We start from the raw sequence: 65,203 nt of genomic DNA on the forward strand, positions 1-65,203 counted from the left end.
GATTGCCAAGAGGTCAATGAGTTGCATGATTGAAGAAGAGATGATCTAGATCTAATCCAAAGAGAGCAACATCTCCTAATCCTAATGAATTTCCCTATTCTTATCTTCCCTATTCTTTATAGCTTTCCTTTAATTTCTTCTATTACCTATTCCCCATTTACAATTCAGTCATTTATGTTTCAACACTTTAAAATTCTGTTATTTACTTTTCTGCACTTTATTGCTTTCTTTTACTTTTAAGTCATTTACATTTCTGCTATTTAGAATTCTGTACTCAACAATCTCCATTGATTAGCTTAACTAAACTCACCTATTAACCAAAGTTGCTCAATCAATCAATCTCTGTAGGATTAGACCTCACTCAAAGTGAGTTATTACTTGACATAATTTGGTATGCTTGCCAAAGAACGGATTCATTCTATAGTGAGTGAAGTATGGTCATCATCCCGCCCACAGTGAGGATGGCGGCTTTGTCCTGCTCACGAATTGATAATGGTATTTGTTTTAGTAATAGAGGGGATTATGATTGGTTAAGATTATGATTATGATAAATTTGATAATGATAGTGAGTTTGGTTGATAATGATTATTGATTGGCAAGGACGTGGGTCATACCTCGCTGGCGTGGTGATGCCAGGGCATCTTGGCTAGTTTTACTAGCCATTTTTTGTATGCTTTAGGTTGGTTTCATGCATTTTCTTAGGAAATAAGCAAGTATTTGGTTGAAAATGCAATCATACCATGATTCAAGCAAACATTGTGAATTTTGAATGATTTCATGAGAATTAAGCATGAATTGAATGATAAATTGGATGATGCATGATCCCATGATTAAGAGCAAGACTTTGATGCACTTTGTTTGATTGATTTCAGGTAACAAGAAGCAGAGAAGAGCCACGTTAGTGGCTACGTTAGTGCCACTAACGTGGCCATTAACGTGGAAGAAAAGAGAAGCCCCAACGTTAGTGAGAAAGTTAGTGGCATTAACTTTGAAGAAGGAGAGCATGGAACGTTAGTGGTAAAAGTAAACACCACTAACGTTAGCGAAGGGCAAGAAGACCCACGTTAGTCTCCATGTTAGTTACATTAATGTGGGAACTAACGTGGAAGGAAAGGGAAATGCCAACGTTAGTGGAAAAAGTGAACGCCACTAACATTTGTGAAGGCTAGAACACCCACGTTAGCTTCCACGTTAGTTACATTAATGTGGGAACTAACGTGGAAGAAAAGGAAAACGCCAACATTAGTGGAAAAGGTGATCGCCACTAACGTTTGTGAAGCAAAGGAAGACCCACGTTAATGGCCACATTATTTACACTAACGTGGACACTAACGTGGGCAAAATCTCACCCGATAGCCTGACCATGCCTTCTTCAAACAAGAATAACTTGAGCCAAAAATATCCAAATGAGGTGATTCCAGTGCCATTGGAAAGTAGGATTCCAGAGTTTTCCAAGCAAATATGGAACTACATGGTGGACACTGAATTTGAGGGAGAAAACCTGCTACGAAAGTGCAAAGATGAACATGGTATCAACCTGTAGTAAGGCCACCTGACCTTTTCACTTTCCAAGAAGTGTAACTCGAGCTGTAGAGCTCCAAATGATGCGCTTTTAAAGGCGTTGGAAAGTAGACATCCAGGGCTTTCCAATAATATATAATAGTATGGGGTGTACATTAAGTTTAAGCTCCAAAACCTGGCAATATTAAGCCCCTGATCGCTAACGTTATTGTGACTCACTTTTTCCAGTAACGCTAGTGACTATGCCAGCGACCTTGTCCACTTTAAAGGAGCATAACTTGAGTTACAGAGGTCTAATTGAGGTGATTCTAGTTGTGTTAGAAAGCTGACATTCAGAGCTTTTCAAAGAGATATAAGTGTCTATAGTGGTCATGAAATTGGAGCACAAACAAGAGGCATCTTTTAAACCCCAAAAACACCAACTGGGTAGCAAGTGTAACGTTAGCCACAATAACTTCAGCACTAACGCCACATTTGTAGTGTTAGTGTGGCTAACGGTAGTACTAACATTAGCATCTGGACCTCAACTTTATTCACTTCTCTTTAAGGACCACCCAACCTCAAGGAAGCAAGCCCACAATTGTCAACCAATCAAGGCCACAAAAAGCATCTAGAATAGGAATTTTCATCTAATTGTAATTTGCTTTTAATTTCATTTTATAATTTAGGAGAGCCTATATAAAGGCCTTAGTTTTTACTTTGAAAGGAAGTTGGACTGGGATTCTATAATTGGGGATTGAAGAGGGGTCTTCGGACTCCTTCCTCTCACACACTTTTCCTTCTCTTTCTTTTCTTTGTACTTTTCATTTATGAATTTGGAAGTTTCAATGTTAGTTTTAATCTGCGTCTTTACTTTTCTGCACTTTCTTTCTTTTCTATTTTGGTAGAGCAATGATCAACTAACTCTTTTCATTGGGTTAGAGAGCTCTATTGTGATTCAATGGATCAATTGTAGTTCTTATTCTTCTTCTTCTTTCTTTTCTCTTGATTTTACTAGAGAGCTTTCGATCTTCATCCAATTGGTTAGCTATCTTGGAAGAGAAGCTCTCCATAATTAGATCTCCTTGGAACCTTGGATGAGGAATGAGGAGATCATGCTAGAAATGCTCTCTCACATTGGATTAGGTTGGGGGTTGGATGGATATTGTGACATTTAATCCTACCAATACTTTGATCTATGAATGTTTGTGGTATAATCAGTGACCAAACTTCATCTCTTTCCATGAGCAATTAAATCAAGGAATTGGGAAATTGTTCAAGCTTAGAGAGATTGTATTGCCAAGGAATTGGGATCCAATCAATTAAGATTGCCAATGAGATCAATGAATGCATTGATTGAGAAAGAGATAAGAATGAACTTGATCTGGAGGATCACAATATCTCTTGATCCCAATGTTCATTTTATTTTTAGTGCTTACATTTACTTTTCTTGCCATTTTATTTTTCTGCACTTTATTGCTTTCTTTACTTTTATGCCATTTACATTTCCTTGTTACTTATCACTCCAATATAATTCGTCTAACTATGATAATTAATTAACCATTGATTACTTAATCCGTTAATCCCTGTGGATTCGACCTCACTCTATTGTGAGTTTTTACTTGACGACAATTCGGTATACTTGCCAAAGGGAAATTTGTTGAGAGACAAGTTTTCGTGCATCAAGTTTACGGTGCCGTTGCCGGGGATTAATTGTGATTAACAAACTACCGGTTGATTGATCTACTAGATTAGACACTTTCTTTTGTCTTTGTTTTCTTTTGTTTCTTTATTTTCTTTTGCTAACTAACTGTTTGTGATATTGCCTCACTAAGAATCCCTCATTTATTACAATGGAGATTCCAATTTCTTTTGGTGATTATTATTTGAGACAGAGCTATTTGCAGGAAAGAAAAGAGCATCCATCATATTGTAGTCAATCAAATTTCATGGGAAACTCTCCACCACCACAGAATGATCCACTTTACTATGCTCATGGTGGGTGGGAGTATCAAGAACATGAAATGGGGTACTTTCCAGATCCACAAAATGGTCTATATTTTGGTGAAATTGATCACTACTCAAGTTGTGGCTGGGAAGATCAAAATCAAAGAGATTTCACTCATTAATACCCCATTCATCAAGAGCCATCACCTTTCAATTATACAACCTCACCTCCAAGTTTGACATGCCTAAATTCTTCATTATTTGAGTATGCCTCAGCACAAAAGTCTATCCCAAATTCATACAATTCATTTCACCATCCACAAAACTCAATCCATTATTTGAGTATTTACTCCTTCTTGAGCTGGTGATGAAGTGATGACTGCTGCAACTTGGTTTCCTTCCACCTTCTTGGTAAGATCTGCAAGCTGCTTGGTGATCATCTTATTTTGAGCCAGTAATTCATTCATGTGGTTCAACTCCATTACTCCTCTAGTGTTGCTTCTTTCAGAAGCATAGAAATAGTCATTCTTAGCTACTGTTTCAATGACATCTATGGCTTCTTCAATGGTTTTCTTCTTGTTTAGAGAGCCCCCTGATGAATGGTCTACAGCCTTCTTTGACTCATAAGAAAGACCTTCATAGAAAATGTGAAGTTGAACCCATTCATTGAACATATCTGTGGGCATCTTCTTGTTAAGTCCTTGATGCACGAAAACTTGTCTCTCAACAAATTTTCCTTCGGCAGGTATACCGAATTATCGTCAAGTAAAAACTCACAATAGAGTGAGGTCGAATCCCACAGGGATTGATTGGTCAAGCAACTTTATTTGGAAGAGTATGCTAGTTGAGCTAAATAGAGTATAGTTGAGAGTTACAGAAAATTAAATAGCGGGAAAGTAAATAGCAGAAAATAAAGTGCAGAATCTTAAATGGGAATTTGGGAAAATGAGAATGGAAATATATGGCAGAAAGTAAAGTGAATGGGTAAGATCAGAAATGGAAAATTCATTGGGCTCAGGAGATGCTGTATTCTCCGGATCAAATTCATTTTTATCTCTTCCTCAACAAAAGCATATATTGATCTCCTTGGCAATCTTAAGTGATTGGATTCCAATTCCTTGGCAACCCAATCTCTCTAAGCGTGAACAATTGCCCAATTCCTTGATTTAATTGCGCATGGGAAGAGATGAAGTGTGGTCACTGATTATACCACATGTATTTCCAAATCAAAGTGTTGGGAGGATTACATGTCACTATATCCGCCCAGACCCCAATTTGGTCCAACATGAGAAAGCATTTCTAGCATGATCTCCTCATCCTTTTTCCAAAGCTCAGAGGAGATCCAATTATGGAGAGTTTCTTTTCCAAGACAACTAACCAACTGAATTAAGATCGAAAGCTTTCTAGTAAATCAAAAGAGAAGAAAGAAGAAGAAGAATGAAAACTATAATTGATCTATCAAATTACAACAGAGCTCCCTAACCTAATGAAAGGGGTTTAGTTGTTCATAGCTCTGAAAATGGAAAATGGCAGAAAAAAATATACATGCTTAGCTAAAAGTGCAGAAAAGTAAATATACAGCGGGTAGTTCTCCAAAGTTCCAAGCTTCTGTATAGTTTAAAATTACTCCTATTTATACTACTTCTCTTGATCTTCTAGTGAGTTCTTCAAGTCTTGGATGTGGGCCTTAGATATTGTGTTGAAGCAGTTACAATCTTTAGTGGGCTCAGCTTGCAGAAAAGTATGAATTAGGCATGGGCGTTAGTGAAGTTAACGTTATGTGACATTGTGGGTTCGAGAACGTTAGTTCACCTTTTTCACTAACGCTCCAACCCCATATAGTCCACGTTAGCTTCAACGTTAGTGGCACTAACGTGACTACTAACGTTGCCTTATGGAGCTTCGCAAGCGTTATTGGGACTCACCTTTTCCAATAATATTGCCTTGTGCCCCTTGTCACTACGTTAGAGTTCACGTTAGTGTAACTAACGTGGCTCTTAATGTGGGCATGCCTCATCTTCGAGAGCGTTAGTGACACTTACCTTTGTCACTAACGCTCCATGTGCCCCTACTCTCCACGTTAGAGCTCACGTTAACTAAGTTAATGTGGCCACTAACGTGGTAGTAAATGCCATCTCCAACATTAGTGACAAAGGTGAGTGTCACTAACGTTGGCTTATCGATCTTATCTCCACGTTAACTTTCACGTTAGTGGTCTTAATGTGACCACTAACGTGGGCAATGCTAGTTTGATCCAACTTTAGTGACAAAGGTGAGTGTCACTGACGTTGGCATTGTTTCTCTCTTCCACGTTAGAGTTCACGTTAACTAAGTTAACGTGACTCTTAACGTGGCTCATTGCCAATTCTTGGAGCGTTAATGGTGTTCACGTTTACCACTAATGCTGGAGCTCTCTTTATTTCCATGTTAACTACCACGTTAACCTAGTTAACGTGGCAATTAACGTGGCTTATGATGGCTTCGCAGGCGTTATTGGTGATCACTTTTCTCATTAACGTTGCAAGCTCATTCCCATTCCATAGTTAACGTGACTACTAACGTGGTTCTTCCTTGCTTCCTTTGTCCTGAAATCAAGCAAATAAAGTGCATCAAAGCTCTAGCCAAAGTCATGAGGTTATGCATCATCAATTTGTCATTCAATTCTTGCAAAATCCTCATGAAATCATGTAAAATTTACAATAGTTGCTTGAATCAAGGTGTGAGTGTATTTTCATCCAAAACGTGCCTTATTCCTCTAAGAAAATGCATGAAACTACCCTAAAACAGTAAAGAAAAGGTCAGTGAAACTGGCCTAGATGCCCTGGCATCACAACACCAAACTTAGAGCTTGCTTGTCCCTAAGCAAGTTCTGAAACATAGGAAGAATGGATGAAAGAGCAAGAAGACAATATAGAAGTAGAATTCCTGGTTTATGGGGTTTCATGCATAGCAACTTAGGTTCATTCCTTTACTAGGTTTCAGACCTTTATCTAGTCCTTGGTCACTCTCCTGATTGCATCCTTTGAGACTTCTTAATTGTTGATCCTTCCTTTTTTTTAAGAATTATTGCATTCTTCTTTTGGCTAAGTGCTTTGTAAGAGGGCGACTCTTTATGATTAGCTTTCAGTCAACACTCTTGAACCAGTTGGTTCAAGGTGATAGGTGTTAAAACACCCCTAAGGACTTACTCCCTCAAGTCTCTTTCCCTCATACATACACACCACAGGCACATGGTTTGTTATTTTTCTTTCTTGAGACCTTGGTGTCCAGCACCTCTTTGGGTTACTAAGTGTTTTGTAGCAAAGGTCACTCTTCACAGTGGACTTTCAGCTGATAATCCCGGATTAGTTAATCCAAATTACCAAGGGATGAGGCACTTCTAAGAGCTTATTCATCCAAGCATATCCCTTGCACATGAACACCACAGACACATGCCTTACTCTTCAAACCCTTGGTGCCTAGCATTGTTTCTTATTGTTTTTCCTTTCTTTCCAACTTTTATTGCTCTTTCTCTTTTCTTATTGGGATCTTATTATTTAGTTAGTCTCATAGGATGTGTTTCAAGCATAGGATTCAGGATAGATATATAGTTGCCTTCTTTCCTTGTTGGTGAACCAACTTAGCTACTTGATCACCCTACCACAAACATTCAGGACTCACTTCACAAGTTAACTCCACTATTATTCTTTTCATAACATTTTCTATTTGATTAACTTAAAGGACATGCATACAAGTAAGGAAGGTGGAAATGCAGAAAGGACATTAGACTAGCACACTTGGATGTGCATAAAGAGGAATAAGCAGAATATGAAGGTTTCATTCAATCATTTTTCAATTAAAGTTCTTCATTTCGAGACAGTTCGATACAACCTCATGATGTCTTCCTTGGTATTCTCATCCTAACATTTGCATCCTTGTCTGTTTCCTTGGATGATAAGGTATGATCATTCCCTGAGATTGATTGAATTCCTATAACACTATTGGAAGTTGCTTGTTCCCCAAGCACTTGGAAAAGAGTTATCATGCATGTGTTCTTGTGAGTTTCTAAACTTAATTCGGTGTGTGAACACCAAACTTAGTTCTTTGCTTAATTCAGCAAATTGAATACATGCAAAAACCTTGTGTGCTTTTTATTAAGAAACAACTATGAGCTAAAAAGACAAACTATGCATTAGAGGTTAGACCTCTCTCAAGTGAATTCTCTGGTTGCTAAAGCAATGCTTTATCACTGAAGGGTTGCAATGCACTCTTCAGCTGGAGTTTTTGGTGAAACACCAAACTTAGAGTCCTATATTCACCCTTGAATTGTTTTGGTGTGTGACACCAAACTTAGCTCCTCACACTACAGAGAATTCAACTTGAAGTTTTTATTGAGAAACTTATGAAAAGAGAATTACCTCAGGTTGGGTTGTCTCCCAACAAAGCACTTTTTTAGCGTTGCTAGCTCGACGATTCCTTCCTTAGTTGAGGTTATACTTCCGTTTGGGGGTTTCCCCCATGCTGCCCAAGTAGTGTTTGAGTCTTTGTCCATTCACAGTGAATTTTCTCTTTAAGTCCTCTTCCATGATTTCTGTGTCCATAAGGTGAGTCTTTTGTGATTAGAAAGGGCCCCGACCATCTTGATTTGAGTTTCCCAGGAAAGAGTTTCAGTCTGGAGTTGTAGAGAAGCACATATTGCCCTTCTTCGAAACTTCTTAGTGCCAGGTTGAGATCATGTCTCCTTTTTGCTTTTTCCTTATAGATCTTGGTATTTTCATAGGCTTGAGACCTAAACTCTTCCAGTTCTTGAAGCTGCAAAACCCTCTTTTCACCAGCAGCGGTGCTGTCTAGGTTCAGTATCTTAAGAGACCAAGAGGCTTTGTGCTCCAGCTCTAATGGCAAGTGACAGGCCTTTCCGTATACCAGTTGATATGGGGACATCCCAATTGGTGTTTTGAAGGCTGTCCTATATGCCCAAAGAGCATCATCTAGCTTCTTCGCCCAATCCTTTCTTGATATCCCCACAGTCTTTTCCAAGATCCTTTTCAACTCTCGGTTAGATATCTCTGTTTGACCACTTATTTGGGTATGATAAGGTGTGGCAACCTTATGCTTCACCCCATATCTTAGGAGTAGGGTCTCCAATGGTCTATTGCAGAAATGGCTCCCTCCATCACTGATGAGGGCTCGTGGGACTCCAAATCTGGTGAAGATATTCTTTCGAAAAAAGTTTATGAATACCTTGTTGTCATTGGTTGGGGTTGCCACGGCCTCCACCCACTTAGATACATAATCCACTGCCACCAATATATACTTGTTCGAATATGAGGGTGGGAATGGTCCCATGAAGTCGATCCCCCATACATCAAACAGTTTAAGCTCTAGAATGTATTGCCAGCCCTTTGGCATTCATTGCAGCTTCTCACCAATTCCTTAGCATCCTTGAAGATAGTGGGCCAGAAGAACCCACATTGCAGTACTTTTGCGGCAGTTCTTTCTCCTCCAAAATGACCTCCATAGCTAGCACTATGACAACTCCACTGGACCTCTCGTCCTTCTTCTTCTGAGATGCACCTCCTAAGGATTCCATCTGAGCATTTCTTGAAGAGATAGGGTTCATCCCAAATGAAATACTTAGCATCATTGATGAGTTTTCTTCTTTGATGTTTGTTGATCCCAAGGGGTCGGTCACCGGCTGCTTTAAAATTAGCAATATCTGCAAACCAGGTTGCTTTGTGAACCAACATTAACTGTTCGTCTGGGAAAAACTCATTTACACTCGTATCATGTGTATCATCCTTCTCACAAGGGATTCTACATAGGTGATCTGCTACCTTGTTCTCCACACCCTTTTTATCTCTAATCTCGATGTTGAATTCCTGCAATAATAAGATCCATCTGATTAGTCTTGGTTTTGATTCCTATTTGGCAAATAGATATTTAAGTGCTGCGTGATCAGTGAAAATAATAACTTTAGAGCCAATGAGGTAGGATCTAAATTTGTCAAATGCAAAAACTATTGCCAGCAACTCCTTTTCGGTGGTGGTATAATTTCGTTAAGTATCATTAAGGACCTTGCTGGCATAGTATATGACATGCACCAAATTTTCTTTTCTTTGTCCTAACACTGCCCCAACTGCGAAATCGGATACATCACACACCAGTTCAAATGGTAAATTCCAATCAGGTGGGGTGATGATAGGAGCTGAGGATAGCCTCTTTTTCAAGTTTTCAAATGCTAGCATGCACTTCTCATCAAAGATAAATAGTGTATCAGACATCAGGAGATTGCTAAGGGCTTGGCTATCTTTGAAAAATCTTTAATAAACCTTCTATAAAAGCTAGCATGTCCCAAAAAGCTCCTAATTGCCTTGACCTCACTTGGTGGAGGTAATTTTTCAATTAGCTCCACCTTAGCTCTGTCTACCTCAATGCCTTGGTTAGAAATTTTATGGCCAAGGACTATTCCATCTGTCACGATGAAGTGACATTTTTCTCAATTCAAGACCAAGTTGGTCTCTTGACATCTTTTTAATACCAAGGCAAGATGGTTTAGACAATTAGGAAAGGAGTCTCCGAATACTGAAAAGTCATCCATGAAAACTTCAATGAACTTCTCTATCATATCTGAGAATATAGAAAGCATGCAGCATTGAAAAGTTGCAAGTGCATTACATAGCCCAAATGGCATGCGCTTGTAGGCAAACACTCCATATGGACAGGTGAATGATATTTCATCTTGGTCTCTTGGATCAACCACTATTTAGTTATATCCTGAATAACCATCTAGAAAACAATAATATGCATGTCCTGTAAGTCTTTCCAGCATCTGATCCATGAAGGGAAGTGGGAAATGATCTTTTCTTGTGGCTTCATTGAGCTTTCTGTAGTCAATACACATCCTCCATCCTGTGACGGTTCTTGTAGGGATTAGCTCATTTCTTTCGTTGGGTACCACAGTGATTCCTCCTTTCTTGGGGACTACTTGAACTGGACTGAACCATGGGCTATCTGAAATTGGGTAGATTACTCCTCCCTGCCACAACATCATGACTTCTTTCTGTACTACTTCCTTCATAGCTGAATTCAACCTCCTTTGGGGCTGAATGGAAGGTTTGGCATCCTCTTCCAAAAGTATCTTAGGCATGCATATGGCTGAACTGATTCCCTTCAAGTCAGCAAGTGTTCATCCAATGGCATCCTTATGTTTTTGTAAGACTTGAAGCAACTTTTCCTCTTGTTCTTGGCTGAGGGCTGAATTTATAATCACTGGATAACTTTTATTTTCTCCTAAGTATGCATACTTGAGTGTGGGTGGCAGTGCCTTTAGCTCAAGTTTGGGTACTTCTTTTCTTTCATCCTTCCCTTCTAGTGTGCCTTGAACATGCATTTCAGCGGCTGCAGCCTCTTCGCTTGATGCTAATTCCTCTTCTTCTGTTAACTCCTCAAGTTCTTCTTCAAGAGTTTCTTGCACCACAGCATCCACCAAGTCCAACCTCATACATTCTCCCAATGAGTCGTGTGGGTAACTCATGGCCTTGAACACATTGAATATCATTTCTCCTCATGTAGTCTAAGGACAAGTTCACCCTTTTGGACATCAATGATGGCTCCGGTAGTGGCCAAGAATGGCCTTCCCAGGATAATAGAAGTCTTAGCTCCTTCCTCCATGTCTAATACTACGAAGTCTGCTGGAAAGATGAAGTCTCCTACCTTCACCAACAAGTCTTCTACTATTCCGTGGGGAAAATTGAATGATCTATCTGCCAGTTACAAGGCCATTCTTGTTGGGTTGGCTTCCTCAATCTTCATTTTCCTCATCATTGCTAAGGACATCAGATTTATGCTAGCTCCTAGATCACATAAAGCTTTCTCCACTGTGATTTCCCCTATGATACAGGGAATTTGGAAGCTTCTAGGGTCCTTTAATTTCTGGGGTAATTTGTGCTGTATGATGGCACTACATTCTTCGGTGAGTACTACAGTCTCATTATTTTTCCAACTTCTCTTCTTGGTCATCAGCTCCTTCAAGAACTTGGCATAGAGTGGCATTTGCTTTATTGCCTCAGCAAAAGGTATGTTGATTTGTAATTTCTTGAAGATTTCCAAGAATCTTGAGAATTGGTTATCCTCTCCTTTCTTCTTTAACTGCAACTGCTGGGGGTATGGAGCTTTTGAAAGGCATGGTTTGAGCGCTTCTCCTTTTTTATGTGACTTGGGAGTGAAGACTCGAGTTCCCTCTTGTCCCTTTTCTTCTTCATTCGAATTCTTCTCTGGCGGTTTCTTGTGGGTCTCCTTCAATTCCTTCCAATTTCTGAGGGTGATAGCTTGACATTCCTCCCTTGCGTCGAGTTAGTGTTGCTGCAAACGTTGTAGCCAGGTGCTTGCTTGAATAAGTAGCCAATTTGTGTTTCAAGTTTGTTGATGGTAGCATCTTGATTCTGCATGTTGGATCACACTTTTTCCCAGAAAGCTTTACTATCTTGACTTTCCTTACATATGCTTTCAAGTAGAGTCTCAATCTTGAAAAGTTTATCCTCGGTCAGTGATGGTGGGGTGGGATTAGGTGGTTGAAAAGAGTGATTAGGTGGGTGTTGATAGGATCTCTGTGAGGTATGTTGGTGAGTTACATTATTGTTGGGATTATGGTTATGGCGTCTCTGGTCTTGGCCTTGGTCTTGTTGATTCCCCCATCCAAAGTTAGGGTGATTTCTCCATCCGGAGTTGTAAGTTTTGGAGTATGGATCATGGATTTGTCTTGGTAAGTTTCCAATATAGTTGGCTTGTTCCCAGTCAGCTTTTTCTCCTATATTTACTCCTTCTTGAGCTGGTGATGAAGTGATGACTGCTGCAACTTGGTTTCCTTCCACCTTCTTGGTAAGATCTGCTAGCTGCTTGGTGATCATCTTATTTTAAGCCAGCAATGCATCCATGTGGTTCAGCTCCATTACTCCTCTAGTGTTGCTTCTATCAGAAGCATAGAAATAGTCATTCTCAGCTACTGTTTCAATGACATCTATGGCTTCTTCAATGGTTTTCTTCTTGTTTAGAGAGCCCCCTGATGAATGGTCTATAGCCTTCTTTGACTCATAAGAAAAACCTTCATAAAAAATGTGTTGTTGAACCCATTCATTGAACATATCTGGTGGGCATCTTCTTGTTAAGTCCTTGATGCACGAAAACTTGTCTCTTAACAAATTTCCCTTCGGCAAGTATACCGAATTATTGTCAAGTAAAAACTCACAATAGAGTGAGGTCGAATCCCACAGGGATTGATTGGTCAAGCAACTTTAGTTGGAAGAGTATGCTAGTTGAGCTAAATAGAGTATAGTTGAGAGTTGCAGAAAATTAAATGGCGGGAAAGTAAATAGCAGAAAATAAAGTGCAGAATCTTAAATGGAAATTTGGGGAAATGAGCATGGAAATATATCGCAGAAGGTAAAGAGAATGGGTAAGATCAAAAATGGGGAATTCATTGGGCTCAGGAGATGCTGTATTCTCCGGATCAAATTCATTTTCATCTCTTCCTCAATCAAAGCATCTATTGATCTCCTTGGCAATCTTAAGTGATTGGGTTCCAATTTCTTGGCAACCCAATCTCTCTAAGCTTGAACAATTGCCCAATTTCTTGATTTAATTGCTCATGGGAAGAGATGAAGTGTGGTCACTGATTATACCACATGTATTTCCAAATCAAAGTGTTGGAAGAATTACATGTCACTATATCCGCCCAGACCCTAATTTGGTCCAACATGAGAAAGCATTTCTAGCATGATCTCCTCATCACTTTTCCATGGCTCAGAGGAGATCCAATTATGGAGAGTTTTTTTCCAAGACAACTAACCAACTGAATTAAGATCGAAAGCTTTCTAGTAAATCAAAAGAGAAGAAAGAAGAAGAAGAATGAAAACTATAATTGATCCATCAAATTACAACAGAGCTCCCTAACCCAATGAAAGGGGTTTAGTTGTTCATAGCTCTGGAAATGGAAAATGGCAGAAAAGAATACATGCTTAGCTAAAAGTGCAGAAAAGTAAATATACACAGGGTAGTTCTCCAAAGTGCCAAGCTTCTGTATAGTTTAAAACTACTCCTATTTATACTACTTCTCTTGATCTTCTAGTGAGTTCTTCAAGTCTTGGATGTGGGCCTTAGATCTTGAGTTGAAGCAGTTACAATCTTTAGTGGGCTCAGCTTGCAGAAAAGTATGAATTAGGCATGGGCGTTAGTGAAGTTAACGTTAAGTGACATTGTGAGTTCGAGAACGTTAGTGGTAATCACCTTTTTCACTAACGCTCCAACCCCATATAGTCCACGTTAGCTTCAACGTTAGTGGCACTAACGTGACTACTAACGTTGCCTTATGAAGCTTCGCAAGCGTTATTGGGACTCACCTTTCCCAATAACGTTGCCTTGTGCCCCTTGTCCCTACGTTAGAGTTCACGTTAGTGTAACTAACGTGGCTCTTAACGTGGGCATGCCTCATCTCCGAGAGAGTTAATGACACTTACCTTTGTCACTAACACTCCAAGTGCCCCTACTCTCCACGTTAAAGCTCACGTTAACTAAGTTAACGTGGCTACCAACGTGGTAGTGAATGCCATCTCCAACGTTAGTGACAAAGGTGAGTGTCACTAACGTTGGCTCATCAATCTTAGCTCCACGTTAACTTTCACGTTAGTGGTCTTAACGTGACCACTAACGTGGGCAATGCTAGTTTGATCCAACGTTAGTGACAAAGGTGAGTGTCACTAACATTGGCATTGTTCCTCTCTTCCACGTTACAGTTCACGTTAACTAAGTTAACGTGACTCTTAACGTGGCTCATTGCCAATTCTTGGAGCGTTAGTGGTGTTCACGTTTACCACTAACGCTGGAGCTCTCTTTATTTCCACGTTAACTACCACGTTAACCTAGTTAACGTGGCAATTAACGTGGGCTTATGATGGCTGATAAACCACTATATTCATAAGATTTGCATGATTTTAAAGTCCTTCCTAGTTTAGTTCTATGATCGAAAATATGCTTCTTTGGTCTTAATTTAGCTAATCTTAATCCTCTCTTATTACCATTCGATGCCTTGATCTGTGTGTTAAGTGTTTCAGGCTTCAATGGCTTCGCAGGCGTTATTGGTGATCAATTTTCTCATTAACGTTGCAAGCTCATTCCCATTCCACGTTAGTGGTCACATTAACTAGGTTAACGTGATGACTAACATGGTTCTTCCTTGCTTCCTTTGTCCTGAAATCAAGCAAATAAAGTGCATCAAAGCTCTAGCCAAAGTCATGAGATTATGCATCATCAATTTGTCATTCAATTCTCGCAAAATCCTCATGAAATCATGTAAAATTCATAATAGTTTCTTGAATCAAGGTGTGAGTGTATTTTCATCCAAAACTTGCCTCGTTCTCTAAGAAAATACATGAAACTACCCTAAAATAGTAAAGAAAAGGTCAGTGAAACTGGCCTAGATGCCCTGGCATCACAACACCAAACTTAGAGCTTGCTTGTCCCTAAGCAAGTTCTGAAACATAAGAAGAATGGATGAAAGAGCAAGAAGAATGGATGAAAGAGCAAGAAGACAATATAAAAGTAGAATTCCTGGTTTATGGGGTTTCATGCATAGCAACTTAGGTTCATTCCTTTACTAGGTTTCAGGCCTTTATCTAGTCCTTGGTCACTCTCCTGATTGCATCCTTTGAGACTTCTTAATTGTTGATCCTTCCTTTTTTTTAAGAATTATTGCATTCTTCTTTTGGCTAAGTGCTTTGTAAGAGGGCGACTCTTTATGATTAGCTTTCAGTCAACACTCTCGAACCAGTTGGTTCAAGGTGATAGGTGTTAAAACACCCCTAAGGACTTACTCCCTCAAGTCTCTTTCCCTCATACATACACACCACAGGCACATGGTTTGTTATTTTTCTTTCTTGAGACCTTAGTGTCCAGCACCTCTTTGGGTTACTAAGTGTTTTGTAGCAAAGGTCACTCTTGATAGTAGACTTTCAGCTGATTATCCCAGATTAGTTAATCCAAGTTACCAAGTGATGAGGCACTCCTAAGAGCTTATTCATCCAAGCATATCCCTTGCACATGAACACCACAGACACATGCCTCACTCTTCAAACCCTTCGTGCCTAGCATTGTTTCTTATTGTTTTTCCTTTCTTTCCAAATTTTATTGCTCTTTTTTCTTTTCTTATTGGGATCTTATTATTTAGTTAGTCTCATAGGATGTGTTTCAAGCATAGGATTCAGGATAGATAGTTGCCTTCTTTCCTTGTTGGTGAACCAACTTAGCTAATTAATCACCCTACCACAAACATTCAGAACTCACTTCACAAAATAACTCCACTCTTGTTCTTATCATAACATTTTCTTTTTGATTAACTTAAAGGACAGGCATACAAGTAAGAAAGATGAAGATGAAAACTAGGGACCTCGACTAGTGAGCATGGACCTAAGCAACAACATTTTAAAGCATAATTGAAAATTCCTAAGCTACTATGGAAGCATGTTCTGTTTCATACATTATTTTTCTTATTTAAAGCTTTGAAAAAGATAGAACTAAGAAGGAACACCACCACCTTTCACTTATTGGAATTCTCATGTTCCTTTGTCTTGGGATCCTCCTTGATTGCTTGAGTCCTCATTCCCTTTGCGCTTCCATATCAGCTTTTTCCAGAAACCAGCATCCTCCATCTTCTTCTTTAATGCTTCCTTTTGCTGTTTCACCTTTCCCTCTTCTTGTTCTGTTAAGTCCTTGCGGACTGCCTCATAACTTGGGATGGCAGGGTGCAAGTTATGCATATGCCCAGTCATATAAGTTAACTTGGCCTGAGTGTTTATGCTAAATTCTTCTCGATGTAGTTGCCTTCTGATGACAAGTCATCATATACCTATTTTTCTATGCTTTTTCATACAAGAAATTGATAAATTGTGCTTAAATATTGTATTCTTTTGTGCTTAATTGGAAGATTTCCTTGATCTTTTAATTTTATAAATCTTGTAGGAAATAAGAAGAAAAAGAAGCAAAGAAGCACAAAAAAAGAAGAAAAAGAGCTTTGGGACACACTTTGAAGTTGGAGCACACTTTGGAGCCTTAGGTCACGCTTTTAAAAGCGTGTCCCATGACCAAATTAAAGGAGAATAGGCAATCAGCACACACTGCCCTGCTCTTGCCAAGGGCAGGGCAGAATCGTGATGCAAAGTGAGGTTGGAAGCAAGAATTTTCGCTAAGGTAAAATATGGGCGCTCACAGCATGATCATGCCTCCTTCAAAGGGCTATAACTTGAGGTACAGACGTCCAATTGATGTGCTTCCAGTTGCGTTGAAAAGCTGACATTCAGAGCTTTCCAACGATATATAGCAATCCATATTTGGCGTACAATTGAGGCAGGAACGGAAGGCATCTTTAAGGGCCAAAAATAAGCGAAAATAAACCAATGTGCTTCCACCAAGGTTCGAAGCTGGAGCCTCACCCCAAAGCAAGTAGCGCTCATTTTTCTGCTCTGCCCTCTTGGAGAGCAGGGCAATGTCGTGCTCTTCATGGAAAATCAAGGAAAAATTGCTCCTCAAGTGCTTTCACCAAGGTTCGAACACAAGACCTTCAAGGAAGTAAAGGCAAGGAGCTTAGGCGCGCACACAACTTGGCACGGCCAGCACCAAGCACGCACGGACAGCACTTGGCGCACCATGGCAACTCTGCCCTGCCCTCCACAAGGGCAAGGCAGCATCCTGACGCATCACACACACCAAGCACGCACGCAATGAAGCCGCATGCACCATTTCCTGCTCTGCCCTCCACAAGGGCAGGGCAACCTCCTGGGAGCAAATAATCATGGACCAAAAGTTCAATTTCATATAAATTCAATTCCTCACCAAATTGAATGAAGGCCATCCAAGACCCATTCTCCCTCAAATCCAAAGCAAGCAAAGCCCATATCATCACTCAAAGGCACAAGAACAAGCTAGATTAGGAATTTCATTTTGTGAAATTATTTTTTAATTTCAATTTTATTTTATTTTTATTTTGTAAAAAGCCTATATAAAGGGCATCACTCTCATTTCAGAGAGGAGGTTGGCTCCATTAGGGAGTAGTAGATAGCTCTCTCTTTTAATTTTCCTTTCTGCTTAAATTTTGGATCAAGAATTGAAGGAATTCTGTTTCAATTCTCCATCTGAAATTCATTTGTGTTCTTCTGCATAATTGAGGAAATTGAGAAATTGGATCTGAAGTTTCTTTTACTGCTTTCATCTTTCTTCTCTTCTGCAAGTTGTTTTCTACTTTGATCAAGGAAGGAATTGAGAGCTAGACTTGTTTTCTAGTCTCTTTGATTTCCTGAGATCTTCATTTTGATTTTCCAATTGAGTTGAATTTAATTTCTGTTTGCTTCTTCAAGCAATTCTGCTTTCTGTTTGAGATCGGTTGCAAGTTACTGCATCTTTTACTTCTCTGTTTGATTGCCATTTACAATTTCTTGTTTGATTTCTTGAATCCCAGCTCCCAAAATCCTTTTATTCTTCCTGCAATTTAAATTTTTAGTTGCTTTATCCATTACTTCCTTTAATTTCCAGCACCCACTCCCCTTTACATTTAATGTAATTTACATTTCTTGTCATTTAAGATTTTGTCAATCTACTTTTCTTGCTCTTTAAGTTTCCTGCCACTTTACTTTCTGCAATTTAAATTCCCTGCAAATTTACATTCTGTTGCTCAACTTCACACAATTCATTCAATGTTAGCTTGACTAAACTAATCACCCACTAAAGTTGCTTGATCCATCAATCCCTGTGGGATCGACCTCACTCTTGTGAGTTATTACTACTTGATGCGACCCGGTATACTTGCCGGTTAGATCTATGTGTTTGGAAAATTCGTTTTCCATAAAAACACCATCAAGTTTTTGGCGCCGTTGCCGGGGATTGATTAGATCAACAATGATTAAGTGGGTGAGAAGTCTAGATCAAGCATTTTTTTGTTTTTGTTCTCTGTTCTAAGTTGAAACCAAGGTGTTTGAGTTTTTGCCTCACTAAGAAATTCTCATCTCTGATATGAGTAATTTCAATTTTCCTTGGTGTTGTGTGTTCCAAAATTTAAATAGAGTTCAACTCAATTTATGATCAAACAAATTTTATGGGATATCACCCACCATCACCAATCTCTAATGGTGGCTGGGAATATCACCAAGAAAATACAAATTCTAAGCACTCCAATCCATGGAGATTTGCTTCACAGACACAAGATGAGCAAGAAAACCATATGGAATATTTTCTTCCACCACAAAATGATGCTAGTCATGATTCTAATGGTGGCTAGAAAGGAAATTCTAATGCTCCATATGATATTCATCCAAAGATATCATCACTTGACCATGCTTCAACAGAAAGCCTCTATCAAAATTCACCACCCACACAAACTTCCATGAACCAAAGCCTCTCAAAGCTTGAGACCATGTTTGAAAAATATGAGAGGGAGGCACAGATATCCTGGAACGAGCAAGAGAATTCATTAAAAAACATGGAAATAATGTTAGCTCAATTGGTGAGTGCAACAAGGAAAGAGGAAAAACAAGAGGAAGAGGCTACTAAGTCAAGTGAATTTTTAGTGAAGAAGGAAGAGGTGGTGGAAATATTTGAACCTGAAACTGCACTTGAGATGACAAGAGCACATGACAACTCACAACTCTCACAAACTTCCCTAGACCAAAACGCCTCAACACTTGAATCCATGATTGAAAGGTATGAAGAGGAGATGAAGAAAGCTTGGGAAGATCAACAAACCTCCTCCATGAAAGAGCTATTAAAGCAAATGTTTAGTGTAAAAGAGGAAGTGGAAGAACAAGCTAGTGAGGAGGACAATCAAGAACGTCCAAACTCAAGGGAAACAGAGAGGCACATAAAGGACAAGCTCATTGAACCACCAATTCAAAAGGCTTTGGATGAAGATCAAACTCCAAACATCACACAGCAACCATGTCTTGACATCCAAGAAGTGAAGGCAACTAACAAGAGCACCAATCATGTCCCTGGTCCAGCAAGCAAGGTCAATCAAGCCATGTGCAAAAGGAAGCTTGCTGAGAAGAGGCCATGATAAGGGACACTAGCTGAATCTTCTCCCCCTTTGAGGTCATTCCTCTTAACAAACTGGAAGAAGAGGAAGAAAGTGAAGAATAGGTAAACAGTAGGTAACATTCCTTCTCCTTGCCTTGTTTAAATTTCAATAAATTGGCATATGATCACATTCTAAGTTTGGTGTTGCCTTGCAACAAATTGTTTTCAATTCCTTTGGATGATTGCATCAATTCTACATGAAAGTGTCACACTAAGATTCTAAGTTTGGTGTGCCACTTATTTTTCTATGTAACTCATCCAGCAACATCACTTGTCTGCATAATCATATTGCCTTTGCATTGTTATTTTTCTTTTGTTTTGACATTTCGTTTGCATTCTCTTTGTTTTAGTCACCTTTTTTTATTTTTTTGTTTTCTATTATTAATTGTTTTTGTTAATACATCACCAAGAGATCCTTATTCATGACAAATCTTGGCTTGGTGATTGTATTCAACAAATAACAGTTTCTTTTGTTTAGTTTTAGTTCAAATAAATTGACATATGGTTGCATTCTAAGTTTGGTGTTGCTATGCAACAAAATTTGGTTCTAATTCTTTCAAGATACTTGCATTAATTCCAAGTGAAAGTGTCACACTAAGTTTGGTGTGCCACTCATCTTTTATGCAATGTATTGTGCACACCTTCTTATCTATGCAATCAAAATGTCTCTGTCTCTTGTGCCTTGATTGTTATCTTTAATTTTGCTTGCTTAAAACACATGTGCTACTAACATATCATTGTGTAAGACATTCATGATCCATCTTAGCCCCATAGCCATTGTTCTAATTGTTGCTTGAGGATGAGCAAGCATTCTGAGTTTGGCAAGGGAAAGAGGAAGAATAGAGGAAAAAGGACAACAATAATGAAGATGAACTACAAGGTTGTAAAGTTCCTTTTCCTCTCCTTTATTTCCAGCACTTTAAATTGCATGATTGTCTTTATATTTTCTGTATGCATGTGTGGTATGACTAAGCATAGCTTGAATTTGATTTACAACATGGTGCTGTACCATTATGACTACCAACTTGAGTTTTGTGAGTTCAAAAGCAGTAAATCATCATGATCATAAACAAACAAGGAATTAAAGAAGAATTTAGCATGTGCATACAAGTATTGAAAAGCTAGTATGATTGATTGTTGCTCAATTGCATTGGATTTTATTTAATTGAAGTTTTTCATCTAGTACATTTTGTGAAATCTTTTGAAATCATGAAAACCTTGAAGGAAGCAAATACAATTAAAGCAAAAAAAGAAAAAGGGAAAGAATGAGAAAGCTGAAGGCTCTGAGTACCAATGGCAATTTATTTGCTAAGTGCTTGTGGTGTTTATGTATCAAGCCAAATGCTTGAAAACAAAACACTTAGAAGTCAAGGCTAGGCTCAAGTGCAAAAGCACTCCCTCAAAGCTCAAGGTTTTGAGCATCAATGATTAGAGAGTAAAAAAAAATGATGAGCTTAATGAAGTCCTCTAATTAAATGCTTGTGGTGCTTATGTATCAAGTGGTAATACTTGAAAACAAAGCATTTAGAAGTCGTAGCTTTGTTATCAACTCATGGGGCAAAGAACCCAAAAGGAGAAGCTAAAAAAAAAAAATCAAAAGCTTGTTTCAAGGAAGAATCATAAGAAAAAGATTTCATAAAATGAGCTAGATAGAAGCATCAATCATTTACATTTCTTTTGTGATTGAAGCATGCATAGAAAACTAGCTTACCATGAACATTGAGTTGCTATTCTTCTTACCTTGGACTGTCAATTTCTATTGCATGATTCTTTTCTTGCTTGGGGACAAGCAAGGTTTAAGTTTGGTGTTGTGATGACAAGTCATCATATACCTATTTTTCTCTGCTTTTTCATACAAGAAATTGATAAATTGTGCTTAAATATTGTATTCTTTTGTGCTTAATTGGAAGATTTCCTTAATCTTTTAATTTTATAAATCTTGTAGGAAATAAGAAGAAAAAGAAGCAAAGAAGCACAAAAAAAGGAGAAAAAGAGCTTTGGGACACACTTTGAAGTTGGAGCACACTTTGGAGCCTTAGGTGTAACATCCCTCATTTTTGAAAAATCTAAATATAAATAAATTGTGATTTTACCTTATTGAGTTTAAACTTTATAATTTTAGAAATTATTTTATTAGAACTAATTAAATAGATTCGGAGATAGTTTTATTTTGAATCAATTAATATTTTAACGTAATCTTATTATAATAAAATATTTTGTATAATTTTAGTAATAGAAAAATAATAAAAGGTTATATCATTTAATTTGAATAATTAGTATTAAGTTTAAACTATATTTTATAAAAATGTGATTAATATGCTTATTATATAATTTAAATTAGAAATAATTAATTCCACTTAGCAATATGTTGATAAATGATCTTAAATATTTTAAGAGAGTATATTTGATTTTAAAAGTACTCTTCCTTCCAATTTTATCAAAATATCTATTCATATCTATCCATATTCTTTTATAAAATCTTAATTTTAATCTTAATATCACAAATTCCTATTTCATATACTAAATCCCTAAATCTACAATCAGAAAGGGAAAGAAAGGGAACGGGGAGCTCGAGGGGGAAAACAGAAAGGGAAAAGAAAGGAAGGGGAAAGAGGGAAGGCAGGGGAAAAACGGAGGTGAAGAGAGGGAGGAGGAAGGTGCGACGCGGCCAAGACCTCACTGCTGCCGCTGTTGTGCTGCACGTGAGAGTGAGAGAGAGACACACACAGGACGAGCGTCGCGAGAATCAAGGGAGGGAGACACGGTTCCGTCCTGTTGCCGTTGTGGGTTGCGCCTGATCACTATCGCAGAAGCTCCATCGTCGCTGTTGCACATAAGAGGAGAAGATGATTTCGCTGATTTTGATTCTGTCTAAGCCCGCATCGTTGCTGGAATCGCGAACCGGGGAGGAGAGGGAGGCTGCTTCCATCGTCATTTCAGGTGTCAGAAAAGACCGTCGCCATTGAAGGATCCACCGCCGCCGAATCCCAGCCATCATCGCCGCCGGAGTCACCGTGGTTGCCGCTGGAGAAGTGCTATGAATGCCGCTGCTGATGTTAGCACGCAAGGGGGGAAGAGCCCGTCCTTGCCGATTCTGCCGCCGTCAAAGGGAAAAGGAAGTGAGAGCACCGGTACGGAACGCGAGAAAGGAATCGTCGCCAAAACCGGAACAGATTCACCGGTAATTCCGCTTCTTCCTTTCTTGATTCTGTCCCGTTTTTATTTTGTTCCGCTGTTCCGATTCCGTTGGTGTCCCTACTATCCTAACTGATCGAATTGATGCTGCTGCCCGCTAGGACGGACACCCTGGTCTCTGGTTCCTGTTATTCTGAGTACCAAAGCTGTTGCTCCATTCCCGTCTTTCCTTGGTACGATTGGTTCTGTTCTACAAACATTTTTCTGGTTATTACTCCTTTGATAATCTGTTCTGTTTTGTCCTTGCATTTGCTACAGCCATTATTAATTTTCCCCCCAAAGTTGCTGTTGCTGCTATTAGAGTTGTGGTTGATGCTGTTATCCTCGCGTTAGAACATGGAGGGTTGCTGCATTTCCGATTTTGTGTGGTTAATGCGACATCGAGGTAGGGGGTTTAAAATGATTTTAATTTAGGAATGCCAACAAGGTTTACTGAATAACTGCAAATAGTATAATAGCTGAGTAATTAATTGATTATATGAATGTTGGATTGTGATTGCAATTGTGCTTGGTGCTGTGATAGAATTGATTGTAATTAGGTATGGTAGATGATTGAATTATTGATTGTTGGTTGTTGAAATGGTTGTTTGGTATATTGCTATGGCTATGAAAGTGACTTGAGATTAGTAGAGGATTGTGGTTTCGACTGATTATGTATAAATGGTTGAGACTAAGATAATCATTTGATATATTTGATACTGGATTGAGAATTGTTGAAGAATTAGGGCCTAAAAGACTGAACTATTATTAAGAATCTGGTTTTCAAAATAGAAAGGTTACTTTGATGACGGCCTAGTAATTTGCTAGTGATCGAAGCGGTATGAGAGTAAAATCTGAGTAAACTTCAATAAGTGTAGTTGTTAGGATTCAAATTTGAAGGTTTCGTATTAACTGAAGATTTAGTTATGATTTTTCAAAGTTAAGCTTTAAAATCTGAATTTCTGCATTATCTTTAAGTGAAGACTGTAACTTTGAAAGACTGTAACTAATTCTGTGATGAACGGAATTGCGTTGAACCAAGTCCTAGTTAAATTTGGGAATAATTGGGACTGAATTGGAGAGTTTGAGACCTTTTCATTAAATATAAGATTTATGGTGAATTTTTGAGTAATGGTTGCGGGTTCTGATTTTTACTGCAGAATTTTTGGAACAGCAGTAACTTGTTGGCTCTGCTGTGAATGTTCTGAATTGAATTTTGAAGCAAAGCTAATTTTAAATGAAACTTTAGTACTATTATTTTAATGCCGTAAAATTTCAGAACAATTGGACTTATAGTTTTAAAGATATGAATTTTTGAAAGATGATGCATTATGCAGAAAAAACCAGATTCTGTTTTCTTAAATCAGTAACTTTGAGAATTTATAACTTTTGATCCTGGATAGATATTGAGATGCAACCAATTGGAGGTGAAAATTAAGTATGTTTAGCATATGTGACTTAAATTTCAGGGCTATCCATGTTTTAATGAGTAAGTTATGGGACTTGGAGGAAGATAAGTTCATTAACTTTTAAAGCAGAATTCTGCAGCAAATTAGTCAACTTCCAGGTTATATAACTTCTTCATTAAAAATGATATTGACCTGAAACCAATTGGAAAAGAAACTTGGATGAGTGAAGTCGTACTGTATTAATTTTCAAAGTCATTGGATTTAACGTGGATTTTAAATTGAATTTTGAATGTCACATGCTGCTGCTGTTTTTCTGGTTTACGCACTGCAGAGCAGTCTCGGTTTTTCCTTTATTCTTAAGGCTAGAGAAACCAGAAAATTATGATCTTTGGTTTGTTAGAAAGCTTATTTCAAGACAAATGCCTGGACATAAAGTTTGCGCAATTCCGAGTTTATTTGCTATATTAAAAACAGAAAAGAAGATAGAGTGTTGAGGATGTCCTAGTGACAGTTATGAGTTTATAAAACTAAAGCTGAACCTTAGTGCTATATGGCTGATTCAATGTGGAATTTTGCTTGATTCTGAGTTGATGTGATGCTGGAAAGGTTGAAAAGAGTAAAGTGAATTGTCTGGTTTGAACCCGTAAGGGTGGTTAAGTCCTATTTTCAGAGAAGATTATGTCCGAATTTTTATAAAAGTATAAGGACTTAATCAAAATAAATATTTAAGGCTTATTTAATGATAGAAACTTCAATGATTCTTTTAAGAAGAGATTATTTGGTATATGAGATCGTTGAGTATTCAGAGAAAGTAAAGAGATATAGAGAAAAGAGAAACCAGAGCAGAGAAAAGAGAAAACAGAGCAGAGAAAAGAGAAACCAGAACAAAGTAAAGAGAAATAAAGAGAAGAGTAATATAATAAAGAGATATTTATATCTATATTTTAGTTACTTGATGCAACCCAGAGTTATATATATATATATATTAGTTGCTTGATGCAACCCAGAGCTATATTTAGTATATATTAGTTGCTTAATGCAACCCAGAGCTTCTGTAGGGAAACTAAGTTACCTACAGCCATTTTCCGCTTCCCCAGAGCAGAGCAGAGTATATATATATTTTCCTGCAGTAAGCAGAGGCTGTCTCAAATGAGCGGCTATTATTATATGCGCATTTATTTAGGAACGGAAAATCGTATCCGGGAAATCGGGATTACTCGTGACCGGATAAATGTCGGGATTGCGGGCAGCCAACCGACACATGAGCTCATGGCCTGTACTAGGACTAGACATTCATCATATGCATCTATGTGACATTGTTTGGGTGTGTATATTGTAATTGGTTTGCCTAAATGAATAATCCTGTGTAACCGCTAATTGCTATACTTGATATAAATGCTCTTGATTGTGTTTGAACCTCATTACCTGTGTTTGTAACTGATTGTTTGGATGTAGTGATGGATGTTGATTGAGCTGTTTGGGCCTGAGGCCGTGACTGGTATGCTTGAGGTCTAGTTTTATAAAGTATCTGACTGGTTCAGCATAGACTTAATGAACCTATGCTCGGAGTAGGATGATCATTTATACCGCGTAGGTAACTTCTTTTATGTTAAGGTCTAGTAAAGTATGAAAAATCAAACTGGTTCAGCATAGACTTAATGAACCTATGCTTGGAACAGGTTGGTCATTCATACAGTTTAGGAAACTTTTAAGAGTTTTATAAAGAAAATATGGGTCTGGCATTTGAATAAATAACTAATGCTTTTAAAGAAGGTTAATTTTCTTTAGATGTCTCTGAATGAAATTAACTATTTGCGCTTTATTCTTTACTTTCACGGCATTCTCGACCTCTACTGAGAACATGTGGTTTGGTTCTCACCCCCAAATTTTCCACCCTTTCAGTGACACAGGTTTGAAGACGCAATTTGAAGCTGCGAGCGATTAGTAGGTTTTCTTTATTGTTTTAATTGGTCTGGTAGAGTCCCCTCGCTGATTGTCCCTTGAGATTTTATTTCATATAGAGGGGTAGGTTTGGTATATTGTATTTGAGTTTTATTTGGTTTCTTTTGTACAAGAATTATTATCAATAATATTTATGTGATTATTGTTTGTTGGAGACCTTTGATATATGTCTTTAAAGAACAAAAACAAAATTTTCTGGAATTTTCTAAAAACTAAAACGCGAACTCGATACAAAGGCTTGATAATTAAGTAGTTAATACTAGAGAAGGTTACGTAATGTTCTTTCTAGTGGAAATACCCTGACTTAAGCAAGGTATTTTGCTGGAAGGGATGTTACAATATGGTATCAGAGCAGTCCTTCCTGTAGAGCCTTGGGAGTGGACTGACTATGCTTCATTGCATACTCTGAGTGTCTGTCATGCTTTCTAACTTGTTCTGATGACAAGATTTTATGTTTTATATGCATGGCTGTCTAGTGATTAACGCTATTAGTTTATCATTGCATACCTCATGGTATCAAGTTTGGCCAACTTAATACTAATGATTTATGTATTTGAGAACACTAATAGGTTATCACAGGCAAAATAGAAGTGATAGGTTAACGCGAATTACGAGGTTTTGGGGACGTTAGAAACTAAATTCTAGATATTAGTTCCGTTTCGACGTATGCTCTTTATTCGTGCTTAGTGTTATCTCTTTCTCTACTATTTGTATTGGAATTTCTAGTTTCTGATCTCTTTCTTGCTAACCTTGTATTAACATTCGTGCATGTCCTTGCTCGACTCTGTATCGGGTCGTTGCTTGAGTCTTTTGAAACATTTATTCTCACCTTACAAATTCTATGCTCCGTGTCCTGAACTTGGATTCATTTCGGTGTAACATACCATTTCTTGTAATTTCCTTTATGAGTATTTATTTCAGATTTTCTTTGAGAAAAATTTCAATTCAAATCTTTTCTTACTTGACTGTATCCACAACCCTTGCTTAAATTTTGATGGGATTGTTTTAATTCATCCTAGACTTTCTTATATAAACTCTGAAGCTTCTTTATGTAGTTTAATTTTGTTTAATTGTGATATACCACTTATCTTTTATTGATTTATAGAAAAATTTATTTCAGAATTCATTCTTTAAATAGAAGCTGATTTTCTGCCATCCTTACTATAATTCTATAGCTATGTACTTAAGTATCTTCCAAGCTTTAGTTTACAAACCATGCATGATTTGTTTTGATTTGGAAATTAAATCGATATAACATATTATTTATACTAAGTTTAGTACATTGAAAAATGTTGGATTTATATATATGTTCTTTTGAAAAAGATAAACTAATTCCCTCTATTTCAAATTGAAGTTGTTCAAAATTGTTGTACTATTTTTCCTAAGATGTTTATATTAAAATTGTTCGATTCAAAATTTCTTCCTAAGCCTTGAATTGATTCCCTTTATGCTCCATTTCATTGTTTATATATCCTTGTTTGTTGATGATTTCACGTTTTCCTTCAAATCCTGGCGAAATACCATCTTGTTCAACTGTGAATTTGAGTATTCCCCCAATTTCTCGCATAAACCTTTTGTGCCGTTTGTCTTTCTCTTCTCATGTTTCGTATTCCTTATATGCGCTAGTTCTTAAGGTCACGATTTGTGCGTACGGAAAGTGAATCTGGTTAGTCTATGAAGTTATAAGGAGTTATGGAGTTTTGAGGCGACGAGAGGAAGTGATCATGCTTTGTTAAAAGTTGTGAACGAATATTATGCCTATTTGATTTTAGATTTTAAAATTTTTCTTATGTTAGGTTATTTTATCAACTCTTGCATTACATAGTATATTTTCTTCTATGTTTATGTGATATGATTTTCTTGGAGCCTTTAAAATATTCAAAAGGGGATGTGAATATAAATCTTTTCTTCATTTTATATCAATTTTCGAGGGCGAAAATTTTTGTAAGTTGGATAGAATGTAACATCCCTCATTTTTGAAAAATCTAAATATAAATAAATTGTGATTTTACCTTATTGAGTTTAAACTTTATAATTTTAGAAATTATTTTATTAGAACTAATTAAATAGATTCGGAGATAGTTTTATTTTGAATCAATTAATATTTTAAAGTAATCTTATTATAATAAAATATTTTGTATAATTTTAGTAATAGAAAATAATAAAAGGTTATATCATTTAATTTGAATAATTAGTATTAAGTTTAAACTATATTTTATAAAAATGTGATTAATATGCTTATTATATAATTTAAATTAGAAATAATTAATTCCACTTAGCAATATGTTGATAAATGATCTTAAATATTTTAAGAGAGTATATTTAATTTTAAAAGTACTCTTCCTTCCAATTTTATCAAAATATCTATTCATATCTATCCATATTCTTTTGTAAAATCTTAATTTTAATCTTAATATCACAAATTCCTATTTCATATACTAAATCCCTAAATCTACAATCAGAAAGGGAAAGAAAGGGAACGGGGAGCTCGAGGGGGAAAACAGAAAGGGAAAAGAAAGGAAGGGGAAAGAGGGAAGGCAGGGGAAAAACGGAGGTGAAGAGAGGGAGGAGGAAGGTGCGACGCGGCCAAGACCTCACTGCTGCCGCTGTTGTGCTGCACGTGAGAGTGAGAGAGAGACACACACAGGACGAGCGTCGCGAGAATCAAGGGAGGGAGACACGGTTCCGTCCTGTTGCCGTTGTGGGTTGCGCCTGATCACTATCGCAGAAGCTCCATCGTCGCTGTTGCACATAAGAGGAGAAGATGATTTCGCTGATTTTGATTCTGTCTAAGCCCGCATCGTTGCTGGAATCGCGAACCGGGGAGGAGAGGGAGGCTGCTTCCATCGTCATTTCAGGTGTCAGAAAAGACCGTCGCCATTGAAGGATCCACCGCCGCCGAATCCCAGCCATCATCGCCGCCGGAGTCACCGTGGTTGCCGCTGGAGAAGTGCTATGAATGCCGCTGCTGATGTTAGCACGCAAGGGGGGAAGAGCCCGTCCTTGCCGATTCTGCCGCCGTCAAAGGGAAAAGGAAGTGAGAGCACCGGTACGGAACGCGAGAAAGGAATCGTCGCCAAAACCGGAACAGATTCACCGGTAATTCCGCTTCTTCCTTTCTTGATTCTGTCCCGTTTTTATTTTGTTCCGCTGTTCCGATTCCGTTGGTGTCCCTACTATCCTAACTGATCGAATTGATGCTGCTGCCCGCTAGGACGGACACCCTGGTCTCTGGTTCCTGTTATTCTGAGTACCAAAGCTGTTGCTCCATTCCCGTCTTTCCTTGGTACGATTGGTTCTGTTCTACAAACATTTTTCTGGTTATTACTCCTTTGATAATCTGTTCTGTTTTGCCCTTGCATTTGCTACAGCCATTATTAATTTTCCCCCCAAAGTTGCTGTTGCTGCTATTAGAGTTGTGGTTGATGCTGTTATCCTCGCGTTAGAACATGGAGGGTTGCTGCATTTCCGATTTTGTGTGGTTAATGCGACATCGAGGTAGGGGGTTTAAAATGATTTTAATTTAGGAATGCCAACAAGGTTTACTGAATAACTGCAAATAGTATTAATAGCTGAGTAATTAATTGATTATATGAATGTTGGATTGTGATTGCAATTGTGCTTGGTGCTGTGATAGAATTGATTGTAATTAGGTATGGTAGATGATTGAATTATTGATTGTTGGTTGTTGAAATGGTTGTTTGGTATATTGCTATGGCTATGAAAGTGACTTGAGATTAGTAGAGGATTGTGGTTTCGACTGATTATGTATAAATGGTTGAGACTAAGATAATCATTTGATATATTTGATACTGGATTGAGAATTGTTGAAGAATTAGGGCCTAAAAGACTGAACTATTATTAAGAATCTGGTTTTCAAAATAGAAAGGTTACTTTGATGACGGCCTAGTAATTTGCTAGTGATCGAAGCGGTATGAGAGTAAAATCTGAGTAAACTTCAATAAGTGTAGTTGTTAGGATTCAAATTTGAAGGTTTCGTATTAACTGAAGATTTAGTTATGATTTTTCAAAGTTAAGCTTTAAAATCTGAATTTCTGCATTATCTTTAAGTGAAGACTGTAACTTTGAAAGACTGTAACTAATTCTGTGATGAACGGAATTGCGTTGAACCAAGTCCTAGTTAAATTTGGGAATAATTGGGACTGAATTGGAGAGTTTGAGACCTTTTCATTAAATATAAGATTTATGGTGAATTTTTGAGTAATGGTTGCGGGTTCTGATTTTTACTGCAGAATTTTTGGAACAGCAGTAACTTGTTGGCTCTGCTGTGAATGTTCTGAATTGAATTTTGAAGCAAAGCTAATTTTAAATGAAACTTTAGTACTATTATTTTAATGCCGTAAAATTTCAGAACAATTGGACTTATAGTTTTAAAGATATGAATTTTTGAAGATGATGCATTATGCAGAAAAAACCAGATTCTGTTTTCTTAAATCAGTAACTTTGAGAATTTATAACTTTTGATCCTGGATAGATATTGAGATGCAACCAATTGGAGGTGAAAATTAAGTATGTTTAGCATATGTGACTTAAATTTCAGGGCTATCCATGTTTTAATGAGTAAGTTATGGGACTTGGAGGAAGATAAGTTCATTAACTTTTAAAGCAGAATTCTGCAGCAAATTAGTCAACTTCCAGGTTATATAACTTCTTCATTAAAAATGATATTGACCTGAAACCAATTGGAAAAGAAACTTGGATGAGTGAAGTCGTACTGTATTAATTTTCAAAGTCATTGGATTTAACGTGGATTTTAAATTGAATTTTGAATGTCACATGCTGCTGCTGTTTTTCTGGTTTACGCACTGCAGAGCAGTCTCGGTTTTTCCTTTATTCTTAAGGCTAGAGAAACCAGAAAATTATGATCTTTGGTTTGTTAGAAAGCTTATTTCAAGACAAATGCCTGGACATAAAGTTTGCGCAATTCCGAGTTTATTTGCTATATTAAAAACAGAAAAGAAGATAGAGTGTTGAGGATGTCCTAGTGACAGTTATGAGTTTATAAAACTAAAGCTGAACCTTAGTGCTATATGGCTGATTCAATGTGGAATTTTGCTTGATTCTGAGTTGATGTGATGCTGGAAAGGTTGAAAAGAGTAAAGTGAATTGTCTGGTTTGAACCCGTAAGGGTGGTTAAGTCCTATTTTCAGAGAAGATTATGTCCGAATTTTTATAAAAGTATAAGGACTTAATCAAAATAAATATTTAAGGCTTATTTAATGATAGAAACTTCAATGATTCTTTTAAGAAGAGATTATTTGGTATATGAGATCGTTGAGTATTCAGAAAAAGTAAAGAGATATAGAGAAAAGAGAAACCAGAGCAGAGAAAAGAGAAAACAGAGCAGAGAAAAGAGAAACCAGAACAAAGTAAAGAGAAATAAAGAGAAGAGTAATATAATAAAGAGATATTTATATCTATATTTTAGTTACTTGATGCAACCCAGAGTTATATATATATATATATATATTAGTTGCTTGATGCAACCCAGAGCTATATTTAGTATATATTAGTTGCTTAATGCAACCCAGAGCTTCTGTAGGGAAACTAAGTTACCTACAGCCATTTTCCGCTTCCCCAGAGCAGAGCAGAGTATATATATATTTTCCTGCAGTAAGCAGAGGCTGTCTCAAATGAGCGGCTATTATTATATGCGCATTTTATTTAGGAACGGAAAATCGTATCCGGGAAATCGGGATTACTCGTGACCGGATAAATGTCGGGATTGCGGGCAGCCAACCGACACATGAGCTCATGGCCTGTACTAGGACTAGACATTCATCATATGCATCTATGTGACATTGTTTGGGTGTGTATATTGTAATTGGTTTGCCTAAATGAATAATCCTGTGTAACCGCTAATTGCTATACTTGATATAAATGCTCTTGATTGTGTTTGAACCTCATTACCTGTGTTTGTAACTGATTGTTTGGATGTAGTGATTGGATGTTGATTGAGCTGTTTGGGCCTGAGGCCGTGACTGGTATGCTTGAGGTCTAGTTTTGTATAAAGTATCTGACTGGTTCAGCATAGACTTAATGAACCTATGCTCGGAGTAGGATGATCATTTATACCGCGTAGGTAACTTCTTTTATGTTAAGGTCTAGTAAAGTATGAAAAATCAAACTGGTTCAGCATAGACTTAATGAACCTATGCTTGGAACAGGTTGGTCATTCATACAGTTTAGGAAACTTTTAAGAGTTTTATAAAGAAAATATGGGTCTGGCATTTTGAATAAATAACTAATGCTTTTAAAGAAGGTTAATTTTCTTTTAGATGTCTCTGAATGAAATTAACTATTTGCGCTTTATTCTTTACTTTCACGGCATTCTCGACCTCTACTGAGAACATGTGGTTTGGTTCTCACCCCCAAATTTTCCACCCTTTCAGTGACACAGGTTTGAAGACGCAATTTGAAGCTGCGAGCGATTAGTAGGTTTTCTTTATTGTTTTAATTGGTCTGGTAGAGTCCCCTCGCTGATTGTCCCTTGAGATTTTATTTCATATAGAGGGGTAGGTTTGGTATATTGTATTTGAGTTTTATTGGTTTCTTTTGTACAAGAATTATTATCAATAATATTTATGTGATTATTGTTTGTTGGAGACCTTTGATATATGTCTTTAAAGAACAAAAACAAAATTTTCTGGAATTTTCTAAAAACTAAAACGCGAACTCGATACAAAGGCTTGATAATTAAGTAGTTAATACTAGAGAAGGTTACGTAATGTACTTTCTAGTGGAAATACCCTGACTTAAGCAAGGTATTTTGCTGGAAGGGATGTTACAATATGGTATCAGAGCAGTCCTTCCTGTAGAGCCTTGGGAGTGGACTGACTATGCTTCATTGCATACTCTGAGTGTCTGTCATGCTTTCTAACTTGTTCTGATGACAAGATTTTATGTTTTATATGCATGGCTGTCTAGTGATTAACGCTATTAGTTTATCATTGCATACCTCATGGTATCAAGTTTGGCCAACTTAATACTAATGATTTATGTATTTGAGAACACTAATAGGTTATCACAGGCAAAATAGAAGTGATAGGTTAACGCGAATTACGAGGTTTTGGGGACGTTAGAAACTAAATTCTAGATATTAGTTCCGTTTCGACGTATGCTCTTTATTCGTGCTTAGTGTTATCTCTTTCTCTACTATTTGTATTGGAATTTCTAGTTTCTGATCTCTTTCTTGCTAACCTTGTATTAACATTCGTGCATGTCCTTGCTCGACTCTGTATCGGGTCGTTGCTTGAGTCTTTTGAAACATTTATTCTCACCTTACAAATTCTATGCTCCGTGTCCTGAACTTGGATTCATTTCAGTGTAACATACCATTTCTTGTAATTTCCTTTATGAGTATTTATTTCAGATTTTCTTTGAGAAAAATTTCAATTCAAATATTTTCTTACTTGACTGTATCCACAACCCTTGCTTAAATTTTGATGGGATTGTTTTAATTCATCCTAGACTTTCTTATATAAACTCTGAAGCTTCTTTATGTAGTTTAATTTTGTTTAATTGTGATATACCACTTATCTTTTATTGATTTATAGAAAAATTTATTTCAGAATTCATTCTTTAAATAGAAGCTGATTTTCTGCCATCCTTACTATAATTCTATAGCTATGTACTTAAGTATCTTCCAAGCTTTAGTTTACAAACCATGCATGATTTGTTTTGATTTGGAAATTAAATCGATATAACATATTATTTATACTAAGTTTAGTACATTGAAAAATGTTGGATTTATATATATGTTCTTTTGAAAAAGATAAACTAATTCCCTCTATTTCAAATTGAAGTTGTTCAAAATTGTTGTACTATTTTTCCTATGATGTTTATATTAAAATTGTTCGATTCAAAATTTCTTCCTAAGCCTTGAATTGATTCCCTTTATGCTCCATTTCATTGTTTATATATCCTTGTTTGTTGATGATTTCACGTTTTCCTTCAAATCCTGGCGAAATACCATCTTGTTCAACTGTGAATTTGAGTATTCCCCCAATTTCTCGCATAAACCTTTTGTGCCGTTTGTCTTTCTCTTCTCATGTTTCGTATTCCTTATATGCGCTAGTTCTTAAGGTCACGATTTGTGCGTACGGAAAGTGAATCTGGTTAGTCTATGAAGTTATAAGGAGTTATGGAGTTTTGAGGCGACGAGAGGAAGTGATCATACTTTGTTAAAAGTTGTGAACGAATATTATGCCTATTTGATTTTAGATTTTAAAATTTTTCTTATGTTAGGTTATTTTATCAACTCTTGCATTACATAGTATATTTTCTTCTATGTTTATGTGATATGATTTTCTTGGAGCTTTTAAAATATTCAAAAGGGGATGTGAATATAAATCTTTTCTTCATTTTATATCAATTTTCGAGGGCGAAAATTTTTGTAAGTTGGATAGAATGTAACATCCCTCATTTTTGAAAAATCTAAATATAAATAAATTGTGATTTTACCTTATTGAGTTTAAACTTTATAATTTTAGAAATTATTTTATTAGAACTAATTAAATAGATTCGGAGATAGTTTTATTTTGAATCAATTAATATTTTAAAGTAATCTTATTATAATAAAATATTTTGTATAATTTTAGTAATAGAAAAATAATAAAAGGTTATATCATTTAATTTGAATAATTAGTATTAAGTTTAAACTATATTTTATAAAAATGTGATTAATATGCTTATTATATAATTTAAATTAGAAATAATTAATTCCACTTAGCAATATGTTGATAAATGATCTTAAATATTTTAAGAGAGTATATTTAATTTTAAAAGTACTCTTCCTTCTAATTTTATCAAAATATCTATTCATATCTATCCATATTCTTTTATAAAATCTTAATTTTAATCTTAATATCACAAATTCCTATTTCATATACTAAATCCCTAAATCTACAATCAGAAAGGGAAAGAAAGGGAACGGGGAGCTCGAGGGGGAAAACAGAAAGGGAAAAGAAAGGAAGGGGAAAGAGGGAAGGCAGGGGAAAAACGGAGGTGAAGAGAGGGAGGAGGAAGGTGCGACGCGGCCAAGACCTCACTGCTGCCGCTGTTGTGCTGCACGTGAGAGTGAGAGAGACACACACACAGGACGAGCGTCGCGAGAATCAAGGGAGGGAGACACGGTTCCGTCCTGTTGCCGTTGTGGGTTGCGCCTGATCACTATCGCAGAAGCTCCATCGTCGCTGTTGCACATAAGAGGAGAAGATGATTTCGCTGATTTTGATTCTGTCTAAGCCCGCATCGTTGCTGGAATCGCGAACCGGGGAGGAGAGGGAGGCTGCTTCCATCGTCATTTCAGGTGTCAGAAAAGACCGTCGCCATTGAAGGATCCACCGCCGCCGAATCCCAGCCATCATCGCCGCCGGAGTCACCGTGGTTACCGCTGGAGAAGTGCTATGAATGCCGCTGCTGATGTTAGCACGCAAGGGGGGAAGAGCCCGTCCTTGCCGATTCTGCCGCCGTCAAAGGGAAAAGGAAGTGAGAGCACCGGTACGGAACGCGAGAAAGGAATCGTCGCCAAAACCGGAACAGATTCACCGGTAATTCCGCTTCTTCCTTTCTTGATTCTGTCCCGTTTTTATTTTGTTCCGCTGTTCCGATTCCGTTGGTGTCCCTACTATCCTAACTGATCGAATTGATGCTGCTGCCCGCTAGGACGGACACCCTGGTCTCTGGTTCCTGTTATTCTGAGTACCAAAGCTGTTGCTCCATTCCCGTCTTTCCTTGGTACGATTGGTTCTGTTCTACAAACATTTTTCTGGTTATTACTCCTTTGATAATCTGTTCTGTTTTGCCCTTGCATTTGCTACAGCCATTATTAATTTTCCCCCCAAAGTTGCTGTTGCTGCTATTAGAGTTGTGGTTGATGCTGTTATCCTCGCGTTAGAACATGGAGGGTTGCTGCATTTCCGATTTTGTGTGGTTAATGCGACATCGAGGTAGGGGGTTTAAAATGATTTTAATTTAGGAATGCCAACAAGGTTTACTGAATAACTGCAAATAGTATTAATAGCTGAGTAATTAATTGATTATATGAATGTTGGATTGTGATTGCAATTGTGCTTGGTGCTGTGATAGAATTGATTGTAATTAGGTATGGTAGATGATTGAATTATTGATTGTTGGTTGTTGAAATGGTTGTTTGGTATATTGCTATGGCTATGAAAGTGACTTGAGATTAGTAGAGGATTGTGGTTTCGACTGATTATGTATAAATGGTTGAGACTAAGATAATCATTTGATATATTGATACTGGATTGAGAATTGTTGAAGAATTAGGGCCTAAAAGACTGAACTATTATTAAGAATCTGGTTTTCAAAATAGAAAGGTTACTTTGATGACGGCCTAGTAATTTGCTAGTGATCGAAGCGGTATGAGAGTAAAATCTGAGTAAACTTCAATAAGTGTAGTTGTTAGGATTCAAATTTGAAGGTTTCGTATTAACTGAAGATTTAGTTATGATTTTTCAAAGTTAAGCTTTAAAATCTGAATTTCTGCATTATCTTTAAGTGAAGACTGTAACTTTGAAAGACTGTAACTAATTCTGTGATGAACGGAATTGCGTTGAACCAAGTCCTGGTTAAATTTGGGAATAATTGGGACTGAATTGGAGAGTTTGAGACCTTTTCATTAAATATAAGATTTATGGTGAATTTTTGAGTAATGGTTGCGGGTTCTGATTTTTACTGCAGAATTTTTGGAACAGCAGTAACTTGTTGGCTCTGCTGTGAATGTTCTGAATTGAATTTTGAAGCAAAGCTAATTTTAAATGAAACTTTAGTACTATTATTTTAATGCCGTAAAATTTCAGAACAATTGGACTTATAGTTTTAAAGATATGAATTTTTGAAAGATGATGCATTATGCAGAAAAAACCAGATTCTGTTTTCTTAAATCAGTAACTTTGAGAATTTATAACTTTTGATCCTGGATAGATATTGAGATGCAACCAATTGGAGGTGAAAATTAAGTATGTTTAGCATATGTGACTTAAATTTCAGGGCTATCCATGTTTTAATGAGTAAGTTATGGGACTTGGAGGAAGATAAGTTCATTAACTTTTAAAGCAGAATTCTGCAGCAAATTAGTCAACTTCCAGGTTATATAACTTCTTCATTAAAAATGATATTGACCTGAAACCAATTGGAAAAGAAACTTGGATGAGTGAAGTCGTACTGTATTAATTTTCAAAGTCATTGGATTTAACGTGGATTTTAAATTGAATTTTGAATGTCACATGCTGCTGCTGTTTTTCTGGTTTACGCACTGCAGAGCAGTCTCGGTTTTTCCTTTATTCTTAAGGCTAGAGAAACCAGAAAATTATGATCTTTGGTTTGTTAGAAAGCTTATTTCAAGACGAACGCCTGGACATAAAGTTTGCGCAATTCCGAGTTTATTTGCTATATTAAAAACAGAAAAGAAGATAGAGTGTTGAGGATGTCCTAGTGACAGTTATGAGTTTATAAAACTAAAGCTGAACCTTAGTGCTATATAGCTGATTCAATGTGGAATTTTGCTTGATTCTGAGTTGATGTGATGCTGGAAAGGTTGAAAAGAGTAAAGTGAATTGTCTGGTTTGAACCCGTAAGGGTGGTTAAGTCCTATTTTCAGAGAAGATTATGTCCGAATTTTTATAAAAGTATAAGGACTTAATCAAAATAAATATTTAAGGCTTATTTAATGATAGAAACTTCAATGATTCTTTTAAGAAGAGATTATTTGGTATATGAGATCGTTGAGTATTCAGAGAAAGTAAAGAGATATAGAGAAAAGAGAAACCAGAGCAGAGAAAAGAGAAACCAGAACAAAGTAAAGAGAAATAAAGAGAAGAGTAATATAATAAAGAGATATTTATATCTATATTTTAGTTGCTTGATGCAACCCAGAGCTATATATATATATATTAGTTGCTTGATGCAACCCAGAGCTATATTTAATATATATTAGTTGCTTAATGCAACCCAGAGCTTCTGTAGGGAAACTAAGTTACCTACAGCCATTTTCCGCTTCCCCAGAGCAGAGCAGAGTATATATATATTTTCCTGCAGTAAGCAGAGGCTGTCTCAAATGAGCGGCTATTATTATATGCGCATTTATTTAGGAACGGAAAATCGTATCCGGGAAATCGGGATTACTCGTGACCGGATAAATGTCGGGATTGCGGGCAGCCAACCGACACATGAGCTCATGGCCTGTACTAGGACTAGACATTCATCATATGCATCTATGTGACATTGTTTGGGTGTGTATATTGTAATTGGTTTGCCTAAATGAATAATCCTGTGTAACCGCTAATTGCTATACTTGATATAAATGCTCTTGATTGTGTTTGAACCTCATTACCTGTGTTTGTAACTGATTGTTTGGATGTAGTGATTGGATGTTGATTGAGCTGTTTGGGCCTGAGGCCGTGACTGGTATGCTTGAGGTCTAGTTTTGTATAAAGTATCTGACTGGTTCAGCATAGACTTAATGAACCTATGCTCGGAGTAGGATGATCATTTATACCGCGTAGGTAACTTCTTTTATGTTAAGGTCTAGTAAAGTATGAAAAATCAAACTGGTTCAGCATAGACTTAATGAACCTATGCTTGGAACAGGTTGGTCATTCATACAGTTTAGGAAACTTTTAAGAGTTTTATAAAGAAAATATGGGTCTGGCATTTTGAATAAATAACTAATGCTTTTAAAGAAGGTTAATTTTCTTTTAGATGTCTCTGAATGAAATTAACTATTTGCGCTTTATTCTTTACTTTCACGGCATTCTCGACCTCTACTGAGAACATGTGGTTTGGTTCTCACCCCCAAATTTTCCACCCTTTCAGTGACACAGGTTTGAAGACGCAATTTGAAGCTGCGAGCGATTAGTAGGTTTTCTTTATTGTTTTAATTGGTCTGGTAGAGTCCCCTCGCTGATTGTCCCTTGAGATTTTATTTCATATAGAGGGGTAGGTTTGGTATATTGTATTTGAGTTTTATTTGGTTTCTTTTGTACAAGAATTATTATCAATAATATTTATGTGATTATTGTTTGTTGGAGACCTTTGATATATGTCTTTAAAGAACAAAAACAAAATTTTCTGGAATTTTCTAAAAACTAAAACGCGAACTCGATACAAAGGCTTGATAATTAAGTAGTTAATACTAGAGAAGGTTACGTAATGTTCTTTCTAGTGGAAATACCCTGACTTAAGCAAGGTATTTTGCTGGAAGGGATGTTACATTAGGCCACGCTTTTAAAAGCGTGGCCCATGACCAAATTAAAGGAGAATAGGCAATCAGCACACACTGCCCTGCTCTTGCCAAGGGCAGGGCAGAATCGTAATGCAAAGTGAGGTTGGAAGCAAGAATTTTCGCTAAGGTAAAATCTGGGCGCTCATAGCATGACCATGCCTCCTTCAAAGGGCTATAACTTGAGCTACAGACGTCCAATTGATGTGCTTCCAGTTGCGTTGGAAAGCTGACATTCAGAGCTTTCCAATGATATATAGCAATCCATATTTGGCGTACAATTGTGGCAGGAACGGAAGGCATCTTTAAGGGCCAAAAATAAGCGAAAATAAACCAATGTGCTTCCACCAAGGTTCGAAGCTGGAGCCTCACCCCAAAGCAAGTAGCGCTCATTTTTCTGCTCTGCCCTCTTGGAGAGCAGGGCAATGTCGTGCTCTTCATGGAAAATCAAGGAAAAATTGCGCCTCAAGTGCTTTCACCAAGGTTCGAACACAAGACCTTCAAGGAAATAAAGGCAAGGAGCTTAGGCGCGCACACAACTTGGCACGGCCAGCACCAAGCACGCACGGCCAGCACTTGGCGCACCATGGCAACTCTGCCCTGCCCTCCACAAGGGTAGGGCAGCATCCTGACGCATCACACACACCAAGCACGCACGCAATGAAGCCGCATGCACCATTTCCTGCTCTGCCCTCCACAAGGGCAGGGCAGCCTCCTGGGAGCAAATAATCATGGGCCGAAAGTTCAATTTCATATAAATTCAATTCCTCACCAAATTGAATGAAGGCCATCCAAGACCCATTCTCCCTCAAATCCAAAGCAAGCAAAGCCCATATCATCACTCAAAGGCACAAGAACAAGCTAGATTAGGAATTTCATTTTGTGAAATTATTTTTTAATTTCAATTTCATTTTATTTTTATTTTGTAAAATGCCTATATAAAGGGCATCACTCTCATTTCAGAGAGGAGGTTGGCTCCATTAGGGAGTAGTAGATAGCTCTCTCTTTTAATTTTCCTTTCTGCTTAAATTTTGGATCAAGAATTGAAGGAATTCTGTTTCAATTCTCCATCTGAAATTCATTTGTGTTCTTCTGCATAATTGAGGAAATTGAGAAATTGGATCTGAAGTTTCTTTTACTGCTTTCATCTTTCTTCTCTTCTGCAAGTTGTTTTCTACTTTGATCAAGGAAGGAATTGAGAGCTAGACTTGTTTTCTAGTCTCTTTGATTTCCTGAGATCTTCATTTTGATTTTCCAATTGAGTTGAATTTAATTTCTGTTTGCTTCTTCAAGCAATTCTGCTTTCTGTTTGAGATCGGTTGCAAGTTACTGCATCTTTTACTTCTCTGTTTGATTGCCATTTACAATTTCTTGTTTGATTTCTTGAATCCCAGCTCCCAAAATCCTTTTATTCTTCCTGCAATTTAAATTTTCAGTTGCTTTATCTCTTGCTTCCTTTAATTTCCAGCACCCACTCCCCTTTACATTTAATGCAATTTACATTTCTTGTCATTTAAGATTTTGTCAATCTACTTTTCTTGCTCTTTAAGTTTCCTGCCACTTTACTTTCTGCAATTTAAATTCCCTGCAAATTTACATTCTGTTGCTCAACTTCACACAATTCATTCAATGTTAGCTTGACTAAACTAATCACCCACTAAAGTTGCTTGATCCATCAATCCCTGTGGGATCGACCTCACTCTTGTGAGTTATTACTACTTGATGCGACCCGGTATACTTGCCGGTTAGATCTATGTGTTTGGAAAATTCGTTTTCCATAAAAACACCATCACCTTCCTTCATTGAGCACACTGAATTCGTTGAAGGCTTTCATCTGAGCTATCTGGCGTTGGTTGAGTTCTTGAAGGCGTTTATCCTAGCTTTCTTGCCTTTCAGACACTTGATTGATGGCTTGGGTGAGCTATGAGTAATGCTCATGTTGCAACTTCATTTGCTGTTTCTGCCACTCTCTTTGTTGATCCATCTAACTAGAGAGTAGTTTTTCTTGATGATCCATCCTTTGAGCTTGGACATGTAGTTGTTGTTCTTGTCCCTCCATATAGCTACTTGCCATATACTCAATGGCTTCCTTGATGTAAAACATATTTATATTGGTTGGATCAAATTGTCCTTCTTGTTGGTTTCCTGTTTGTTGGGGTTCTTCTTGGTGAGGTTCTTCTTGGTGGGGCTCTTCTTGTGCAGTTCTTTTCCCTATCTGAGGTCTTCTTTGTTGTTGAGCAGGTGTCACATAGTTTATGCGTTGGAGCGTGATTAGCCTCCCAGGATTTACCCATTGTGGATTGTTGTCTTCGAACACCACCTTAGCTTTCATGCATAGTCTCAGGATGGTGCTGGGGTACCAAAGTCTTGCACCCGGATCATTCTTCTCGGCTGAATCCTGGATCCCTTCAGCTATAATTTCATGCACATTGATGCTTCCACCCTTTACTAGGCAATGCACCATGGTGGCTCGAGCAATATTGACCTCAAAATTGTTTGCGGCTAGAAGGATAGACTCCTTACTAGCTCAAACCATCCCTTGGCTTCTGGGATAAGGTCTCCTCTCCTAATGAACCTCGGTCTTTTGTCCGAGTATCTTTCCCAATTAGACCCAATAACATACATATCATTCACAATTTCTTCAAGTTCATCTTCCTCGGGAGCATTACTTATTCTTACTTGATAGCTAAGCTCATCAAAATGTGGTGATTTCAGCTGAAGAATCCTTGTTATAGCATTGGGGCTGAAGTCCACCTCTGTTCCTCTTACATAACTTTTGAAGGTGGGGGCCCTAGTACTGTCTTCTCTGACCGTATTTGCATAGAACTCTTTGATGAGGTTTGTATTTATCTTTGTCTCTGGGTTGGTGAGCTTTTGCCAACCCCTTTGTGCAATCTTCTCTCTGATCTTAGGGCACTCATCCTCGTTGAACTGGAATGTCAATTCTGGCAAGATTTTCTTGTTTTTGATCCGTTCATATTGAAGCTCATGGAAGGAGGTCTTGAATCTTTCGGCATCGGAAGGAGGCTGCTCCATGGGCTCCTTCCCTCTTCTCCTTTTAGAGCTAGATGATGCCATGAGTGATGGTTGATATGGTTGCGGCTCACAAGACGTGGCTAGGAGGGTGTGTATGGAATTTTTGGTTGATAATGAAATGTGTGTGTTTGAAAGAAGGAAGGGAAATGAATGAGAACAAGAAGTGTACGGAGAGGTTGTAGAATGAGGATCATTTATATAGAAGAATAGTGGGTGTTTGAAAGGTGTGAATTGATAGTGTTGTTTTGTAATGGACGGTTAGGGTTTGGTATTGAATGAGCACAAGGATCACCCCTTTTATGATGGTCTTGGTTCGGTTTTCAAGGCTATCCACTCCCAATGTTGCATGGCAACACTCCCCAAGATACTCCCCTTGAAGACAAGTGTGTAAGTTCCTTGGTATAGTGGTCGAATCTCCCCTCTTTAATTGTCCTATCAAGTGCCATCAATACCCTTTTTTATTTCCTATACAAGACAAAAGGGAATGCAAAAGGTTAATTGAATTTTTGGTGGAAAAAAAATTAAAGTGTGAAATAGCTACTAGTAAAGATTTTTTTTCTTTGTTTTTGAAATAACTAAATGCTTTTCATGAATACAAATCAATCGACCACTCGATTTCCCATGCATGCAACGTAGGTAACACCAAACTTGTTTGTGATCATATGGTGTAACAAGATTTGGAAAGAGTCTCATATCATGAAGTGTGTTCAAGCCCTCTTGGTGTGCCTTGAACACCAAACTTATCATGTACTATATGTTGCATGTAGGGATGCTTATATTGTTTGTCGAAGTTGATTTAGAAGCCATGAACTTTGCTTTATTACTACTATTAGAGATTAAAGAGAGAGGGTGTAGAACATGGGTTGCCTCCCATGAAGCGCTTCTTTAGCGTCATTAGCTTGACGTTTGGTCCTTGTCAAGGTGGTTGGTAGTGCTTAAAATCTTCCCCCTTTGCAGTGAACATGTTTCCATTGGCTCTGTTGAGAAGTTCCACATGTTCCAGAGATAAGATTTTGTTGATGGTGTATACTGGAGACAGCTGAGATGGAATGGTGGGGAGATGAGGTGGTATAGATGGGAAGTAGGCAGAGACCACTTCATCTCCTGGAAAGAAACCTTCTGTAGGGATTTTCTTGTTTTTCCATCCCCTTGGGACCTTTTTTCTTGTGTCATTTGATGTCGCTTTGCTACTTGTGGTTTTCCCTTTGAGGGAAGTTTTGTTGCTTGTCTCATGCGACTTTGGTGGGTTTGGTTCCTTTTGGCTTACACTTGGTTGTTGTTCTTTCTGATCACATTGGTTGTTAACCGTAGGAGTTCTTAGGGGTAGTGCTTGAGCTCCCTTGTTTGGCTCTTCCTTCAGCTCTTTGTTATCATGATCTGCTTCTTGTGAGAGTTTGAAAATATTGAAGGTGAGCTGTTCATCATGTATTCTCAGTACTTGCTCTCTTCGCTCCACATCTATAAGTGCTCTGGCTGTGGCTAAGAATGGCCTTCCCAGAATGATCGGGTGAATAGGATTCTCTTCTATTTCCAGGATAACAAAGTCTGTGGGGAGGAAGTAATTCCCAACTTTCACTAACACATTCTCAACCACTCCTATTGCCTGTTTTTGGGTTTTGTCAGCCAGTTTGATGATTACATCTGTCGGTGTTAGCTCATTGATTTGAAACTTTTTCATGAAGGATAGATGCATTAAGTTGATGCCTGCTCCCAGGTCACAGAGCCCTTTATCATATATTGTCTCTCCTATAGCACAGGGAATGTGGAAACTCCCTAGATCCTTCTTCTTTGTGGGTGGCTCTGTTTGAATGAGAGCACTGCAATTCTTGTTCATCTTTATTGTTTGTCCACCCTTCAATGAACTCTTTCTAGCTAGTAGCTCCTTTATATACTTGATGTAGGAGAGCATTTGCTGGAGGGCCTTAATGAATGGTATATTTACATCAACAGATGCAAACATGTCGAGGAACGTTGAATATATTCTCCCTGCTACACCACCCTTAAGCCTTTAGGGAAAGGGTGCATATGGGTTCAGTATCTCCCTTTTCTTCAGCTCTTCCTTGAGTGTGAGTTGAGGTGCATGGTTTCTCTCTTCATGGTTTCCCTTTGGACTGTCTTGAGGGTGTTCTACTTCCTCCATACTCCTCTCATCACTTGTGGTGATCATCTTACATTCTTCCCACCTTACTTTCTTTGTTTCTCCTCTTGGATTCTTCTCTGTGTCACTTGGAAAACCATCAGTGGGTTTGGGAATCTGTTGAGATAAATACCCTACTTGGGACTCCAGTCTTTTGATGGTTTTCCCTTGGTTTTGATATTGGCTCGCACTTCATCCTTGAATACCTTGTTGTCTAGAACTTCTCTACATATGTCTTCAAGTAGAGTCTCAATTTTGGAGAGTCTATCTTCGGTTAGTGATGGTGGGGTGGGATTAGGTGGTTGAGAAGGGTGGTTAGATGGATGTTGATAGAATCTCTGTGAGGTATGTTGGTGAGTTGCATTGTTGTTGGGGTTGGGGTTGTGGCGTCTCTGGTCTTGGCCTTGGTCTTGTTGATTCCCCCATCCAAAGTTAGGGTGATTTCTCCATCCGGAGTTGTAAGTTTTGGAGTATGGATCATGGATTTGTCTTGGTGAGTTTCCAACATAGTTGGCTTGTTCCCAGTCAGCTTCTTCTCCTATATTTACTCCTTCTTGAGCTGGTGATGAAGTGATGACTACTGTAACTTGGTTTCCTTCCACCTTCTTGGTAAGATCTGCTAGCTGCTTGGTGATCATCTTATTTTAAGCCAGCAATGCATCCATGTGGTTCAGCTCCATTACTCCTCTAGTGTTGCTTCTTTCAGAAACATAGAAATAGTCATTCTCAGCTACTATTTCAATGACATCTATGGCTTCTTCAATTGTTTTCTTTTTGTTTAGAGAGCCCCCTGATGAATGGTCTACAACCTTCTTTGACTCATAAGAAAGACCTTCATAGAAAATGTGAAGTTGAACCCATTCATTGAACATATCTGGTGGGCATCTTCTTGTTAAGTCCTTGAACCTCTCCCATGCCTCATAGAGAGTTTCACCATCTTGTTGCCTGAAAGTTTGCACCTCAGCTCTCAGCCTGTTAATTCTTTGAGGAGGGTAGAATCTTGCCAAAAACGTGTTCAGCACTTCTTCCCAATTTGTTAAGCTTTCCTTTGGGAAGGACTCCAACCACTTGGATGCTTTGTCCCTGAGTGAAAAAGGGAACAAAAGCAGCCTATAGACATCCGGGTGGACTCCATTAGACTTCACAGTATCACATATTCTCAGGAAGGTGGTTAGATGTTGATCGGGGTCTTCTTGGGCACTTCCTCCAAATGAGCAGTTGTTCTGAACAAGGGTGATGAGCTGGGGTTTTAATTCAAAGTTGTTGGCATGTATGGTGGGCTTTTGGATGCTACTTCCACAGTTTCCTAGATTTGGATTGATGTAGGAGCCTAGAACTCTCTTCTCTTGCCCAGCATGATTCGCAGGGCCTTCCCTGGCATAGGTGTGAGCCTCTACTTCTTGATTGTTTTCCAAATTCTCCTCCATGTTTGTTTTAAAATACTCTTCCTCTTCCTCAGCACCAACAACTCTTTTCCCTCTTGCTTCCCTCCTTAGTCTCCGGAGGGTCCTTTCAGGTTCTGAATCGAAGGAAGTTGAAGCTCCCCCTCTTTTCCCTGTCATACAACTAACAAAGCACACAACAAGAGATAAAATGAAGAGATTATTCCTGTTAGAGTGATTGTTAGTGTGAGTGGTACAAATTATCAAACAGTTAGTGGGTTAGTGAGTAGAATTGTAAAAAAAATAACAAAGAAAGAAAGAAAACAGAGATGGTATAAGGGATGAGAAAGAAAATAAATAAACTGAAGGTAAATGACTGAATAAAATAAACAAACAAAAGAAAAATGCTCAATCTAGTGAACTTCCAACTTAATCATTTTTGATACAAAATCAATCCCTGGCAACGGTACCATAAACTTGATGCACGAAAACTTATCTCTCAACAAATTTCCCTTCGGCAAATATACCGAATTATCGTCAAGTAAAAACTCACAATAGAGTGAGGTCGAATCCCACAGGGATTGATTGGTCAAGCAACTTTAGTTGGAAGAGTATGCTAGTTGAGCTAAATAGAGTATAGTTGAGAGTTGCAAAAAATTAAATGGTGGGAAACTAAAGAGCAGAAAATAAAGTACAAAATCTTAAATGGGAATTTGGGAAAATGAGCATGGAAGTATATGGCAGAAAGTAAAGAGAATGGGTAAGATCAGAAATGGGGAATTCATTGGGCTCAGGAGATGCTGTATTCTCTGGATCAAATTCATTTTCATCTCTTCCTCAATCAAAGCATCTATTGATCTCCTTGGCAATCTTAATTGATTGGGTTCCAATTCCTTGGCAACCCAATCTCTCTAAACTTGAACAATTGCCCAATTCCTTGATTTAATTGCTCATGGGAAGAGATGAAGTGTGGTCACTGATTATACCACATGTATTTCCAAATTAAAGTATTGGGAGTATTACATGTCACTATATCCGCCCAGACCCCAATTTGGTCCAACATGAGAAAGAATGTCTAGTATGATCTCCTCATCCCTTTTCCAAGGCTCAGAGGAGATCCAATTATGGAGAGTTTCTTTTCCAAGACAACTATCCAACTGAATTAAGATCGAAAGCTTTCTAGTAAATCAAAAGAGAAAAAAGAAGAAGAAGAATGAAAACTATAATTGATCCATCAAATTACAATAGAGCTCCCTAACCCAATGAAAGGGGTTTAGTTGTTCATAGCTCTAGAAATGAAAAATGGCAGAAAAGAATACATGCTTAGCTAAAAGTACAGAAAAGTAAATATACAGAAGGTAGTTCTCCAAAGTGCCAAGCTTCTGTATAGTTCAAAACTACTCCTATTTATACTACTTCTCTTGATCTTCTAGTGAGTTCTTCAAGTCTTGGATGTGGGCCTTAGATCTTGAGTTGAAGCAGTTACAATCTTTAGTGGGCTCAGCTTGCAGAAAAGTATGAATTAGGCATGGGCGTTAGTGAAGTTAACGTTAAGTGACATTGTGGGTTCGAGAACGTTAGTGGTAATCACCTTTTTCACTAACGCTCCAACCCCATATAGTCCACGTTAGCTTCAACATTAGTGGCACTAACGTGACCACTAACGTTGCCTTATGAACCTTCGCAAGTGTTTTTGGGAATCACCTTTCCCAATAATGTTGCCTTGTGCCCCTTATCCCTACGTTAGATTTCACGTTAGTGTAACTAATGTGGCTCTTAACGTGGGCATGCCTCATCTTCGAGAGCGTTAGTGACACTTACCTTTGTCACTAACGCTCCAAGTGCTCCTACTCTCCATGTTAGAGCTCACGTTAACTAAGTTAACATGGTAGTGAATGCCATCTCCAACGTTAGTGACAAAGGTGAGTGTCACTAACATTGGCTCATCAATCTTAGCTCCACGTTAACTTTCACGTTAGTGGTCTTAACGTGACCACTAACGTGGGCAATGCTAGTTTGATCCAACGTTAGTGACAAAAGTGAGTGTCACTAACGTTGGCATTGTTCCTCTCTTCCACGTTAGAGTTCACGTTAACTAAGTTAACGTGACTCTTAACGTGGCTCATTGCCAATTCTTAGAGCGTTAGTGGTGTTCACGTTTACCACTAACGCTGGAGCTCTCTTTATTTCGACGTTAACTACCACGTTAACCTAGTTAACGTGACAATTAACGTGGGCTTATGATGGCTTCGCAGGCGTTATTGGTGATCACTTTTATCATTAACGTTGCAAGCTCATTCCCATTCCACGTTAGTGGTCACGTTAACCTAGTTAACGTGACTACTAACATGGTTCTTCCTTGCTTCCTTTGTCCTGAAATCAAGCAAATAAAGTGCATCAAAGCTCTAGCCAAAGTCATGAGATTATGCATCATCAATTTGTCATTCAATTCTTGCTAAATCCTTATGAAATCATGTAAAATTCACAATAGTTGCTTGAATCAAGGTGTGAGTGTATTTTCATCCAAAACTTTCCTTATTCTCTAAGAAAATGCATGAAACTACCCTAAAACAGTAAAGAAAAGGTCAGTGAAACTGGCCTAGATGCCCTGGCATCACGTGGCAAAGTCATTGGTTTTGTCCCGCTTGTGTAGTTGTGATGGAGATGTGAGTATTGATTGCACAGTGACAGGACACTCTCCCTCTGAGACAAGTAATAGGCACTCTCCCTGTAAGACCAACTTGTGATAAGTTTTGAATGTTCCTTTCAAGAATATGGTGGGTTGATTTGTCCACGTTCTCTCTTATTGCAAGGTGATAGGGCGCTCTCCCTCTTAGACAGGTGACATGGCACTCTCCCTTTGAGACAAAATAATATCTCTAGTGAGAAGGTGACAGGACACTCTCCTTCTAAGACTGTCTTGTGATAAGCCTAAATATTTTTTCTCTTGGAGATGCGCAACAGAGAAACAATGTCCGGGTTAGCTACCGAATGTGTCGGGTTCTAACATTTTTAACCGACAAATGAGCTCACGGCTAATAAGACAGGCAACATCATACTACATTTGTTTGCTGTTGTTTGAGTGTGCATATTTGTTTTGGTTTGTCTAATTGTAAATTTATTTTAATTGCTAACTGTCATACTTGGCATACATGCTCTCTAATTGTGTTTGTTTTGTATTGATTGTTATTTGTATTGATACTATTGAATTGAGCAATAGAATATTGGGAGTAAATATGATAATGTATTGAGAATGATTGAGGCTAGAGGTAATTGATATAGCTGAGACTTTAAAATTGATCCTGTTGGGATTAGTTAAGACCCTAGGCTTGAACTTCTATGAAGTTGGAGATTAGGATTGCCTAGTGAGTTCATGTTTCTTTATACAGTCTTTACTTGGGACTATTACCCTACTGGGAACCTACGAATTTTCACCTGTCATGAATTTTATGTTTTTCAGATGCAGGGCGTGACGTGCCTCGCTAAGAGTGCGGGATTTTGTTTTGCGATGCGAATAAGACTTTTTGAAGTTTATATTGGCAGTGCTTTCTCCACTGTTGAAACTTTATTGTATATTTCTTCTTAGAGGCTTTATTTGGAGAAACAAGATTTCTATTTTGTATACTTTTCTGGTTTTTAATATTCTAGCCGGTCTTTTCTTCGTGGGTCGAGACTAGTAACTATTATGTATCCTATTCCGGAACTAGTGTATATAAGTATATATATCTTCACTCCAGTATGCGACGCTTCTTACATTTATGTCTCGTGTGTGAATAATGGCTGTCGATTTTGTTAATCTTTCTTTCACAGGCTCCTAATTATATTATTATTCTTCAAGTATTATGTATGTATCCTTTTTTTAGGTGTCGTAGTATCTCACCACCTTTAATTTACGACTATAGCGTAAGGCTTTGTATGGTAGGGTATTACATAATTCAGCTAGGGATAATTTTTTAATATTATACGGCTTTAAATCGAAATCGTTCTTAACCACTTCTCTTGATTAGTTGATCAAGAAATTGGCGATTAATTAAGTTAAGAGAAATTAGATTACCAAAGAATTGGAATTTGATTTTAATAAATGATTTACTGCGAAAATATTTTTGCATAAGTCAAACTTGGAAAACACAAGTATTGTTTTTTCTAAGAATTAAACATCTTCAAAGCCTTTAACATGTTCATTACTTGATTACTTTCCTAAATCTCTAAATCTTCTTTTGGTCACCACAATTCTCTCTTCAGTGTTCTTTGCTCTACTTCAAGATTTATAATTCTCTTGCCAATGTTTGATTGATCTAATTAAAAATTCAATTAGATATTACTTGATTCAATCCGTTAATCCTCATAGAAACGATATCCATCTACTGTAATATTACTTGATATGATTCGGTACACTTGTTAATATCCAAACGTATTAGTTTTGGTTCATCATAAAACAAGTTCCTCATCTACTTTTTTTCAAAGTTGAGTTTTCAGTGCTTGTCATTCTTTTTCCACGATTTTAGGGTCCTTGGATATAATTACGAGCCTATCCAACGGAACCACCGTGTCCACTTCTACCACCACCCTATTCCCTGTATTTGCAATCTCACAAAAACACCAGCAGTTTGTTATTTAAGTCTACTAGATAGCCGCTCATCATGGTCCTCTGTTTTTTTATTTTTTTGGGCAAAATTCTAACACATAACCACGAAGATAATTTTCCAAGTCCAGCAATATTAGGGCCTTAAGTTTAAGTTACTATCACTACTAATATGCTTCCAAGATGTTTCTTTTTCTTTACACACAATTATACGATTTATTCAATTGTTAGCTAGTTATCTTTGTTAATTCAATATTTTAATCAATTGATTAATAATATCGCCTAAATTCCATGACCTGTAAATCTATTTAGATTATTCTTCATACACTCCAGTCCAATGCATATAGATTTAAATATGTTCTATAATCACTGACCAAAAAAAAAAAAATGTTCTATAATCATGTTAGATGTATATAGGCTAAAATAAGCTAGTAATATAAAATATATATTAAAATGCACAAATAAATAGTGGTGAATTTTTTGTGTTAGCATTTTTATTTTAGAAAGAAATGGTTTCTTATATAACATTAATTTAAAACAAAAATACTATATTTTTATAAAAAATTAGTCATCAAATCAATTATTATGTAGTTATATATAAATATATATGTAACTTAATCCATTTAAAATATGTATTTTATATTTTAATTATACTAATTATACTAATTATAGCTGATTATAATTACTAATTTTAATATACATCTAACAAAATAAAATTCAAAAGAGAATGATTAGTGAAATGTAGCTTATTCTATCTTGCACTCATAAGCTTACAAAAATGAACATAGTTTTATACAAATGTTAAGTGATATTATTTGAAGTACTAAAGCGGCAAATTATCAATGTAAATAAAAAAGGCTTTTCATTTTCTCCAAGGAGCTAGTATTTTATGGTAGTTTATTATTATTCCTGTCCTGTTTGATTGCTTTTGAAATTAAAGAGCCAAAAACTACTAATATAAACCAAATAAAATATCCCATAATAGCGAAATTTTGCTTTTGAATAATTTGTTTATTTTATTAAATTTGATAGCTTTTTGAATAGAATGAATTTTGAAGGTAAATAAATAAACTATTCTTTTAGGCATTATATGAAATGACCATTTTCGATAACAAAGAAAGGAATTAGAAATTCTTAAACAATATGTTGTTATGTTTAATTTAAATTTTTTATCCTTACAAAAGCCGTTCTGGTTTTGAATTGCCGTGATGAAAATAAATTTTATATATTCAAGTTTCTGTACTAACGATATTTTAAATAAGTTAAATTTTTGAATTTATTATTTTATCAAATAATATATACATGAATAATAAAACATTTACATATATGCCCATGATGCAATTATTTAACGTAACTTTTAGAGATATAGTTATTTTTGTTTCTTATTTTATTTAATATAACTATTTATATATCTCTTTCTATCAACTTAAAAATATAATAATCTGTGTTAGTTATGTTAAATTGAGGATTTTGAAATTGTTTGGGTTAAAAGGGTTATTATTGAAGATTTTTCCCTTCTCACTATCCCTTTTGGACTTTTTAGTAAGTTGCTTACTTGAGAGAGAGAAAAAAAAAAACAGAAAAAAGATATCTGAAAAATGGTAGATTATGCGCAGGTATTTACTGCAAATAATTGAGTAGTAGATGCGAGTTTTGTGCTAATTAAATTAGTGTTTAACTAACTAACATCTACTTTAAAAACATTAGCGACTCAATTTAAGCACGACAGTGCTTGTTTAGCCGCTTTTCTATAAAATTAAAAAGATATTTTTATATTTTTACTTTTAAAAGTATAAATTTAATATCAATAATTAAAAAATAAATTATAAAAATATAAAATAAATAAATTTAAATTAAAAAAAAGAATTTTATTGTTATTTTGTGTGATTTGTCAAGATAAAAATTTATAACATTATTTATAAATTAATTATTTATATATTAAATTTATTTATTTTTTCAATCTTATTTAATTTAAAATAAATTTAAAATTTTATATTCATATTTAAAATAAATTTTTATACATAATTCTAATAGATAAAAAAATTATTTCTTTAATCTTATGTTGAATATTTTTAATTATCTTTAATTTTATTATTATTTTAAAATTATTTACTTTATTTTGATTATATTGTCTCGTCGTATTATACACTATTATTTTTTCTTATTATTTTTTTATATGTATAACTATTATTGTCTCGCCGTCACTATTATGTTGCCTTATTTTATTCTCTTTTTTTATTTTCTTCTTCTATTAGCCCCGACCGCAATCAATTACCACCATATCATATTACCATTATTGCAGCTCTTATTTTTGTTTATCACTTTGATCCATACATATCCATTGTGTTAACTTTTGAGTTGTTAAAGATTTGTTAAAAAAAAATTATTTTTTTATTTGATTTAGATATCTAAATGTATAACTATTATAAAGATACTTATTTTTCATACTTACTTATTAAGTCATATTTTATCATTTAAAAAAAATTAAGATATCAAGCATTCAAAAATTTTGTATACAATAATTAAATAAAATAAAAAATTTATTAATTATTTAATTTCTTTAATATATAGAATAATTGAATATTATAATATAATAGTTAGGAATATTAGGGGTGCTTCTAATAAGTTAGCCCGGATGAATTGTAAAGAACTGGTTAAGAAATTTAAACCTGTAATTTTTATTGTGGTTGAAAATCATTGTCCTTTTCAACACTTGAAACTGTTCTGGGAAAGACTTGGTTATCACCCTATTGGTATAGTGGAGGCGTCAGGACATAAGGGTGTATCTAGTTCCTTTCTGCAATGCAGGGTGTTCACTGCAAATGAGTTGATGCTTTCGATCACTGTGTTACAGTTGAGGTTCAGGTAAATAATGTGATTTGGAGGTGCAGTGGTATCTATGGTAGTCCTCAATTTAATACCAGAGTTCTGCTATGGGATTATCTTGTTACTCAGTCTTCGTCTTTCTGCGGGCCATGGATTGTTCTTGGTGATTTTAATGAAGTACTATTCTTTCATGAATCTAAGGGTTGCCTCTTCTCGAGTCGTCATGCAGATCGGCTTGCTACATCTCTAGGGGATAGTAATCTGTTTGACTTGAAGACTATTGGAAGACGGTTTTCTTGGTACAGAAGGGTTAAAAATGGTGTTGAGGTGGCGAAAAAACTTGACCGGGTCTGTATCAATAGTGGCTGGCTATCTCTCTTTCTAGAAGCTTATGCAGAAATTTTAAATAGGCTTCAGTCTGATCATTGTCCTATCCTAGTGCACTGTGCAGGTCGTCCCCAACCGAAAAAGAATAGACCTTTTCGGTTTATTGCGGCTTGGGCAACTCATCCGGAGTACAGAAATATTGTGAACCAGTCATGGCAGGCTGGCTACAGAGAGATGCATGGCAAGCTTTCAGAAGTGCAGAAGAACTCTTTGGCGTTTAATTCTAAAGTGTTCGGCAACATTTTCGTTAGGAAATATAAATTGGAGAGACAGATTAATTTCCTTCAGAAGCGACTTGAAGTAATGGAGGATTTGTCTATGCGGCAAAAAGAAAAACAACTGATTGAGGAATTTAATAACACGCTTGTGCAGGATGAACTTCTATGGTTTCAAAAATCCAGAGAGCATTGGGTAAAATTTGGGGATAGAAATACCAAATTCTTTCATGTCCAGACTCTTGTGCGGAGAAAATATAATAAGATTCATGGTCTCTTTCTTCAAGATGGGGTATGGGAAACGGACCCGGATGTCCTTAGAAGGGAAGCTGAATCCTTTTATAAACACCTATTCTGCCAGTCGGAGGATGTAGACTTAGGTTGTCTTGGTGATGTGCCGCTACTTTCCCTGAATGATGAAGCTTGTTGTAGCCTCACAGTGCCAGTTACTCTGGAAGAAGTTAAGTCGGCCGTTTTCAATATGCATTCTTTTAAGGCGCCGGGCCCTGATGGGTTTCAAGCTTTATTTTTTAAAGAATACTGGGAGATTGTTGGTTTTGATGTTTGGACTATGGTTCGTCATGCGTTCTCTGGTTTGGATATGGATTCAAGGATGATGGGAACTCTTGTGGTTCTTATTCCGAAGGTAGAAAACCCGGTTTTCATGAAGGATTTTCGACCAATTAGTCTCTGTAATGTGGTTTACAAAGTTATAACGAAGGTCCTGGTCAATAGACTTCGTCTCCATCTCAAAGAGATTATTGGGCCCCTTCAAGGAGGGTTTATCCCGGGGAGAGGAACCCCAGACAACATCATTGTTGCACAAGAGGTTCTCCATTTCATGAAGAAGACAAAGTCAAAGAAAGGCACCTTGGCCTTTAAGATTGATCTGGAGAAAGCGTACGATAGAGTGGATTGGGGATTCCTGAAACAAACCCTGGTGAGTTTTGGCTTTCCTCCTCCGACAGTCAATCTGATTATGCGTTGTGTCACTGCTTCCTCACTGTCTATCCTCTGGAATGGGGATAGATTAAATAGCTTCACTCCGAGCAGGGGTCTTAGGCAAGGAGATCCTATATCACCGTATCTGTTTGTGTTGTGTATGGAGAGATTGTCTTGTTCTATTAATCAGCAAGTTGATAAGGGCTTGTGGAAGCCGGTTGCGGTTTCTAGAGGGGGTCCAAGAATTTCTCATTTGATGTTTGCCGATGATTTGCTTTTTTTCTGTAAAGCTAAAAAATAGCAAGTTCAAACTGTAATGGTAGCTTTGAAAAATTTTTGCAGAGCCTCTGGGATGAAGGTTAATGTGGAGAAATCTAAAGCGCTATGCTCTAGGAATGTTTCAGCAACAAGAAAAGAGATTTTCACTTGAGTCTCCTCCATCAGATTTGTCCATAACTTGGGCAAGTATTTAGGGGTGAACCTTAATCACTCTCGGGTGATACGCGCAACTTTCAATGATGTTCTGGACAAGATTCGGGGAAGGCTAGCCAGCCGGAAAGGGAGATTACTTAATAAGGCAGGTAGACTCTGTTTGCTCAACTCGGTAGTGACTGCGATTCCTACTTATCGTATGCAAGTATCTCTCTTCCCTAAAGGGGTAACTAATAAGATAGAATCCATGATGCGAAACTTTCTATGGAAGGGTCAAGCTGATGGTAGAGGCTTGAATCTAGTTAACTGGAAAGTGTTGGTCACCCCTAAGAAGTTTGGAGGTCTGGGAATTAGAGATCCTTTTTGTACCAATATTGCTCTTCTTGGAAAACTAGTTTGGCAACTTTTTCACCATCCCGATAAGCTATGGGTTCAACTGTTGACGGAGAAATACCTTTCTTCTAAGGATGATTGTCATAGTCGGTCTCGAGAAAGGGGATCTTATGTTTGGAAGAGTATATGTCGAGCTTGGGATATCCTGAAGGAAGGTTTTATTTGGTGCATTGGGGATTTGGAACAGAACTTTTGGTTTTCTAAATGGAGAAGAGAGGAGCGACTGTGTCAGGAGATGGATTATGTTCACATTTCTGATTCGGATCTCAGGATCTTGGACCTTTGGTCATCTGGACAGTGGAACCTTGAGAATATCTATTCTTCTCTGAATCAGTCTCTGCAGAGCAACATTAACTCTTACAACCCAGATGTTCAAGCTGGTTCAGAGGTCGGTTGGTGTTGGACTGGTGCGGTTTCAAAGGTTTATGATGCTCATAGTGGTTATTTATGGCTCAGTAAGAAGATGTTTAGTTGGGAGGATATAGGTAATTGGCTTTGGCTTTGGCGTCAACATGTTCCGAAAAAGCACAAATTTTTGGCCTGGCTATGTCTTCGGGAGGCTCTTCCTACTGCTGCATTTCGTTTTAGGAGGGGCATTTCGCACATGGATAGCTGTCCACGATGTTTCTCAAGTCAGGAATCGGTATTACATTGTATTCGGGATTGTCCAAAAGCCCAAATTGTTTGGCAAGATTTAGGGATCTCCGATCAACCAGTGGATTTGATGAGTTGGTTCTTACATAATAGCAAACAGCGCCCCTTTAGATTCTTTTCTGGTCTCTGGTGGATTTGGCGTTCGAGGAATAACGAGATCTTTCATCCTCACGACCATTGGACCACAAACAAGGTGATTGGTATGGCTTTGTCTTTGGAAAAGGAGCTCCGAAATATTTTTGAGTTGCAACGACTGTCTATCCCCTCAACCATTAGTGGCTCTTGGATTCCCCCATCAGTGGGTACCTTTAAGATTAATTGTGATGCTAGCTATCCTGGCAGTGGTGCTCGAGTTGGTTTTGCTTGTGTTAGCAGAGATTGGAAGGGAAGGTGGCAACGAGGCTGTCTGGGAACAATTGAGAGTCGTAGCATTTTGCAAGGAGAGTTGTTTGCTATTTGGAGAGGCTTTCTTTTAGCATGGGACTCGGGATAAAGAGACATTATATGTGAGACAGATTGTGTGGAGGCTTTTACTATTGTCAATAATTTACAAGATTGCTCTGGGTTTATTGATCCTTTGGTGTTAAAAATTTGAGATATCATGTCTTGGAAATGGCGTGCTGATCTTCGGTTGATCTTGAGAGATGCAAATACAGTAGCAGACATCATGGCAAAGACCGCAATGAGGACCCTTTCTCCCCAAGTGGAGCTTCCGTTGTCTTGGAAAGAACTTGAGAGTAGTATTCAACGGGATTGCTTTTCTTAAGCAGTTTCTTGTTTTTTTTCTCGTTCTTAGTTTTTGTTTATTTTCTTTTTCAGTCACCAAAAAAATATAGAATAATTGAATTTAAATTAATTTAGGTATAATACTAAAATCATTATGTTGTTACTATGTGTAATAATGAAGATAAAATTTATAAATATTTGTAAATTTATTTATTTCTCAATTATATTTAATTTGAAGCAGATATAAAAATTTATATTTAAATCTCTCTTTCTCTCATATAATTTTAATAGCTAAAATTTTTTATTTCTTATAATTTTATATTCAATATTTTAATTAAATTATTTTTAGTCTTATTATTTTTTTAGAATTTTTAATTTTTGTTTTCATTATTCTTTTTTATTATTATTATCTATCTATATATGTCTCACCATCACTCTTATATTAGCTTGTTCTCTCTTCCTTCTTCGGTTTTTATTCTCTTTCTATCTTATCTTCAATCGCAATTAGTTACCAATATATATTAGTTCATAATTATTACACTCAGACTACTTTAAAAATAAAAGTTTAAAATAAATTTTGTAACTCTTATGTGAGTCATCTACACTCCTATAACTGTAACAAATGAGTAAATTTTATTTTTTTATTTTGAGTTTTTTTATTATCTAATACATTTAAAGCCACATATTTTCATTTATGATAAAAGTTAAAAACTAAAGTTAAATGACATTAGTACTTTTTGGTTTAATAAAATTAAAATAAAATACAAAAATAAGGATAAAAACTAAAAAAAATAGATGGCTCTAGAAAAAGATAATGTTAAATTTTATGTCATTATATATGAGAACATAAATTTATTTTATTATATTTATTTTTATACCAAATAACCAAAAAGTTAAATTTTATGTTCGTTTTTTATTACTTATTTTAAATTATACTCTATGGTGATTGAGTCATGTTTTTTTCCGAAAAAAATAGTTATGAAGTCATTTTCATTTTTTATAAGAGTACATGCATTATATCGTGATTTTAATAATTAATGTAAAATTTAAAAAATTAAATAAATATATATTTATTTTGATTACATTCAAGAGTAAATTATATATATTTCTATAGTCAAGAAATAGATTTAATTTGTTCTATGATAAATAGTTTTTTAATTATCAAATTTATAAAAAAGATGCCATCTTTTTATTTATCCTAAAAGTTAAACATTAAAACTAATGTTAATACAGTATTAACATAACTAAAATAAAACATAAAAATAAAATTTGAATAAAAATAAAAATACAAAATTTTGAATCTCAAAATATAAAATAGTTATAAGATAAAAAAATTACTTAAATATAATTTTTATAAGGTACTCCATCAATGAACTTAGATAAATAAATATTATATGTAAAATGAATCCTGAGTACAAAAATTATTCTGTGTAAATTTTTTTAAAAAATATTGTCCTATTAAACCATTTTACTTTTAATTTTTTAAAAGCATATCCATAATAAAAAAAATCCGCACGAATAATTTATATCCAATAGAAAACTCTTGATAGAGTTGCTGTGAAAAATATGTGAAATTTTTTATATTCAACGTAACTGACGGATGTACGGAAGAAATTTTTTTAATAATAAACTTCTGTAGGGTAATATTGGAAGTTAAATTTAGACGCCAAGTGACATTATATATTGTGTAGGTACCTAGAGTATATTAGAAGAGTATGATAAGAGAAAAATTATTCTGTGTAAATTTATTTTTTTTTTAAAATTGTCCCTTTTAAACTATTTTATTTTTATTCTTTAAAAATATATCCAAATAAAAAAAATCTGTAACAATAATTTACATCCAATACAAAAATCTTAATAAGATTACTGTAGAAAATGGATAGAAAATTTTTTATTTAAGATGAAAGAATTTTTTTAATAATAAACCTTTCTTTAGAAGCAATATTGGAACTGAGAATGATGCAAGTAAAGATGATTAAGAAAAAAAATATTTTTTATTATGCAGTAACATAATCTAATATGATAGACAGTAAGAGAGGAGAGATATAATTATAGAAGTTCTGTGATTACGAATGAATGAAATAAGAGAGAACATGAATATACGTGATAAGAGAGAAGATGAGGTAGTGGAAGTTTTTTAATGTAGAACTGACATATAATGAGATAGATGATTAGGGAGGACAAAATTGAAAAAAAAAAATTGGACACTAAAACCATGTATTGACATTATATATTGTTATAGATATTAAGATGACTAATTAAAAATGTTTATATGAAAAAATATAAAATTTAAATTTTTGATATATTTATTATTTATTTATTAAAATAAAAGATTTAAATTTTCTACTATATATTAATAATCTTAGCATATGTTTTAGCTAAACCCATTGAATTAAGCAATTCGAGTTAAAAAAGTACAGCTAAAATCTTGCAACAAATAAACCCAATAAATATTTTTTTATTTCACAACATTTTAATTAATACATCTGATTATAATACATACGTACCTAATATTATTATTATTATTAAGAGTATATATAAAGTTATGGATAATTGAACCATACTATAAATCTGCAAGGCGAATCACTTTCCAATCTGATCAATTTATTTAATAGCTTCTTCCATTCAAGGGAGAATTCAATTCTAATAAGCCAACCTACAACGAAACACACACACATAGAGAGACAAAGATAGAGGTTTAGAACAAAGTTATTGGGAAATTATTATCCTTATCTTCCTAAACATCATAATGGTAGTAAAGACAGTGCTTCAAACTTTAATTACATAAACCATAGACATACACCAAAATAAAATATCAAGTGCGATTCTTTAAAAAACAAAATCAGAACTAAACTAAAATTTTGAAATACTTATTTCATTTATCATGCTCACGTTTAATATATACAAGTTGATTTTCTCTCTTTGAGATACTTATTTTGTATGTTATATGAATGAACATTTAAATAACTTTTTGATATAGTTTATGACTCTTTCAAGATTACGAAAAGTAGAGTAAAGAATTTATCACAGCAAACACTACTCAAAAATTAATTTAGACATAAAAGGCTTTATTACATAAGGATCGTATATATCAAGATTGTATTTGCAACATATTATTTCATAAAGTTTTCCTACACATTTGATTGTAAATAGCTACTGTTGTCTCGTATTTATTTAAAGTATTGGTACATTATATTTAAGGTACGTTGCAACATATATAGTAAAAATTAAAAATTATAAACAAGAGCATTGTGCATCCAAATAATCATTGTAGATTACTTCTTAGTCAAACATGTTTTACACGTCAAAACTTTTAAAACACAACAAGTGTTTTAAATTCAAGAAAAATTGAAGCAAACAACAACAAAAAAAAGACTCTAATTAAAATCAATATATAACTCATCAAATGGGTATTTTGAATTACTTCCTAGTCTTTTCCGAATTGCATAAATATTATTCTACCATTAATTTCAAATTAAACGACTCATAATAAACTAGGTATAGCTTCTGGTGCAATGAAAAATAAAACTTTCAAAACTGAAATAAACTTTAGAAATATTTGTTTCATCTTTTTTTAGGAGATACTTCAAACTACGACCACAAATTTCTTAAATTTTTTAATCCTTGTATTTTATGCGATAACGGTAAATACTTTAGAAACTTTTTCCTTAATTCATGGGATTTTCCAAATTCTTTTAAAAAGAGTGATATTCACACATCAAGAATTTATAAAATTAATATTATATTAACTAAAAGCTTATATTCTTACCTTTATTACTTCATGACGAAATACTTAGCACGAAACTTGTATATGCATACATGCATCTCCTTTTCATCTTTTGAATAGTATTTTGTGCATTCTAAGTCGATACATATGTGAATGCAGTAGGCCATTTTGTTTCGGTCATGTACATGAAGTTTCTCACACTCCTCCACACATTCTGCAATGGCGTTTTCGACTTTAACATGATCAAATGTAGTCAAAGCAGATTCTGCAATAATAGCTTTTTGTAATTCTCCATTGCCCAAACAAACAACCGCTTCAATAATTAATATTACAATTGCATGTGGCACACAATTTTTAGCCATAAACCCCCAACCCTTCTCTCTGTCTATCTTTTTTTCTCTCTCACACACACATTTACAATAGAGTATAATTTATATAAGCTGTAAAATCTTTTTCAATATTATTTTACATGATATATAATTCTAAAATTGAATTATAAATTATCACGCAATGACTACAATATTTTTGGTCTAACGTAACCCTTGAAGCAACATTTAACAAAAGTTGCCTTAAATAAAAAAAGGATAACATTTTTTACATGTTGCCTTTGAGTAAGGCAAAGATTACAAAATTTTTTGCTACCCACAAAATTTGTTGTCTTTGATATCTAAAACAACACTTAAAAAATCTTATAATATAAAACATTTAAGATAATATTTTTAAATAAAAATACAACATTTATAAAGATTGTCAAAAAATTGAATAAATAACAATTATAAAAAGTTGCCTAAAATTATTCATAGTTAAAAATTTTAGAGAAAAATTTTTAATCACATTCCCACCAATTATTTTCCAATCTAATAACTTAAAAAAAGAAAAGAACATATTTGCTTCAATTCATCACTACCGTAAGCCCTAACACTTGAAACCAATCCCAAACGGCGACACACCCTCCACAATCGCCGCTCTCCTCCACGTACGACAGTAGCTCTAGATCGCGGTGCTGTCCTCCACGTACGACGACTCCGCGGTGCTTTTCACCACGGGTGATGGCAGGGTGCTCCCTTCCACGGGTGTTGGCGCGGTGCTCTCCTCTACGGGAATCGGCGCGGTCATATTCTCCACGCACGCTGCTCCATGGCTCCTCCTCCTCCTGTCTCGGCTCCACGTACGCAGTAATCTTCGAGAAACCCCTCTCCTTCTCCTTCTTCTTCCCCTGTCTCATCTCCTTCTCTTTGCATGCTCTAACAACACTACACGCTGCTGTAAGCCCCCTGCTCCTCCTCTACGTATTGGTAAAAAATTTATGAATTTTACTATGGAATAGAATTTCTGAATGCATTGATTTTAAGTGAAGATTGGGAATGTTCTGAATTTTAGTATGAAAATAGAATTTTTGAATGCATTGATTCTGAATTTTAGTATGGGAATGTTTTGAATTTTAGTATGGGAATGAAATTTTTAAATGCATTGAATCTAAATTTTACTATAGGAATAAAATTTCTGAGTTACATTGAATCTGAGTTTTTTGGGCTATTGATAGTTCTGATTTTGGGGGTTTTATTTTAATTTTTTTGAATTTTTTCTCGTTTTATAAAAAGAAAAGCCTTTCTTCCCAGTAATGGTGTTATAATCAAGAATTTTTTTCTCTGAGAATTTTGTCTGTGGTTGAACTTTAAAGAACACATTGAATCATGATTGATTTAACTTATAGCTAGTGTTAGAGAATTGAGGCAACCATTTGGTTATCTTATTGGTGCTATGATGAGCGGATAATTTGTACGCTTTTTGGCATTGTTTTTAGTATGTTTTTGGTAGTATTAGTTGAGTTTTTATTATATTTTTATTAGTTTTTAGTTAAAATTCACTTTTCTAGACTTTACTATGAGTTTGTGTGTTTTTCTATGATTTTAGGTATTTTCTGGCTGAAATTGAGGGACCTGAGCAAAAATCTGATTCAGAGACTGAAAAGGACTGCAGATGCTGTTGGATTCTGACCTCCCTGCACTCGAAGTGGATTTTCTGGAGCTACAGAAGTCCAATTGGCGCGCTCTCAACGGCGTTGGAAAGTAGACATCCTGGGCTTTCCAGCAATATATAATAGTCCATACTTTGCCCAAGATTTGATGGCCCAAACCGGCGCTCAAAGTCACCTACAGAAATTCCAGCGTTAAACGCCGGAACTGGCACCTAAATGGGAGTTAAACGCCCAAACTGGCATAAAAGCTGGCGTTTAACTCCAAGAAGAGTCTCTACACGAAATTCCTTCATTGCTCAGTCCAAGCACACACCAAGTGGGCCCGGAAGTGGATTTTTATGTCATTTACTCACCTTTGTACACCTTAGGCTACTAGTTTCCTATATATAGAACCTTTTACTATTGTATTTTCATCTTGGTTCTTCTGGTTCCCTCTCTGGGGCCGAAACCAATGATCACTTTTGTTCTTATGTATTTTCAACGGTGGAGTTTCTACACACCATAGATTAAGGTGTGGAGCTCTGCTGTACCTCGAGTATTAATGCAATTACTATTGTTCTTCCATTCAATTCCACTTGTTCTTTATCCAAGATATCACTTGTTCTTCAACATGATGAAGGTGATGATTGACGCCCATCACCATTCTCACCCATGAACAAGGTGACTGACAACCATTCTTGTTCTACAAGCATCTGAGGCTCAGTGAATATCTCTTGGATTCTTCGGAGTCTTCGTGGTATAGGCAGGACCTGATGGCAGCATTCAAGAGAATCCGGAAGGTCTAAACCTTGTCTGTGGTATTCTGAGTAGGATTCAATGATTGAATGACTGTGACGTGCTTCAAACCTGTAACCTACTGGGCGTTCGTGACAGACGCAAAAGAGTTATTCTATTCCGGTAGGGGAGGGAACCAAACCGGTGATTGGCAGCACTGTGACAGAGTGTGTGCATTAGCTTTCACTGCGCGGATGGGAGGTAGCTGCTGACAACAGTGAAACCCTACACGAGCTTGCCATGGAAAGGAGTAAGAAGGATTGGATGAAGACAGTAGGAAAGCAGAGAGACGGAAGGGAAGGCATCTTCATGCGCTTATCTAAAGTTCCTACCAATGAATTACATAAGTATCACTATCTTTATCTTTTATGTTATTTTCGTTCATCACCATATATATCTGAGTTTTCCTGACTAAGATTTACAAGATGACCATAGCTTGCTTCATACCACCAATCTCCGTGGGATCGACCCTTACTCACGTAAGGTATTACTTGGATGACCCAGTGCACTTGCTGGTTAGTTGTGTGAAGTTGTAGTGATCACAATTTCGCGCACCAAGTTTTTGGCGCCGTTGCCGGGGATTGTTTGTGTATGGACAACTGACGGTTCATCTTGTTGCTTAGATTAGGTATTTTTCTTCAGTGTTCTTAAGAATGAATTCTAGTGTTTCAAGGTGATGTTCTTATCATCACCAAGGCTGATTGATTCTCATCAATTTAGCTCTTGAATGCAATGTCCTGCTGAAGCTTAGCCGGCCATGTCTAATTTCTTTAGACTAAAGCTTTAGACTAACATTGCATGATTCCTGGAATTCTCATTAAGAATTTTGATACCTTTATTTTCCTTTTCACTTAATTTTCGAAAAAGCACAAAAAAAATTACAAAATCATAAAATCCAAAAATATTTTCTGTTTAAATCTAGAGTCTCATCTTAAGTTTGGTGTCAATTGCATGTTTCTGTTTTTCTTGCATTTTTCGAATCTATGCATGTGTCTTCACTAATCTTCAAGTTGTTCTTGATGATTTCCTTGTTTTGATCTTTGAATTCTATTGACTTGAGTGTTTTGTTGTTCCTCATATGCATTCTCATCTTGTTAGTGTCAGTAGTATACAAACTGCTAAGTTTGGTGTCTTGCATGCATTGTTATTTAGTTGCATTTTGATTGTTCCTCATTATTAAAAATCCAAAAATATTTTTAATTTGTGTCTTTTCAAGTCAATAATACAGAGAATTGAAGATTCAGAACATACTGCAGAGGAATCACACAGAAAAAGCTGGGCATTCAAAAATGCCCAGTGAAGAAGACAGACTGGCGTTTAAACGCCAGCCAGGGTGCCTGGCTGGGCGTTTAACGCCCAAAAGGGTAGTAGTTTGGGCGTTAAACGCCAGAATGTGCACCATGCTGGGCGTTTAACGCCAGGATGGCAAAGGGGGAAGATTTTGTTTTCAAAATCAAATTTTTTTCAAGTTTTCAAAGTTTTTCAAAATCAAATCTTTTTCAAATCATATCTTTTCAATCAAATGTTTTCAAAATCAATTTCTTTCCTTTTTCAAAGATACTTACTAACAATTAATGATTTGATTGAACATTTTTTGCCTTTTCTGTTGAGGAAGGTTTTATGTTTGAATCATATCTTTTCTTGTTAGGCAAGTCATTAATTTTTAA

At 36.3% G+C, this 65,203-nt stretch overlaps 3 long non-coding RNA genes and 1 other non-coding gene across 5 annotated transcripts; all 4 read left to right on the top strand.

The window, feature by feature from the left end:
- The first annotated feature begins 22,046 nt into the window (after positions 1-22,046).
- LOC130970493 (uncharacterized) lies at positions 22,047-27,058 on the top strand. The gene is made up of 4 exons (XR_009082069.1): positions 22,047-22,717; positions 22,833-22,904; positions 22,990-23,116; positions 26,022-27,058. It is a non-coding gene; the product is annotated as an uncharacterized LOC130970493 (long non-coding RNA).
- Positions 27,059-28,520: 1,462 nt separating this feature from the next.
- Positions 28,521-32,648, top strand: LOC130970158 (uncharacterized). Its single transcript, XR_009082018.1, has 4 exons — positions 28,521-29,180; positions 29,296-29,367; positions 29,453-29,579; positions 32,495-32,648. It is a non-coding gene; the product is annotated as an uncharacterized LOC130970158 (long non-coding RNA).
- Positions 32,649-35,002: 2,354 nt separating this feature from the next.
- On the top strand, positions 35,003-40,342 carry LOC130968764 (uncharacterized). Of its 2 annotated transcripts, none has more exons than XR_009081736.1 (4): positions 35,003-35,653; positions 35,769-35,840; positions 35,926-36,052; positions 38,488-40,342. It is a non-coding gene; the product is annotated as an uncharacterized LOC130968764 (long non-coding RNA). The 2 variants fall into 2 exon arrangements; XR_009081735.1 differs by having other exon boundaries at positions 35,008-35,653; positions 38,940-40,342.
- A 5,043-nt stretch (positions 40,343-45,385) lies between these two features.
- LOC130972245 (small nucleolar RNA R71) lies at positions 45,386-45,492 on the top strand. The gene has a single exon (XR_009083437.1). It is a non-coding gene; the product is annotated as a small nucleolar RNA R71 (small nucleolar RNA).
- The last annotated feature ends 19,711 nt before the right edge of the window (positions 45,493-65,203 follow it).

Source organism: Arachis stenosperma, chromosome 3 (assembly GCF_014773155.1).
Source record: "Arachis stenosperma cultivar V10309 chromosome 3, arast.V10309.gnm1.PFL2, whole genome shotgun sequence".
In the NCBI taxonomy this organism is placed as follows: domain Eukaryota; kingdom Viridiplantae; phylum Streptophyta; class Magnoliopsida; order Fabales; family Fabaceae; genus Arachis; species Arachis stenosperma.